General features: G+C 35.5%; 4 protein-coding genes, 1 long non-coding RNA gene and 1 other non-coding gene across 6 annotated transcripts in view; 1 reads left to right on the forward strand and 5 right to left on the reverse strand.

Moving 5' to 3' along the window:
• Positions 1–16,833: 16,833 nt before the first annotated feature.
• LOC140893062 (uncharacterized) lies at positions 16,834–19,200 on the reverse strand. The gene is made up of 2 exons (XR_012152997.1): positions 19,039–19,200; positions 16,834–17,080 (listed from the first exon to the last, which is right to left on the reverse strand). It is a non-coding gene; the product is annotated as an uncharacterized lncRNA (long non-coding RNA).
• A 2,240-nt stretch (positions 19,201–21,440) lies between these two features.
• Positions 21,441–22,529, reverse strand: LOC140888912 (uncharacterized). The gene has a single exon (XM_073296613.1). It carries the CDS (start codon positions 22,527–22,529, stop codon positions 21,441–21,443), a length of 1,089 nt encoding a protein of 362 aa, XP_073152714.1.
• Positions 22,530–22,580: 51 nt separating this feature from the next.
• Positions 22,581–23,356, reverse strand: LOC140888913 (uncharacterized). The gene is made up of 2 exons (XM_073296614.1): positions 23,120–23,356; positions 22,581–22,973 (listed from the first exon to the last, which is right to left on the reverse strand). The coding sequence occupies exons 1-2, from the start codon at positions 23,354–23,356 to the stop codon at positions 22,581–22,583; spliced, it is 630 nt and encodes a 209-aa protein (XP_073152715.1).
• Positions 23,357–24,599: 1,243 nt separating this feature from the next.
• On the forward strand, positions 24,600–25,574 carry LOC140888915 (glutathione S-transferase T3-like). Its single transcript, XM_073296615.1, has 2 exons — positions 24,600–24,980; positions 25,071–25,574. Exons 1-2 carry the CDS (start codon positions 24,600–24,602, stop codon positions 25,572–25,574), a joined length of 885 nt encoding a protein of 294 aa, XP_073152716.1.
• A 38,777-nt stretch (positions 25,575–64,351) lies between these two features.
• Positions 64,352–64,462, reverse strand: LOC140894209 (small nucleolar RNA R71). Its single transcript, XR_012153755.1, has one exon. It is a non-coding gene; the product is annotated as a small nucleolar RNA R71 (small nucleolar RNA).
• A 7,430-nt stretch (positions 64,463–71,892) lies between these two features.
• Positions 71,893–72,089, reverse strand: part of LOC140888916 (protein FAR1-RELATED SEQUENCE 5-like) — a 2,317-nt gene continuing 2,120 nt past the window's right edge. Inside the window, exons 1-2 of the mRNA XM_073296616.1 lie at positions 72,048–72,089; positions 71,893–71,956 (exon numbers count right to left, since the gene is read on the reverse strand). The exon at positions 72,048–72,089 is cut by the window's right edge and continues 2,120 nt beyond it. Of these exons, the coding sequence (XP_073152717.1) occupies positions 71,893–71,956; positions 72,048–72,089 (106 nt within the window). The remainder of the gene's footprint in view (positions 71,957–72,047) is intronic.

The raw sequence follows: 72,089 nt of genomic DNA on the forward strand, positions 1-72,089 counted from the left end.
ACGATTCATGGCTCTAGTAGGGCCTATTAGAGTCAGATTGGCTAGGTGGTTCAACCCTCAAAGTGGCTGGATAAGGCTTGAAGTCTACTGGTGCATGAGGTGGTCGAGTGCGCAGCTTCATGAGAGAAAAAAAGGGCTAGTTTGGCTGGTTGGGGGGGGGGGGGGGCTGGTTTGAGCCAGGCCTAGGCAAGGGGTTGCGAATGGACTCTAGGAGTTTCCAGTCGTTGGGGCTCCGGCCGATGGTGGCTGGAGCAGGTCGGAATTGTGCTAGGATTGAGGGCTGCTTAAAGGTGACGCACAACTAGATTGGAAGAAAAAGGTTCAGCTGCTCCTTCTTGGGGCAGGTTAAGGCTGGGCTATGGAATGGTTAGCACCGGCAGGACCCTCCAAGGGTCCTGCTGGCGTGGCTCCGGCCGGTGGTGGCCGGAGCTGGAGCGGCCGAGGGATTTTATGGCAGCTGATCGCACGAGAGGGGTTAAGGAAAGCTAGTTTTGGTTAATGAGTCAAGTGGTCGGGCTCGGGTCTGGGTCCGAGTCGGGTCAGGAAATAACTATTTGGGTCAAGTTAGGTGGGTTTGGGTCTAGGTTATTTTATTTCGGGTCCAGGTAATTTAATTAGTGATTAAGTGTTTAATTTAAGGGATTATGGGCTTGGTTAGTTTTATTGATTAAATTAATAATTTAAGTAAGCCCATTAGTTTATCATGGGCCTATTGAGCCATGAGAATTATTGGGTCGAGTTATATTGAGCTAAGTCATTAATGGGTCAGACTAGATGTTAGTGTGCTAGTTTAAGTTAATGGACCAACTTTAAGTTAATGGGTTAGTCTAAATCGATAAGGGGCCAGTCTAGAAATTTATGGGCTTAAGTTTAAGGGGTCAGCAGCTCGAACAAGTCCATGAAAAATGAATGATCCGTAAATATATATATAATTCATGCATGTATTTTTATGTATAAGTATGATTTTATGAAATTAATTAAATATATATTTACGGGAAAAGTTTTATGAAATGATGAGAGTATGATGATTTTAAGTTCATGCATTATGAAAAAAATATTTTATGAATGATTATGGGCATGTAAAAATATTTTAAGAAAGTTGAAGTGAGCGTGTAACAATTATGGGATTGGGGATGAGATGCCTAGGCCCGAAGCACTTTCCATTTGCTTATGGGACTGTGAGTCAGGATATTGGGGCCCGATTGCCTTTCCATATGATTATGTTTATACGTCTATAGATCCGGGGCAAGCCCTAGTGAAGTGGCATAAGAGGTGGAAACCCCACCGCCACGTTCGTTGATTTTTAGATTGATCAATCGAATATGTCACGATCACATGGCATTGATATAATCTATATGAAAGTTTCAGTTTATGACATGTCATACGATATTATGTATAATGATCAAGCTCAAGATATGATAATAGATATGATGATAATGTTTATGATGAGATATGATGATGTTGATGATGATGATGTTTAAGATGCAACATTATGTAATGTTTTTAAGATCATACATGTATAAATATATTAACGACATTTTATATGATATGTGCATGCATGTGGTTTCATGTTGTTATATAAGGATAGAACATGCTGTGCCTCCAGGCTCACTAGATTTAAATGGTGCAGGTGAGCATGAGTCTTATGATGAAGATGTTGTCCCAACTGGCCGTGAAGGCGTATGAGCGTCAAAGCAGCTTGTTCAGCCCTTGATCATATGATGATACTGTTTTGAGGATTTATTTTTAAACAGTGTTTAATTTTCCGCATATGTTAGAATTTATTAATGTTTATTTTCATGGTTTTTCATGGTTATGGAATATTTTACGTATGCATGGATTTATGAAAGAATATTGTGTGAGTATTTAAGTTATGAGATTTTCATGCATGAATATTAATTAATTTTAAGTATTTAATTTAATGTTTTTAATTGCATGAAATATATATTTATATATTGTATATTATTTTATGGAAAATTATTTTAAGCATAGTATATATATATATATCATCAATATTTTAAAGTAAATAAAATATATATAAAAAAATTTCAGTAGTATTTTGGGTCGTTTCATAAGTCATGGCTAGTTCTGCTCAATTTGTCATTGATGATCCGTTGAGTCCCTATTTCTTACATCACTATGATAATCCAGGATTATTACTCGTTTCTCAAGCTTTGATAGGAGATAATGATGGCTCCTAGAGTCGTTCTATGCTCATTGCTCTGTCGGTGAAGAATAAACTGGGTTTCATTGATGGATCGATCGAGAAACCAAACAATAATGATTCTAAATTATCTTTCTGGATTAGGAACAATAATGTCGTAATATCTTGGATCTTAAATTCAGTTTCCAAAGAAATATCAGCGAGTATCTAGTTCGCTAATTCTGCATGTGACATTTGAAATGATCTAAAAGAGAGATTTCAACAATCGAATGCGCCGAGGAATTTCCAATTGCATCGATAATATTTCTCAAGATCAATAGAGTGTGGTTGTATACTAAAAGAGAGATTTCAAAAATCGAATGCGCCGAGGATTTTCCAATTGCATCGATAATATTTCTCAAGATCAATAGAGTGAGGCTGTATATTTTACAAAGCTCAAGACTGTATGGGATTAATTGTCCACCTTTCGCCCTAATTGCACTTGCGAAAAGTGTACTTGTGGTGGTGTCAAGGATCTCACATCTTTATTTCAAAATGAGTATGTCGTGAATTTCTTGTGGGGTTAAATGATTCCTTCACTCAGATTAAAGTCCATTTGTTACTTTTGTATCCACTTCCTCCGGTAAACAAAGTGTTTTCTTTGGTGTCACGAGAGGAAAGATAACGTACAATTGGATCTCACTCTAGTTTGAGCAAGTCTTCTTCTCCTGACATGACATTTGCTGTCAAAGTTCAAATTTCACGCAGCAATAACTTTTCTCATGATTCTAATTCTAGAAATAGACCTCAAAGGAAGGAACATCCTTATTTCACTCAATGCAAGGTTCTTGGTCACACCGTCGATACGTGTTATAAAATACATGTGTATCCTTCTGGTTATAAAACAAAGCCCAAAAACAAATTCAAAAATAGTGGCTCTAGCTACAGCAACACTCAAGCGCAGGCTAACCAAGTCTCCAACACTGATAGTATTACTTCAGTTTCTGATGGAAACTTCTTCAATACTCTCAATCCTAACCAAGGTCAATAGCTTATGCAGATGTTTGCTACTCATCTCTCTAACCCCACCGTTTCCAATACCTCTTCATACATGGCTTCTTCTGCTCTTTCAACAGGTACATGCTTTTCAGTGTCGATACATGCTTCTTTAATGACTGATAAGTTTTGGATTATGGATTCCGGTGCTTCTAGGCACATTTGCTCATATTCTCGTGCCTTTTTAGACATGAAGCCTTTATAGCACTCCCATGTTACACTCCCAAATAGCATCGTCATACTAGTAAAAGCATTTGGTGATGTTAGAATCGGTCCTAATGTACTTTTGAATGACACATTATTTGTTCCCCAGTTCAAATTCAATCTTCTGTCAGTAAGTGCTTTGACTAATGATTCTCGTTTTATGGTTCAATTTTACCATGATCACTTCATAATTTAGGAGATGTCCACCAAAAAGATGATTGGCAAGGTTAACAAAATTGGTGGGTTATATATCCTGCACACAAACATACCGACAACACCTATCTCTGCAACTGTTAATAAAGTTTTGTCACAAGTTTGGCATTCTTTCCTTGGTCATCCATCCTTCAAATTGATAGAGAATTAAAGAATCAATTACAATGTGATACCGCTCACTCTGGTCTTCAACAACCATGTCATTCTGTCCTCTTTCCAAGCAACACAGGTTACCTTTTGTTGGTCATAATTATATGTATGTATCTCCTTTTGATTTGGTTCACTGTGATGTCTGGGGTCCATAATATGTACCAGCTTATACTGAAGATAGATTTTTTGTGACGCTATTTGATGATTTTACTAGATTCACTTGGATTTGAAGGGGATCGGTTAACTCGTGCCCGGAAGAACAGCGAAAATATAAAAAAATTTTAACAAAAGAGATCCGAGCACTTGTGTAGCATTCAAAAACTCAAACAATCATAGGGTGTTTAGAATTTTACCTATCAATCTCAAAGATTGATTTATGGCTCCAACCAAGTTGATAAACAACTAGGCTCTTGAAAAAGGTAGACTCAATCTACAAGCTTCCAAGAGCACTCCTTGCTCAAAATGGATTCAACACTTCGAGCCTCCGAATTAGGTCCACGACTAGACGATCTAGATCCGCTCTAAATATGCACTAGAATATTTAGAGAATTTAGCATTGAGATATCATTTTTCTTCTCCCTCAAAAATGAAAGAAAAACTTGGAGAAAACACTTGAGAAGTTTTCGGCCACTATAAGGCTTGGAATGGAATGAATTGTGTAATTTGTGTATATATTATTCATAATAATATATTGATGGTCAAAAGGCACACAAGAGGTCATGCATGGGAAGTGCAAAACATGCATGAAAATTGTGCCACTCAACACACCCCTTCACATTCCATCATACACACACACACACACACACACACACACACATATATATATATATATATATATATATATATATATACACTCCCATATATATATATACATATACAAATATATATATTTAAATGGTTTTTTGAACTTATTTTAATTAATCATTAAACCTAAATCCATTTAAGTTTAATCAATTAATTAAATTCAAACTTGAACTTATTCAAGTACACTAGTAACAATAATTATATAACACTATTTTATTTGAGCTCTACTAGACTCAATAGTGTTTAATTATTTGTACATTAAAATGTAAACTAGTGTTAAATTAATTCAACACTTGAATTAATTAACTAAGTTCAAAATAATAGTTTATAAAATCACCATTTTCATAAACTAATTATTTTAAGTCAACTTTTAATCTTGAAACACATTCATAAATTAAAAGTTACTTATTCCATTCATTCTCCAATTTAGAAGTCAAACTTCTAATTTATTTTACTTATAAACTCCTTTATAAGTTGTTCAACACATTGAACTTATTTTAATCTCAACGGGATCTAGAAAGCTAGTACTTGTGTGACCCTCAATGGTTCACTGATACAACTAGCAGTGGGTTCACATCTCCATGTGATTCGGGATCAACAAGTTCCTTATATGAGCATACCCTATATAGCTCCATTCTTATTGATCAACACATTGATAATAAGAACGTCAGAAAACTCAAGTCTGATAGTACCCAACCGGTCATGTAAACGTCTAGCAGCATTGATTACATGACTCCCTATGTATCAAATGATAGTGCCTGCAAGAACCAATCAATTATGGTTAGCGTACAGTATGGTCCCTTCAACTCATATATCCCGACCGATTCGACAACCATTGGTTTATCGAGAGTTTTCATTGAATCGATAACTATATGTCATGCCGTAGTTGCATCAAAGGTGTAATTCAAGAAACCCCTTTCTTAATTACCACCTACTCTGATCAGAGATTTCAAGCTACGTATGCATGAGAATACATAGGATATCCATACCCATAGGTAAGCGGTGAATCCCCGACTACAATGCATTGACTCCTATATGTTTCGTCACAACACCCAACATTGCCACCTGATGACCCCAGATGAGTCGGTAAACAAGTCAAAGTGAAGCACTAGCATATAAAGTTTCCATGTTGTCCCGGGTCATAAGGACTAATGGTGTACAACCATAAACTAGGACTTCTCCACTCGATAAGTGATAACCACTTGGAAAGTCCTTTAGGGAGGGTTGTCCAGTGCACTCTATAAGGAGCACATATTTGCATGCTTGGACATCTCCATGTCCCCTACCAATGAAACATGGTACTCACATCGCAAATACTAGTCTCAAGCTCGAGCGGCCTTTATCCTTCTTTATGGCAGCTGAATCGACTAGGAACAGTTTAGAATATACAGTATTCCAAATATAAGTTTCATGATAGTCATCACAGAAAGTCGATTGTTTTCTGAAAGTTGTCAGGTTCAGACCTGAAATGGCAGACGAGTGGAAATTCTTTGGTAAGGGTTCTCGATCTAGAATTCCTTTGATTTCAGTGTTATCTATGACTCGTTTGCTACAGAGAGGTGTAGAAGGAATTTTGGTGTATGCAGTTGATGTACTGAAATCGAGCCCAGCTTTGCTAGATTTACCAGTGGTTAGAGATTTTGCTGATGTGTTCCCGAAAGATGTTCCTGGATTGCCACCTATTCGAGAGATCGAATTCAGCATCAATTTGGTGCCAGGTACTCAACCTATTTCCAAAGCTCCTTATCGTATGGCACCTATTGAACTAGGAGAGTTGAAGGAGCAGCTTGAGGATTTGATTGCCAAGGGATACATCAGACCTAGTGTATCGCCTTGGGGAGCCCCTGTTCTGTTTGTGCGGAAGAAGGATGGTTCGATGCGGCTCTGTATTGATTACCGCCAACTGAATCAGGCTACAGTCAAGAACAGGTATCCTTTACCCAGAATAGATGACCTCTTTGATCAGCTGCAGGGTTCTTCTGTCTATTCTAAGATTGATCTAAGGTCAGGTTATCACCAGCTGAGAGTGCGAGAGGAAGATGTTCCTAAGACCGCATTCAGAACGAGGTATGGTCATTTTGAGTTTATAGTCATGCCGTTCGGTTTGACTAACGCTCCAGCGGTTTTTATGGGTTTGATGAACCGTATCTTTCAGCGTTATTTAGATGAGTTCGTCATTATCTTTATTTATGATATTCTTATCTACTCGAAGAACCGTACTGACCATGCAGAGCACTTGAGGACCGTATTGCAGATTTTGCGAGTTGAGCAGTTGTTTGCCAAGTTGTCTAAATGTGAATTTTGGTTGGATCGAGTTGTCTTTCTCGGTCATATTATTTCAGGAGATGGGATTTCTGTCGATCCCAGCAAGATCGAAGCAGTTATGAATTGGCCTAGACCGACATCAGTACCTGAGATCCGAAGCTTCATGGGTTTAGCTGGTTATTATCGCCGTTTCATCGAGGGTTTCTCGTCTATTGCCAAGACGATTACCCAGCTGACTCAGAAGAATGCGCCTTTTGTCTGGACATCAGATTGTGAGGCTAGCTTTGTTGATCTGAAGAGGAGACTGACCAGTGCTCCGATTCTTGTTATTCCAAAGGGTACTGGAGGTTTCACAGTCTATTGTGATGCTTCTAACCGAGGTTTGGGTTGTGTTCTCATGCAGCATAAGCATGTGATAGCGTATGCATCGAGGCAGCTGAAACCGCACGAGACTCGTTATCCGGTTCATGATCTTGAACTAGCTGCGATTGTATTTTCTCTGAAGATCTGGCGTCACTATCTTTTTGGTGAGTCTTTCGAGATATTTTCTGATTATAAGAGTATTAAGTACTTGTTTTCACAGGCAGAGCTGAATATGAGGCAGAGAAGATGGTTAGATCTGTTGAAGGATTTCAACTCCGAAATCAAGTATTATCCGGGAAAGTCGAATGCAGTTGCAGATGCCTTGAGCCAAAAGCTATGTTCTTTATCTCTTTCTACTATTAGTGTTTCTCAGTTGATCGATGATTGTTGCACTTCTGGTTTAGAGTTTGAAACAGATAGAGAGACTATCAGAGTGTTTGCTATTCAAGCTGAGCCGGAGTTGTTTGTTGCAATCAGAGAAGCACAGAAGTCTGAGCCGAGCATTCAGATTTCAGTAGAGAAAGTCAGATCGGGTCATCAGTCTGAATTCCAGGTTAGAGATGATGTTTTGCTTGTGAATAACCGTATTGTTGTGCCTGATATTTCGGAGTTGAGACAGCGTATTCTTCGAGAGGCTCATTGCAGTCGGTTCAGTGTTCATCCTGGAGGTCGTAAGATGTATAACGATTTGAAGATTCAGTTCTGGTGGAAGAGAATGAAGAGCGACGTTGCGAGGTTTGTATCTCGGTGTTTGAACTGTCAGCAAGTGAAAGCAGAGCGAAAGCAACCAGGTGGTCTATTGCACAGTCTATCTGTTCTTGAATGGAAATGGGATCACATTTCTATGGATTTTGTCACGAAGCTACCACGATCAGTTCGAGGATGCGATGCTATTTGGGTAGTGATCGACCGATTGACGAAGTCTGCATGTTTTATTCCGTACAGGATGACGTATCGTCACGACCAGATGGCTGAGTTGTATGTTAGCAATGTTGTGAGGTTGCATGGTGTGCCGAAGTCGATCGTTTCAGACCGAGATCCTAGATTCACTTCGCACTTCTGGCACAGTCTTCAGGAGGCACTTGGTACACGATTTCATCTGAGTACAGCTTATCACCCTCAGACCAATAGACAGTCAGAGCGGACTATCCAGACGTTAGAGGATATGCTGCGAGCGATAGTGCTAGACTTTGGCACTAGTTGGCAGGATTCTTTGCCTCTTGTCGAGTTTTCTTACAACAACAGCTTCCAAGCGAGTATCGGTATGACGCCTTTTGAGGCTTTGTACGGCAAGAAGTGCCAATCTCCGCTGTTTTGGGATGATTTGTCCGAGTCACCAGATTTGGGACCGGAGATGCTTAGAGATATGGCAGAGCAGGTTAAGATCATTCAGACCAGAATGAAGTCAGCTCAAGATAGACAGGCAAAGTATGCGAATGTCAGACGTAGACCTCTAAGTTTCGAGCAGGGAGACCGTGTGTTCCTTAAGGTTTCTCCTTTCAGAGGCACTGTCAGATTCGGTAAGAGAGGGAAGTTATCTCCGAGATTCATCGGGCCATACGAGATTCTCGAGAAGATAGGCGATCTTGCCTACAGACTTGCACTTCCTCCGTCTTTATCTGGTATTTACGACGTTTTTCACGTCTCTATGCTGCGAAAATATCATCCAGATCCTTCTCATATCCTTCATCCTGATGAAGCCGAGTTAGACGAGACTCTGAGCTACTTTGAGCGACCGATTCAGATCCTTGATCGGAAGGAGAAACAGCTCAGAACCAAGTTGATTCCGTTGGTGAAGGTGCAGTGGAGCCGTCACGGCGTCGAGGAAGCGACTTGGGAGACAGAATCTGACATGAGACAGCGATTTCCGGAGTTATTCGGATGACGTGAGTTCTTCTTACTGTCTTTCGTTCTTTATTCTATCTTATGAGTTGTGGTTCTCGTTGATTTCGAGGACGAAATCTCTTCTTAGTGGGGGAGAATTGTAACGCCCCATTTTTATCTTAAATGAGTTTATGTGAGTTAATCGAAGATTGCAGAGTTCAAGAGCCGACTTGATTTTGATCAGGGTCTTTTTTGCAAATTTTGGAAATTTTAGGGACTTAAATGCAATTAATGGATTTTATATATTATCTTGTCTAGTTGACTTGGTCCATTCACTTCATCTTCTTCCTCCTTGCACACCACCTCCATTCTCACGCCTCCAAGCTTTTCCAAGCTTTGGGATTTCAGTCTTTGCACGATCCGGCCGTTGAAAATTATTTCTGAAGGCAGATTATCGATCACTGCAGCGAGAGCTCTGTTATACCTTAAGTTTTTCTACGATCAGATACATTCTAGTTTTTGGATGTTGTTAGAATCGTTTGAGATTCGAGTATGTTGTTCTTGACAGAGTTCTGATCGTTTATTATCTGTCAGTTTTGAATTAGAGCGACGTTCGGATTTGTTATGATTTTTGGAAGCCATTTTTGAAAACTTTTGATATTGGTGGGTTTGCCTTGTTATTGTTGTTTTGGGCATTGATATGAGGTTATATCGTTATTGAACTGCTGTCTGCGTTTCCGGTTTGTTCAGTTTATAGCCGTTATGCCGTCGGTTTGAGTTTTGAGATTTCGAACCATTTGAGTTGTTGTACTTTGGGCTTTGAGTTGTTCGATGTTGTTGATCATCTTTTGTATCTGAACCGTTTCGTTTAGAGTTGTCAAGCCCGGAGTTAACAGCATTGGTCGTCAAGATTTGGACGAATAACGGTAAAGAGATTTAACTTGAACCGCAGTTGTTGTTTAGATTGTTTAGTGTTTGATAAAATCTTTTGGTTGTAGCTTATCCAGAGTTGGAGCTACTGCATTGAAAGGTAAAAGCAGTCATCGTAGCGGGATAGCATTCTCGGGACAGTTGGTTCTCGAGTTTCCCCTTTAAAATCATATATTGCATCTACACTTGTTCTAGCATGAGGAACTTGTGTCTTGTTGATTTTTCTTGAGCTTTTGTTATATGGCTATGTTTTATGTTTCTGTTATGCATTTATCTTGAGCCAACTTTGATTTCAGCGGGCAGAATAGCCCTTTTTGTTTAGACATTTGGGAAGTGGAATTTTCCCGAGACAGACAGCTCAGCCTCAGCAGCAAGCACCTACTGTCCACTCTTTCCAACCTCAGCAGCAGAATATTCAGGAAGGTAATCAGCATGGAAGCCAGCCTCCCAGACAACAGGCACGAGTTTTTGCTCTGTCTGAGGATCCGCAGACTCAGGCTGCACCCGATAATGACAGATCAGGTAACGTTCGATTTTGAGTTTCCTATTCTTATTGGACTGTTAGATACTGGCGAATCTATTGCCTTCTTATTGAAAAATCTGTATATGTTTAACGTGCCACTTTTAAATTGTTGAATCGTTCGAATTGATGAATACTCCAATAGTGTTGTTAACTTCTGTTAACCGGATCTTTTAGAAGAATTAGTTGAGACTAGGAATTCTTATCGTTGATTTCTTATCTTTTTGGAATGAGAATTGTACTGATCTTTCAGAGCTTTTGAGAATCGTATAGCAGATGTTTGTGCCAAGAAGTTGTATGTTTTTCTTCAATGTCTGAATTCTTTTGGATCAAATGGTCTTCTTCGATTGTATGATTTGATGATGGAATTTATGCCGATCAGCGATCTTTTTTATCGAAATTTTGGGGATGTATTCTTATTAAGTGGAATTGCGCTATAGTCTAGACGTCGAGACAGTTGAAGACGCTCGAGACTCAATGTCTGAATCTGGAATTTGAGCTCGCAGCGATCTTATTGATTAGAAGATCTGTTTTCTATTGTCTTATGAGGAAATTCGCGTGATCTGTTCTAATCTTAAGAGTTGGAGTAATTATTTTAGCAGACGGAACTGATTTGAAAGCAGAGAAGAGGATTAGATTGTATGAGATTTCTTACTGCGAATTTTTATCTGAGGAATTGTATGCAGCAACCGATGTTTTGAGCTGTTCTTATTTTATCTACTATCTGATTTGATTGACCGGTTGTTGGAATCTGCTACCGTATTCCGTACAGAATGACTTTCATTCAAGATTAGAGGATTGAGATCTTGTCAGAGGTCGTCAGATGTCATGTTTTGCCGAAGTCTGTCAGTTTAGACAGAGATCCTTGATGCACTCATGCTTTCGGCAAGGACTTCGATGAAATTTTGTTGTCTGATTTAACTTTTTCAGTTCGATATCCTCAGAACGACGGACAGCCAGATTAGACGAGTTGAACTTTTGACGTTATGCCATGAGTTGTAGTGCTCGACTTAGCACTAGTTGGCAGAACTCCGGATTCTTGTGGAGACTTCGTACAACGACAACTTTTTGGTGAATTCTTGAATGCACTTTTCAAGAGTTGTACGAGAAGATAAGAAGATCCCCGTTGTTTGGAAGTGATTTTCTGTGTCACCTATTTTGGAACCAGAGATGAAACGAATTGTGACTAAGCAGAGGAAGATTATTCTGACGAGAATGAGTCGACTTTGGATTTACGTACTTGAAGGAGTAAGTTGAGAGACAGTTCGTGTTGGAATCGTGCTGATTTCGAGGACGAAATATTTTTTTAGAGGGGGAGAATTGTAACGCCCCGATTTTATCTTAATCGACTTTATTTGAGATAATCGGAGATTCCAGAGTTCAAGAGCCGAATTGATTTTGATCAGGGTCTTTTTTACAAATTTCTGATTTTTCAGGGACTAAAATGCAAATTTGGGATTTGTTAGATATTTATAAGCTTGTTGACTATTCTTTTTCCTTCCTCTTCACCCTCTCCACCGATTCCTCCATTGAAGACGATTCCCAAACTCCCAAGCTTTCCAGATTTCCTCCCGAGCTCGATCCGTCCGTTGGAATTTATTTCTGAAGGCAGATTAGCGATCACAGCTGCGAGAGCTTTGTTCTATCGTAAGTTTTTCTACGATCAGGTTCATTCTAGTTTTTGGATGTTGTTAGAATCATTCGAGATTCGAGTATGTTGATCTCGGCAGAGTTCTGATCGTTTATTATCTGTCGGTTTTAAAATAGAGCGTCGTTCGGATTTGTTGTGAATTTTGGAAGATTATTCGAAAAGTGAGTTTTGTGATTTGTTAGAATTGGTTGTTTTGATGGATTATTGGTTGAATGGAGTCTATTGGATTGATATTATGTTGTCTGCGTTTTCGGTTTTATCAGATTATAGCCGTTATGCCGCCGGTTTGAATTTTGGGCTATAGTTTGGTTTGAATTGAATCGAACCGTTTTCAGTCGAGTTGGATTGTCGATATTGATCTCGAGCCTTTATTACTTCTTTTACAGATTCGTTTGCAGTCCGTTGAGTTTCGAGATTTCAAGAGTTGTATCGCTTTGAAGATTGTAGCCGGTAAAGTATCGACTTGCTTATTATCTTTGAATGTTAGAATGAATCTTGAATTAAGGAATCGTTGTTGTTTCCAGGTTTTGGAGCATCGACGTTGTTGAAAGAGGTATAAGATGACTTAAACTGGAATGGAACGTGTGACTCGAATCCGACTTGATTCGAGTGTTCCGAAAAAATCACGTACTTGCATGTTATTTGATTATTTGAGTTATTTGAGTTATGTTTTGCATTGCATTCATATTGAGCTAAGAATCCTTGATTTGAGCAGCGGGCAGGACGTCCCTTTTATGATAGACGTTTTGGGGATTATATTGTGAGTGGCCTGGGTAAAGCCATTTCACCTAGTGCTAGCATACTCCTTATAGTCGCACCAAAGTCTAGAGGATGGAGATACGTAGCACCACCTCGATCGGGAGAGTCGGTGAGTTGTTTACGTGATCTCGTCCTCGGGATCCCAAAAGCAAAAGCAGCAACTCTTTTGATTGTCCGACTTGATAATCCCAGATTTAAAGACATGCATTGCATTTATGCATCTGAATTGAGTTTATATATGCTTTTGGAATTGCATGGTTGTTAATTGAATATCTGGAAGTTGATGCATTTCGTTTGAGATGTTTTTATGATATGCATGTTTGTCTTTTTTACTGGGAATTATATTCTCACCGGATTATCCGGATGTTGTCTTTGTTTGTATGTGTACTTGGCAACAGGTGGGGCAGGACCGAGTCAGGGATCGCATGGCTAGGTGGAAGAGTTGATAGAGTGAGGCCTTGTTGTTGTAGAAGTCGAATTGTAATCGAAAGTAGATTTTATTCGAATTCGTTTTGTATCGGTTATGGAACTTAGATTGATGCATGTTCTATTAGTTTGAGATTGTATAACTCTAGAACTACCATTGTATGTTGATTACATGTTTAGTTATCAAACTTTGTCGTTTTGTTATTGTTGCATGTTCTATACTGTGAGCAGTGGTTGAGCTCTAGAACTTCATGTATCAGTTTGAAGAATTGATTTTGTATCAAGTAGTCGAGATTATGTTGAATTTGGATTGATGCATGTTGTTATGAATATTGTTGGTTTGAGTTGGTTAGCTTGCCCTGTTCTGATTTGTTTCTGCTGCCCAGGGTGCGCTCGATCCTAGGAAAAGCCAGGATCGAGCGCAGCCAATGTTTTGTTTGAGGCAGAGGTTTCAGAAAAATGGTACGCTCGATCCTGGCTTTTTGCCGGATCGAGCGCGGCACCTTAATTTTTCTCGGCAGAGAGTTGAGAGAAGTGGTGCGCTCGATCCTGGCTTTTTGCCGGATCGAGCGCGACACTGTTCTCTTTTTTAAAAAAAAATTCTTTTATTGCTTTAACCTTTGGTTATTGTATGTCTTAGTGTTGTCTAATCCCGAGATTAGTTGTTTGGAACCGAGGTCTCACACCACCTAAACTCCTAAAATATCTGATACATGTCTTAGTTCGATAACCTTAAATCCTAGATCACAACTTCAATCAATAAATATCCGTAAAACCAATAAATAATTTATGTCGACCTTTCTCATAACTTAAAGACTTCCTAAAAATGAAACTATGCTTAATGTCTATTCACCAGTAAAACTTATTTCATATAATCTAGAACTTGAGCTCTTGAGAAATCCACAAGTTTCCCAAATACTTGGCAACTAAAACACTAAACTTTCCTAAATAGAATAGCTAAGTGAACTATACAATTCTACCTCAACATTCGTATAAGGACCGACAAAAAGAGTTAATTTCCCTATATACCCAAATCAATAGTACTACGGAACAATGATACCTTCAAGAACAATCTAACATCCAAATTTGAAATTCTAAAGGTCTACGACACCTATTAGCAATGATTTGCTTAATGCTCTTGGACTATGCTTAATCCCTTATCAGTTACTATAACTCGCAACGCTTCTAAGGATGCTTAAAATTCTCTTGAGCGAAGACTCTAGTTCAGTTAATCTTTAAGTGGAAAATAATGACTCTCCTTAACTTAAGATTGATCGACATATTTCTATAAATAAATCTAACCTAATTCTTGGTAAAAAAAATATAACTTTAAAATCCACTGTTGGATTAGATGGTCCCTAAGTACCAAACAAATCTTACATATCATTTGAAGACTTATCTCAAATCCCTAGTTCCTCTTGGCAGCAAGTCTGAAAATCCATAAATTCCCAAATTATAATATGTAGATCCTGAATTCATGTTTCAAAAACCTAATATACAATTAGACACCTCAAAGAGGTTGTAACCTGATCGTAAAGGCTTTCTAATTGATCCTCCAGTACCTTAGCATTTCATCGATAAATAAATCTACAACTTATCCGAAAAAACTTCCTAAATATTCTATTCGTCATTCTGTTCCCATAGTGGGTGCATTAATCTTATCGGTTGACGCTCACAAAATCTTAGAATGAAAATGTAAAGTACCCAAAAGTCTCTAGGAACAACTCTATTTCCTATCTCGTAACCGTTCACTCATTCAGCTTACCAAAAATCATCTGTTTACTCTTAAAGATCTTATTTAAAATTGAAACAACTCATTCAATTAATTTACTACCTAGCAGTATACTCGCTAGAACCAGATATATTTGATAGTCATCATTCCTCAGAACACAACAATAACTTAGGATTTTATCTAATACCAATACTAAATTCCAACGGTCTAAACACTTACTAAACGGTTATGAGTTGATTCTCTTCACAAGAATAGAAATGATAATTTGAAACTATGATCCACCCAAATAATTCAACATGATGACCAGGAAAGGAAAGCAGACATACAAGTGATGCTGCTTAATACAAAATGAAATAATGCAAGTATTATAATCAAACGAGCTGAAAATAAAAATATAGATAAGCGAAAGCAACTCACTCATAATTCAATTCTAGGGGTGAATGAATAATACAGGAGGCTTCATGAATAATGAATATGAGCCAAACAAGATACAAATCTCTTGATCATTCATCCAGGAGTAATGAAATCATGATCAAACAAGCAAAGCATAATTAAGAGCAATCGGTGTGACTTCAGTCGAGAGAAGTTCACGCAAGTCAAAAATCAGGGAAAACAACAGTCTCAAAATAAAATGAGATGTCAGCCACCCAACATGAGTAGATTACCAAAAATAAAAAGTGAATCTTACTCACATCAACATGTGGCTAGAACCGAAGGAAAAATTTCAAGAAGTGTGGAATATAAGCAGGATTTTATTAAGAAGTTCAGCCAATGCCAAAATAGTTGAATACAACGTTTACCAATGTCATACGAATTCATAAATGAAAAGAAAAAAAAAAGATGTGCAAATAAATTTCAGACTCAAAAAAAAGTATATGTTGCAATGGATACAAGCACAATTGAAGAATAATGAAATAACGATCGGAATAATGGTTCACAAAATTGAAAGGCTCATAGTAACCGAACTCACTAATTCCACAAAATCATACTTGTCCAAATAAACAAAGAAAACTAAACTATCTATAATAATATAAAACCAAGTTCGTATCCTAAGTCTTCACACGAGTTTGATTCATAAACTTAACTGACTAAACACACACCTAGAAATTCCCAAGCAAACTATACACTTAGTTTTATCCGACTAAATTCCATCCATAAAAGAATAAATGACAACAATGACACAACGACTAATATCTCCTAATGCACAAGTTTGATATTTTCCAACAAACTCGTACAATCTCATCAAAATTACTAACACTACCTAGTAACTCAAACAACATCCACATAATGTTTAAAACTGGAAGGAATATTGGTACACCAACTCCGTTTAACTTAAAACCGCATGCTATAAAAATAAACAGTCAAATGGTACACTTTAAACTACTAAAAGAAATTTTTAAACAAGAATAAACGCTAAAATACACACTTAAATAAATTAAACAACTAGTTTTGAAAATATTTAAAGAGAAAGTGACATCAAATCATTTAAAGTAATAAATCAATTACGACTATCATATAAAATTCATTAAAACTTACAAACTTTGAGGCGAGACTTCTCGAGTTTCTTGCAACCGGCAGCAGGCACAACCCAAACCAGAACCATGCTCTGATACCAACTGAAACGACCCTAACTACTTCTTATAATTAATGATTAAATAAAATACGGGTTTTCGAAAATTTTTGACATGACCTACTAATCATAAAACAACCCATCTGTCACAGACAGCAAACAAAATTAAATGAAAGAAGTGTTACAACCGACGACACAAGTAAACTAAACCGAGAAAAGAACGAGAACCCAAGGAAGAGATTCGTCATAACAAATATCCAAAAGTGTTTAAAAATCTAATGTTTACATGCCCAAAACAATTCTAACTAAACATTACATATACATTTGACAAATAAGCAAAATAAATGCTTCTTAACATAAAAATTCTAGTAACTATGCGAAAGACGAGCATTGGTCGGAGGGATGTGCCGTGCCCGCATCGCAGTCCACTCGATAGTCTTGCCTCTCGATCTAAATGAAATACTCCTCACCTGAAAACAATAAGTGTAGTGAGTCTAAAAGACTCAGCAAGAATATGGGGGGGATAACGAGTACTACGTAAATACAAACACACACAGATTTAAATTAGCATATACTAAAAATACCTATGTTTTGTGCCCTTACTTTAAACAAAATAGACTTCTAAAATGAATGAAAATGAATATAACATATGCATGGCTAAGTCATAAATAATCAATGTAACTGCATAAACTGTACTGAAACATAGTCATAAATATTTTGAACTTAGATCCTTGAATTGTGACTCTGTGATTTCGATCATGATCATGGCTGCATTGCACTATGCCGCAAGGAAGTCAGGATTTCTCTCAACCCGTCTTGCCCATACTTGGTACGAGAAGCTAGGATTTCTCCCGGCCCGTCCAAACCCATACTTGGTAAGGGAAGCTAGGATTTCTCCCGACTCGTCCAAATCCATAAATTTGGTAAGGGAAGCCAGAACGTCTCCCAGCCCATCCAAACCCATACTTTCTATAGTCACAATCATCTCACTTTGTTCCTAAAAAATATTTTCTTTCATACTTGAACATGGACTTAGCATGCATATGTAAATATGACGTAAATGTAAATATTACTAAATAATCATGCATATGACTCATACATGGATGATCGGGATGGTGATTTAGGAGCCAAACCAAAGGATGAAAAATACTAAACCAAAACGTAGCGCTTAAAGACAAATTGAACGGTTTGCCCGTAAATTTCATAACTTACTCAATTCTCATTCAAAATCAGTTCCGCTCAATCCCATCACTTCCTAACACTTATAATTAACTTAAAAAGTCATCCTCGGAATTTATTTTCTAAGCGATCATTTTTCAAAAGGTTGATTTCCGGGCAGCAGCCCCTTAGTGTTCAACAAAATTCTGCACCTTAACATTTAAAAATCTAAAACTCGACCCAAACTTAACCGATTTGATTCCCGCTTGAACCAACATATTTCCAACATCCTAGATCATTTCCGAACCCGAGCTCTTAACCAAAAACCCAAGTTTAGACCCTGTTTTAAAACGGCTCCCGGACAGCCCACTCACTCTCAAAAATCTGCTCATGCTTCTTTTACAAACTCAACCAAAACTTAACTATAAATCCTCCAATCTTCCAAGTCTCTAATCCTAGGACCAAGACCAATATATCGCCCTATTTCCAGCCCCTACCACTCACCTTGAACCACATTAAACCCAGCTCAAAGGCAGCACCTAACCACCATATAAAACCGACCCCTACACCTCAAATTTCGAATGCAGCCCCCAAAGACAATACCAAGCTCAACTCCAAGCCTTCCTAAGGCCACCATGTGAACTACATATCAATCATGACAGCTCTAAATCACCATCCAACTCATCACCAACAACGCAAACCGACCGAACCAAGCATTCACATGATTAGCAAATTTCTGGAAATTTTGACATGATAAGGACATAAATGTCGTTTTCATTTCAATCCTCAACACACCAATATCAAGTAAATTTCTGAGTTAATTTGAAGGACACAAGACAGCCCACATTTTCGAACCAATACGCTAGCAAAATTTGCAACAGATTTCGAAACCTCAAGGCATAAAATTCTGGAATTTTCGAAGAGTCATGTCCACAATGCATTCACAATCCAATCTTAAATGTATTTCAAAATCTTCGAAGGACATGGTTTGAATCCAAGAATGAATGCGACAGAAAGAAAAAAACAGAGCGACACCTCTCGGCTAAATGGAGCTTCGAACAGGGGAACAAAATTTCATATAAAATTCGTAAGTTTCATGGTATGCAACACATAATACATAATAAACTACAAGGGGAAAACAATAGATCCATATCTTTGCCTAATGCTACAAAAATCGAAGCTCAAGAGCTCCAAATAGCTATGGCCGATCGAGCTGAAAGTAAGGAAAAGCAGAAAAAAAAATCGAGCTCAACAAACACTACTAGCTTGCTATGGAACGATTTCCCGAAGAATAAATGAGAATTGGAAGCTTAAATGAAGAAGCTAGCGGATCGAAGAAGAGAAGAAGAAAGGGATTTCATCCCCTGTTCTAATGAGCCGTGTGTGTGTGTTTAGGCATGAGTTACGTGGGTTTTGTGGCTAGTGTTGAATCTGGAGCTGGATAAGTATAGACCCTAGAAAATGGGAGTGAATGTTAGAAATTCATGAAATAGTGAAACACACCTTTAAAAAGTGCTAACTCACAACTTAGCAATTGGGACTACAATTAAATCGTACTAAATAAAATACAAGCTTCAAAATCCTAATTTTAAAATATTAAATTTGATTCTACTAAACCGGAAATAAAAATACTAATTTTCGCAAAAGTTAGAAATAATAAATTCTAATGCGCGGGAAAAATATAATATTTAGCCAATTAATCACAGAAAATTAAAATAATTAAAATAAATAAAATCAATAATATTAAAGACTGATTTAGGCATGAAAATCCAAGAATTAAACACTTAAAATATTCTGATGTCACGGCGACGAGTAAAATATTTAAATAACAAGCAGAGCGATTAAAATAGTTTGAACAAACTAGACTAACGTTTAAAAGCAATTTAAATAAATACACTAGTGGGAATAAAAAAACCTTTAAAAATAATTTGGACAAATAAAAAGAAAGATTTGAATAGACAAGTGTAAAACCTTTAAAATGATTTAGACAATTAAAAAGATTTAAATAAATAAGCTAGACATTTAAAATAATGCAAGCCTAAACCTTTAAAATATTAAAGCAATTTAAATTGCACAATAAAATCATTTAGATACATAAATTTAAACAATTAAAAACATTAATTAAATAATTAGTACAATAAAAATTATTTGAATAAATAATAAAATATTTTATTAACACATAATTGACATAAAAAATTTAAATCAATTAAACCTAAAAATAATAATACTAATATTTATTAAATTTAATGCATGAGATTTAGTATATTGGATTTTAGGCGTCACATACTGCCTCCCGTTCGAGTAAGAAAATCCTTCCGCAGTTGCCCTTTCTTGTCGTAGATGAAACAAGCACCAGATGGCCTTCTGCATTCCTCAGTCGGGTGCTTTCGTCCGTAGTGTTCATAGCGGCCCTCAATATTTTTTCTACCAAATCGGAATACTCCCCAAGAACCAGAACAAGTAGAAGTAGAGGTAGAACTCTGCTTCTTGAAAGATTGAGCACGTGGCCCAGTGATCCACTAGATGGAGAAGATATAAGTGCCTTTGCACGATTAACACTAATCTCTTCCTGACGGCAGCGATTCACTAAAGTCTCGTAATAAGTCGGATAATCAAAGACGGTGACCCGAACAAAGATCTCCCGGTTGAGGCCCTACAGAAAGTGATAATATTTGGCCTTATAACTGGCATTGATGTGGGGGACATAATGGCAGTTAGTTGATGAACTTTTATTGATATTCATCAACTGTCATAGTGCCTTGTTTCAAGTTCAACGACTCTATGGATTTCTCCTGTCGAAGAGCTAGAGAAAAATATATCTTCATAAAAGTCTCACGGAAATCCTCCTAAAATACCCGACCTTTCTCCAGAAGCAGCTGGGAAGATTTGGATTTCCACAATTTTTTAGCACGTCACTCCAATAGAAATTTCACGGCCTTCGTTTTCAGCTTCTTGGAGCAGTCAAAGGCACGGAAACTACTCTTCATCTATTCTAGCCAATCTTTTGCATCTTTCGGGGTCTCACCTCCCACCAATGGATTTGAACCAATCTGAAAGAATTTATGCATCATGAACCGACGTCAGGGGCGGTCCTGAGAAAACCGAGGCCATGGGCGAATCTTAAAATATGGCCCTTTCCCATTAACTTAGAAAATTGAATATATATATGAAAAAAATTGATTAGCATAATCAAAATAAAACAAAATACGTATCAGAAAACTACACATCAAAAAAGAATGTTTTACATAATTTCTCAAAATATTTATTCAACAATAAATATTATTTGAAATGCACTTTTCTTGCGTTTTTTATGCAAAGTCATCAATGGTATATCCTCCAATATGTCCTTTTCGATGCAGAGGATCTCCAATCCATTAAGTCTCTCTTGGCTCATTGTGGTTCTCAAATAAGAATTCAATAATTTCAACTTAGAAAAGCTTCTCTCAGCTGATGCTACGGTCACATGAATAGTCAGTAAAATTTGATAGGCAACCATGACCATAGGAAAAACATCCATTTTCAGTGCAAACTCTAAAATCTTAATTGATGTCCAAGGTTTATTTGTGTCATATGCTTCCATAGGTAGCATCTCTGGCAACATTTGTAATTCTAAAAGCAGATCATGAGCATCAATATCAGACACATCATCCTTTTTCAAAGAAGATTCAAGATTCACACAATATTTTTCAAATACTCTTCGTCCAATGCCATTAATTGTCCTCCATCCAACAAGAATCCAAACATCTCTTCGAAAGAATTCAATTGATCAAACCTAGTCCTCAACTCTATTTTTGGTTCTCTTTCAGTATTAGCAATCGCATCAAATTGCCATTTTCTAGAAGTTTGTCGTCGCTCAGGAAATACATGATCAACTCCTATATTGGAAGCAATTTCTTTAGCAGAATTGATGGCAGATACAAATCCTTCTTCCCTGTAATTCTCAAAAAAAGAAACAAGCTCTTTCAATTGTTTCACCGCAACACCAATATGCATCGATTCAGATTGTAAAGATTTACTAACCGAGTTTATGTTGTAGAGAATATCATACCAAATTACCAAGCTTAACAAAAATTCAAAGCTACTAAGTTCATTTGTTGCTAACAATCTGGCATCCCCGGACAATCTTGCATCATCAGTTAAATATGCTACCTTAAGTAAAGCTTCTCTGATTTGTCCAACTTGTGACTTAATGACTCTGACACTTTCGATATGACTTTCCCACCTCATGGTGCACAGTGACTTGAGCGTCAAAGTATCCAAACAATCAAGTAGAATACTCCAACGCTTTGTAGAATTGGAGAACACTGTATACAGGCATTGACATGCTCCAAAAAAAGATTTTGCTTTAACACAAGAATTTTCCATATCACAAATCACCAAATTAAGACAATGGCTATCACAGGGCATATAAAAAGCTCTTGGATTTATATCAAGCAATCTTTTTTGAACACATTGATGTATTCCTTTCATGTTGGAGCCATTATCATAACCTTGGCCTCTAATATTATCAATATCAAGTCCAAGAGAATCCAGTCCAGCACACAATTCATTGAAAAGGCTCAATCCACTTGTGTTTTCAACATTCAAAAATTCTATAAAGTACTCCTCAATTTTTATGGGAATACATGACACATCAACACATCGTAATATTAAAGTCATTTGTTCCTTGTGACTTGCATCAGGAGTACAGTCAAGTATCATCAAATAATACTTTGCTTTCTTAACCTTTTCAATGACAACATTCTTCACCTTTAATGACATATTTGTTATCAGCTCATTTTGAATTTTATGACTGAGATAATGATGATGAATTTATTTTCCTTTAATGAGACGAAGATGTTCTTGCATTATAGGATCAAACTCGGCAATCATCTCAATCAAGCCCAGAAAATTCCCTTTTGAACCATCCTCCAAATTTTCATTTTTTCCACGGAAGGACGGAATATTTTTAGCCAAACATTTTACCAATGCAACAATTCTTGTCAAAACTCCTCTCCATCTATGTGTCTCATTTTTAATTTGTTCCTGCAATTCTTTGTCAATTGTATCATTTTTCCTCAATCTAACCTGTAACTCCACCATGGATCTCAAATTAGCAAGATGTTCACGACTTTTTTCATGTTCTCTAAGCTTCTCACTTAGATGTTTCCAGTCTCTATATCCCTCTTCTGCCAATTGACTTAGTGATTGTAGTGTTTTGAAAAGCTTACAACAGAAACAAAATACTTATCTAACTACTTTGAATAAACTAGCCATTTTCTTTCATGACTTGACTTGTTTGGAAGCACTCTGTTATAATGCTCTAAGGAAAAATGTCTACCAAGTTCATCATGAGGGTATTCAAAACTAACCTCTCTAATCGGACCTTTTTCAACGAGTAAATCTCTCATTTTTGTATCAAAACTATCCCAAACTCTTGGATCAAAGATATTTAGAGAATGATCTATTCTTTCATTTTCCTCATGATTATTCCTGACTTCATCTGTCACCATAGTGTTTGCCACATACATCTCTTCTATTTGCTCTTCAGAATGATTTTCTTGTGCGTTCTGATTATTGAAATTGTCAATAAAATTTTCTTGCACCATATTCGTATCTTTCAAAACAAACTTATCCATAGAACCTTTCATTGAAATTGTCATCTTCTTTTCTGTTTCTTTTTTTTTTCTTTTAGCACTTCCAAGAGGGATATTTTCTAGGTATCATATTTCTTCAAGTACTGTTACATAAATAAAAATACAACAAGATGATCAAGCTTATACGAAATTATCATACATATTTCGAAATTATACTAAAATCATAATAAAATATCAAAACTCAAATCCATGTACTAATATAATTTATAAACAATTAATTTAGCTATTCAAAATCAAATTATGCAAAAGCCCTAATTTTCAAGATAAAGTTTTGAAATCAAACCTCTAATCTTCAAATTTTTCGGTCCCTACATACAAGTAAACAACAAATACGAAATATTAGGGCATCCACAGTGGGATCTCTTTCGAGCTCCCACTGTCCCCACTTCTGACAAGGGAAAGAGCTTCTCCCATAGAGCTTCTCCCATAGTAGGAGAAGCTCTTTCCCTTGTCAGGCAAAGGGCGCTCTTGCTGTCAAGAGCGCCCTTTGCTTTAATTTTTTTTTTAATAAATTTTTTTATTATTTAAATATATATAAATATAACCGTTATTATATATTGTAATATAATATTGTATATATCACATATACATACACACTTTTCTTCCTCCACCGTTTCTTTTTTCTTTTTTTTCGTCTTTTCTTTTTCAATTTTTGTATCCGTTACTTTAATTTTTTTAGTATTTTTTATTATTAAATATTATATATATTAATATTTTTTATTATTTAATTTAATATTATATATATATTCGTTATGCAGACACATGTATTACCTTTTGTTTGTATTTTCAATTTGCATGTAAAGTTAAAAAAATATGAAAATATATATTTTTAATTAAAAATATCCGTTCAAAGTTTCCTATAAATACACTGCACATTTTCATTTTTTCATGCTACAATTCTTTCACACACAAAATCACCTGAATCACTCCATCAATTTATTCGAAATGGATGAAATTTTTTTTGGGTCTTTTAGAAACTATTTGCATTCTGAAAATATCGAAAAAAAATACCGCAGAAAATTCCCAGAGTCGTCCTAATAGCCAATTTATTGCTCCCACACAATACCCTCACAATTTTCCAAACCTTTCACAATATCCGCTTAATTTTCAAGGCTCTCAAAGCTTGCCTACTTTTCCGAGAAATGTTCGTCCTCAAGCTCCATTATATCCGTGTCCACCTGAATATTGGCAAGCTATGGATAGTCAATTTGCAATGGCAGCACCCCCTTATTCATTTTCTCCACAACCACCACCGGTCATACCTTCGAATGAATCAAGGACTACAGATTCATACAAAGAACCCGCAACACCATCCTCGATTCCAAGTTCTCAATTTCCTACTTTTTCAACACAAGTAGGACTCGAAAACATTGTTCTCGATAAAGACAATGAGATGGATGGAAAACGAGCACCTTGGTCAGTTGATGAAGACAAGCTTCTTGCAAGGTCATGGGTCACTATTAGCACCGATCCTATTATCGATAATGACCAAAAGGATCAAGCATTTTGGAAACGAATTACAAACTACTACAACAAACATCGCGCTACCAGATCTAAGGAGAGAGACTGGAAGAAGGTAAAATCACATTTTTATTTATTTCATCCTTTGGTAAATGAGTTTTCTGGTGTATACAATAATTTATACAATCATCGTCCGAGTGGATAGAGCGATGAGGATATACTTGTGAAAGCTCATGAAATTTGGAAGACAAATCATAACATGAAGCCTTTTAAGCATGAACATGTATGGAGAATTCTTAAAGAGTGTGAAAAATATGCTCCACAACATCATCATGCTAATAAGAAGGCTCGAACCTCTGAGTCGGAGGGACATACAACCTCATCCAATCCGGATACGAGCATTGACGTAGATGATTGTGAAGTTCGTATTCGTCCAATGGGGCAGAAAGCTGCAAAGAGGAAAGGCAAAATGAAAGCTGTAAATGTCAAAAAATGGGAAGAGAAAATGGACCTTAGGTGGCAAAAGCTGGAAGAACTTCACATGGAGAAAATAGAACTTCAAAAAAATGAGGTAGCGACCCGAGAGGCTGAGGCCCTTCATAAGGATTATGAAATTCTTATGAAAGATACTAGTGAAATGACACCGGAACAACTTAACATACATCTCAAAATATGCGCAAAGCTTAAACGGAAGCATGGAATAGAGTAGATGTATTTTAATTCTTTTTAATATCGTTTGTAATTTATGTATTTATTATCATCTACTAAAGCATTATGTAATCAAAATTTTAATTATTAATTAATGTTGAATATGTTCACGATCATATAATGAATATTAAAAATGATTTGTAATATTTGGGTTGAGTTTTATATTAAGGTTTAAGTTTTATATTTGGGTTTTTAATTGAGTTCTGTGTAGAGTTTTATATTTGGGTTGAGTTTTGGATGAAATTCATGTGAAATTTACTATATGTGCATCCTATTTGGGTGGAGTTCTGGGTAGAGTTTTATATTTGGTTGCTCTCATATATACAAACACACTCTTTTCTTCTTCTATCGTTTCTTTCTTCTTCTTTTTTGTCTTTTTCTGTTTCAATTCATATGTATCCGTTACTTTCGTTTTTTATATATATATTATTTATTATTTAATATTATATATATCCGTTATTTTATTATTTAATAATATATATTATTACCGTTAATATGTATATACATATATATATATATATTTGTTTGTTTGTTTTGCCTTTTTTTGTTTTAATTTTTAGACCGTTGATTTATTTTGTTTTTACCATTGAAATTTTTTAAATTTTTTTGTTTTTACAATATTTTAATTAAACTAGCCGTTGCATGTTTTTCTATAAATACACATGAAATTTTCTATTTCTCATTCATCTTACAATTCATTTTTATTTAGAATGTCTCAAAATCCAAATTCCTCTAGGAGATCTATTTTGCACAATTTCTGGAAAAATGAATTGGAAGAAAATGCAAAAGATGAGTTAGATCAAATGACATTGATGCTACTCGAGCATGAAGAAATGATGCTTCAGCTACATGAAAGTTCTTCCAATGGAACACAAAGAAGAAGGTATTTCAACCGAGAACGTGAAAGCGGACACGATCGTCTCTTCCATGATTACTTCTGTGATGAGCCAGTATATCCCGATGATATATTTCGACGGCGATTCCGAATGCGAAGAGAATTATTCCTTCGCATAGTCAATGCTTTGCAAAATCATTCAGAATACTTTCAGCTGAGGAGAGATGCAACAGGAAGAAAAGGCTTGTCGCCATTTCAAAAATGTACGACAGCTATCCGTCAATTGGCCTATGGAGCCCCTGCCAACCATTACGATGAGTATTTACGGGTTGCCGAAACAACTGCCATAGAATGTTTGTTCAACTTCTGTCGATGTGTGATTGAAGTATTTGGGGACACATATTTGAGAAGACCCAACAATAGTGATATCCAACGTTTGCTTGAAATGCACGAACAGAGACATGGTTTCCCCGGAATGTTGGGTATTCTTGATTGTATGCATTGGGAATGGAGGAATTGTCCAGTTGCTTGGAAAGGCCAGTTTACTCGAGGCGATCATGGCGTTCCAATGGTTGTGCTTGAAGCGGTTGCATCGGCGGACTTGTGGATATGGCATGCATTTTTTGGGATCGCAGGTTCGCGTAATGATATCAATGTGCTTAACGAATCACCTTTGTTCAATAATGTCTTACAGGGAAATGCACCACATGTAAATTTCATGGTGAATGAGTCACAATATACAAAAGGATACTATCTAACTGACGGAATCTATCCAGAATTGGCAACTTTTGTCAAGAGTTTTCCATGTCCTGAGGATCCCAAAAGAAAGATGTTCAAAGAAAGACAGGAATCTGCAAGAAAAGATGTTGAACGTGCATTTGGAGTGCTGCAATCTCGTTGGGCAATGATCAAAGGCCCGGGACGATTTTGGTACAAGAATAACTTGAGGGATATAATATATACATGCATTATTTTGCATAATATGATTATTGAAGATGAAGGAGATGCAACACTCAATTGGTTAGAGGATGAAGGAAATCCTCCAGCACAGATATTTCAAGGATCTACCCAAGAATTTTAAGAATACCTTCGAAGAAATATCGAGTTACGTGATAGCCAAGTGCATCATCAACTTCGAGCGGACTTGGTTGAACATATATGGGCACACCACGATATCAATACGTAAAACAAGCATATATTATCCGTGTTTTGGTTGTTTTCAATATTTCTTTAATTTTCACGTATCGTAGTATCTAATGATATATTATGTAATCGAAATTATAATAATAATTATTATCAATGCTAAATATTTCCACTGTCATTATCATATTTTGAATAATATGAATTTCAATGTTAAATATTTCCACTATCACTATCATATTATGAATAATATTAATTATTTGTAATAAATAAATGTATAAAATAAATTGTTAGTTGTTTTTTTAAAATAAAAATATGTATTTAACGTTACAAAAATTTTGAAATTGAATTAAAATTATAGTTATTTTTTTATGAAGTACAATTATTAAATATTTATAAAAATGATATTTATTTTATTTAACGATAAAAAATACACAATATCATTAATAAAAATAAGCTATTTATATAAATTAAGTATATATAAATATATAAAATAAATTGATATTTTTTAATTATTTGAATTGAGTGTGGGGTCCATAAAAAAGTTGTTTGAGATTTTTGTTATAGTGGGGGAAAAATCCCGGTTTAGTCCCAAATGTTTTGAGTCGTGTCCGGTTTAGTCCCAAATACATTTAATGGGCCGATTTAGTCCCAAACGTTTTACTTTTTTTCCCAATTCACTTCTCCGTCCTCTTAATTGTTAATACAGACGGAAAAGTCTTGTCATTCCTAAATCCCGCCCTTATTTTTCTCACCAAATCGTCTTTTTCCCCCTCCCCTGTTGTCTAAATTCCTCACCGACCACTGTTGCCGATGTTCGCCGTCGGACCATTGTTTTCGGACGATCTTTGTTAAGGTTTCTTTTCTTTTTTTTCAATATCTTTTCTCTGTATGTATTGTATGTGGTCAATGGCTGGGTGTAGTAAATGAAGGGAAGGAATGGACCATACAAGATAAAGTCTTTACTTGTTTGTTTTAAAAATTTTGTTTTCTGAAGTTACATGTATGTGGTCCACGGCTGGTATATTGCTCGAATTTTTTTTACTTGTTTGTTTCAAAAATGAATGGAAGGAATGGAAAAATATATTGCTCGAGTTTTATTTACTAGTTTGTTTCAAAATATTTTTTTACTTGTTTTTTACAAGATAGAGTTTTTACTTGTTTATTTCAAAAATGAAGGGAAGGAGTGGACCATACAGTATATTTTTCGAATTTTTTTATTGGCTCTGGAAATGAATGTGCTTCCTGATTTTGGGTTGCTGGAATTTGGAAAATATTTCATTGTCAAGAAAAAACTGTTTTCATGATTAATTGTTATTTATTTGACTTGTTATAAAGAAATTGAATTAAGAATCTTGAATTGAATGATAAAAAAAAGTTTATGTATTCTCTTGATGTGCCGATGATGATGTGCTTAAATTATATATATATATATATAGGTTTCAATCGATCGGTGTTTGGGTGGATAAATAATGGCAAGACGAAGTAATTCCTCAGTGGAGAGCACTCCAGATTACGGTAATTTCAGAATTTTCCATTGTCTCGCACTAGTATTTATATTATTCATTTTTTGAAAAATAATTTCGTTATTATTTTTTGTATAGGGATACTCAGAGAACCAAATTTGGTTACAATTAAAATGCACTACGGTGGAAAATTGAATTCTATTGGCAATCACGATGAATACATTGGGGGAAGTTTGGAATATTTCGATTTTTTTGATCTTGATAAGCTAGCAATGGTGGAATTATGGGGTTTTGCTGAAGATCTTGGACTCAAATATAAATATTCCATTAAATTTTTGCACAAAATCGGATATACTTTTAAGAGTGGGAGATATTTGGAGAACGATTCAGATGTATTGGAAGTTAGAAATCATATTCCGAAAAATTATGAGGTTGAGATTTTTATAGAACACTTAGATGCTTGTGTAAGTGTTTTGCCAAACCCTCTAGTTGAAGCTGAATTTGTTGATGATGATAATGATTTCATCGGAGACGGTAGTTGGATTGATGCTTTTGTTGAACATGAGATAGAATTGACAAAAGGAAAAAATGTTGTTGATGAGAGTGAAAATATAGATGATTTGCAAAAGATTATTGATGATGATGATGGCGAAGAAGATGTTTGTGCAGATAGTGATGGTTTGTATAGTCTTCATGATTCTGATGAGGGAGAAGTTAGAAATTATCCCAAGTTTAATCCGGAGCAAGATTCTGAAAATCCAAGTTTCAAGTTGGGTATGATTTTTTGCTCAAAGAAAGAAGTAAAATTTGCGATTCAAAGCCATTGCATCAGAAACGGAGTGCCGATAAGGTTTGTAAAGAATGATAATATTCGACTTTGGGCTAAATGCAAGAATAATCATTGTGATTGGACAATTCATGTTGCAAAGATGACTAATGATAGTTGTTGGCAAGTGAGAACATTCCACGATAAGCACAATAAATGTTCTTGGGATTTAAAAAACAAATGCATTACCTCAGCGTGGTTGGGAAAGACTTTTGTCAAGAGATTCAACACAAATCCTAAATTGGGAACAATTGAGTTTAGGAATGAGATTTGTGGTTCATTGAAGGCTGATGTTTCGAGAAAGGTTGCTTATCTGGCCAAGAAAAAGGCGCTTCAGTTGGTACAAGGGACTGCCGAAGAGCAATTTAGGCAAATAAGGAGGTATTGTGCTGAGTTAAAAAGATCAGATGTCGGGACAACAATAGTTTTGAAGTTGACCAAGGATGATGAAGGTCAAAGGTTCCAAAGACTATATATTTGTTTTTCTGCGTGTAAGCAAGGATTCAAGAATACATGTCGACGTGTCATTGGTGTCGATGGTTGTTTTTTGAAAGAAAAATATGGTGGACAGCTTCTATCCGCCGTGGGGTTAGATCCGAATAACAATATATTTCCGATATGCTATGCATTGGTTGAGCGTGAAACAGCGGATACTTGGACATGGTTTCTCCAACTTTTGGATAAAGACATTGGGATTGGCAATGATCAGCAAGCTTGGACATTCATGTCAGATAAGCAAAAAGGTTTGATTAATGCATTTGAATCTCTGTTTCCTGATGCAGATAATAGATTTTGTGTTAGGCACTTACTCAACAACATGAAACGTGATGGGTTCAAGAGTGTAGCTGTTAAGATTGCCTTTTGGGCTGCGGCAAAGGCAACTAGAGTTGAAGAATTTCGATTACGAATGACACAGATGAAAGAAAGTGATGAAAATGCATATGAATGGCTTGCAAAGAAGCCTGAAAATCAGTGGTCTAAGGCATTTTTCAGCACATCTCCCAAATGTGACATCTTATTGAACAATATGTGTGAAAGTTTTAACAGCTTGATATTATATGCAAGGGAAAAACCAGTAATCGAGATGTTTGAGATGATACGAAATCTTTTAATGGCCAGATATCAAGTTAATAGAGAGAAGGCTGGGAGATGGAAGAGCCAGATTTGTCCAAAGATCAGAGATGTGTTGGCAAAGATCTACATTGATGCTGCTGGGTATTACCCCATGAAATAAGACGAGATGCATTACCAGATCACTAAGTTAGATGATAGACGTGATCAGCATTCAGTTGACCTATCAAGTAGGTCTTGCAGTTGTCGAAAATATGATTTGATAGGTATTCCTTGCAAACACGCAGTATGCGCCATTTGGTGCAAAAAAGAGGATCCAGAGGCATATGTTCACTCGTATTACACGGTGGAAACATATAAACGATGTTATTCATTGCCAATTATGCCCGTGAATGGACCATATTTGTGGCCTACATGTGATTTGGCCCCTCCGCTGCCTCCCGTTTATAAAGAAAAAGCTGGAAGACCTGCGAAGTTGCGAAGAAGAGAATCAGATGAACCTCCCCCATCTTCTCAAAAAAAGTTGAAAGGTGTTAAAAAGTACAACAAATGCAAAAAATGTGGTGGATTAGGACATAACCAAAGAACTTGTTCACAACAAGTGCCTGCGACACGACAAAGTAGTGATTTTTCAGATTATGTTGCAGCGGATCTTAGTAGCAACCAAAGAATCGTGGATGATAATTTGTTGACAACTAGAAAGGAAAAACTACATGTAATTAAAAATAACAGTTTTAAAATTTATTGACTTTTTTTATTGTTTATGAAATCTTTTATTTATAAGTATTTACATGCAGGTGAGGAAACCACAGCAAGCAGCAGTTAATGTTGAAGGAAACTCATGCTCACAATCATCAATAAATGTAAGCTATGAAAAAATATTAGATAATTATTTTAAGAATTCAGTTTATCTATTGATATAATGCAAAGTATATTGTAAAATTTTATGTATTGATATAGGTCCTTGCCAAACCAGCTTTTGTGAAAGGTGGCGTAAACTTCACAACAGTATCACGTCTACGATCTTCTATGAGTGTTCAACCTAGAGATGTACAATCAGCTTCACAACAGTCTACTTCTTCAAAAACATCTGTCATGAAGAATTGAATTTTTCGGGGATATGTTTTCATATTTTGACTATTTGCCTAGGCTGCTGAACCTTAACAAATTGACACAGAAACTGTTGTCTTTGGTTGGACTTGGTGTATGAATTATCTAATTTTGAGGAACTTGTTCTATCAATATCTTTTTTTGGTTTTTGGTTGGACTTGGTGGATGAGTTGCTTGTTCTATCACTATTTTTTTTTGTTATAGATGATGTTCACAGGTTTAACTAAATCATTATTTATTTTATATGAATTTTTTGGATTGGTTTTAGAAGCGTGTGCTTCTGGAATTTTTTTAGGATTGGTTATGTGCATGAATGTTATCCTGTTATATTTTTTATTAGGATTGGTTCTGAAAATGAATGTGATTTTCATGAAATGAGTTTGCTTCTGGAAATTTTTTTAGGATTGGTTCTGGAAATTAATGTGCTTCTGGAATTTTTTTAGGATTGGTTCTGGAAATGAATGTGCTTCTGGATTTTTTTTATTGGTTCAGGAAATTAATGTGCTTCTAGTTCTGGAAATGAATGTGAATTTAAATGAATGTGCTTTCAGGTTCTGGAAATGAGTGATTTTATTGAAATGAATGTGCTTCTGGTTTTGGAAATTAATGTGATTTTATATATTTTGTTTGAATAATTCTTAGAAAATTGTTGATGTTGGAGCAGCTGTACATGAACTTTTCTTCTGGTTGCATATAAAAAATAGTTGGCTATATCTTGTTAACTTCCAAATACATTTGAATTTGGTTTCTGAATGTCATGATTCAAGTCCAGTGTCTAAATATTTAATATATTACTAAATAGTAATTGGATGAGTCTAAAACAACACAAGTTATTTTAATTCCAGAATTTTTTTTACACATAATATTGTACTACAAAACAAGACCAACAACATATTTCAATATCCTTAACAATAATAAAATCAACTTCTACAATGATAAAGTCTAAAATCTCAGATTTCCATAAGATATTTAATCATCAACCAGTAATTTTCATAGATTCAAATATTCAATTTTTTTCTTCATATCTTCCATCGTTGCTTCAAAACTCGTTGCACATTTGTTGTTCTCGTTTGCTAAATTTGACAGCACATCTTTCAACTTGGCTAAATTTTCAGCTTGAGTAGATTCTCTACTTGCACTTGCACTGGAAGTAGCGTGCAACCTTTCTTTGAAACTAGGCATGGAGGAAGAAGCTGGAACTTACTTCTTCATTTAAGCATCAAAACAAAAAAAAAACAAAAAGTTATTATCGGAATTCGGAACTCAAAAACTTCGTGAGCACAGCAAAACAAGACACTAAAAGGAAAAAAAATTAAAATACATCGCATTCTAATCATTGCCTCGTTCCACAAATTTTTGAATTATACATAATCATCATTGTTCATTCCACAAATACAGATGCTACACCACCAAATAATTATACGTCAGTAACATGCTTATATAATTACTCCATTACTCATCCTGAAAATTCTACACAATAAATATGTTCAAAAAACAATATACTAAAAAACAAATTTTAAAAAATAAGATAATATAAACGTTTATTATATGCTCAAAATCTGCTGCTCAATAATAATAAAATTTAAGATTAAGTCTTAGCCCCCATCTCTTACGGTAATGCATAGATACAAAGAATATATATATATATATATAATTCTTGTGTTTGTATCTGAATGAAGAGATCGAAAAAAAATAGCAGATTGTTTGGAGAATTAAAACACAGAGAAAAGAGTTTCCAAAAAAAAACCTTGAATGAGGAGTGGTGGCCAGCAGCTGGGCTACGGCGGCAGTGGCTGATGAGGAATTTGACAGCAGCGAAGAAGTAGGTTTCAGTAGAAGAATTTCGGGCCGATGAAATTTATGAAATTTGGGGGAGAACTTTGGGAGATGAAGTGTGTGTAATGTTTATCCCGTTTATCTTAACAGTTAAATGGACGGAAAAGTGAATTGGGAAAAAAAGTAAAATGTTTGGGACTAAATCGGCCCATTAAATATATTTGGGACTAAACCGGGCAAGACCCAAAATATTTGGGACTAAATCGGGATTTTTCCCTTATAGTGGAGAATTGAATGAGGTTTTATGTTTTTGAGGTGGCGTTGATGTGGCGGAGTGAGAAGCACGAAAAAGCTCTTTGAGACTCTTTGCCATTGTGGATGCCCTTAATATTTAACACTAAATCAAATAAAATTTATCAAAGCGCCGCTGTGCGTGGAAGTATTTATTCAAACCTTTTTACTGTGTGAGCGATGTGTTTTGTTGAATGTGATTGCAGGTTGCGTAAAGTTTCTCTGACAAAAAGTTATCAAATTGTCAATTGTGAATTGTCAAATCAAATTGGGTTTCTTTGTTTTCTTTATTTTTAAAATTACATTTATAATATAAAATAATTAATAAATACGACATATATAATAATTATAATATATATATAATAAAAAAAATTTAAAATTATTTGAGGCCCCATCCTGGGCGCGTGCCCTGCTCGCCTTGGGCAAGGGCCGCCCCTGACCGACGTCTCCTTTCATGATGGTGTCTGTGAAGATGTCCTTGAACACCCTCAGCTCCTAGATGGCCTATATCTCCATGACCCTCGTCACCTTGTCCGACCATATCTTTGAAAAGATTAATGCACATTAATCCCAAAATATCATGCTAAGTCAAAAATACTATGCATGTTTGTGATACCATAAATGTAGTGACCCAACTCGGATCATCTGTTAACTAGAAGTCTTAAGTATGCAATTAGCTTAATAACTCAAGTATTAAAATAACATAGTTTATTACATAAAATTAAAAACCTAGTATACGACAAACCGGCAGAATACAACCGGTACTAAAAACTCAATATATTAATACAACCATATTTATAGAAACTAATTGTAGAAAGAAAATCTTCCTAGCAGCCCCTGGACCTGCAACTAACCTAGCCTCGATCCTCTTGCTCTTTCCAAGACCTGCTCAGACTACGCGCCAATGAGTATTTAGCACCATTTGGGAATAAAATTGTGGGGTGGATCGCACACTCGTTTAGATCACCGTAGTATCAATCTACATGCATTGCGGTAACTCTCGATATCATACTACATAAATAGGGGTAGGGCTGAGCAATCATACGGGAAAGGATATCTCGAAGAAGATACGGCTCAGCATGTATGTGCACATGCAGCATGCATATAAAATGGTAAAACATGTATCATGGCACATAAATGCAATATATAAGCATGCATACTCAACTAACAATCTCAGTCAATATTTACATATCTCTAGGTGATAGATCAAGTATAATCAGGGTCTAGGTTCCAAGCCTACAGTCAAGTAGTTATCATATCACTAAACATTCTTAAAGACCTTAACTAAGCTAACATATACTCCTATTTTCTAATAGGATTATCGGATCATACCTTCTTCCGTCATTAGCCCACTGATTTCAATAGCCTCATATTTTAAGCACAACTCCGCCGCTATTCCAAAAGCAGCTCACTATTATCGAGACATCAATATATTGACTGAATCAAGAGGAAAGCTATGGCATTTGTGACTTAAAAATCTGACTCGAGTGCCATATATATAGGCCGAGTTTGGAAGCTCTGAGCCCAAGTTCGGACATTCCGAACTTTGCATGCCCGAAACGTATCTGGGTGTCTGAGTTCAGATGTTCCGAGCTCACCTTCGGTCCTTCCGAACTCTGCATGCATTGGATGATATGAGTCATCGATGCATGGATAGCTCACTAAGAGCTGACTTCGGAAGCTCCAATCGGGACTTCAAAACTTTTGATATGCTATTGGAGAACGCGGCGATCAGATCAATCAGGATTGATACCCGGTGCAGCGGAAGTTTAAAAATTTTATATGAAACGATTCCATAATGGGTATCAACCTTACGATTAAATTGTGTGTGTAAAAATTAAATAACAATTATAAATTTTTACCTCCAATCTCGAAGCGAGATTATGGACACCAACAAATTGCTCTGCTCTTGTTGTATATCCCTGGAACTGATGGACGAACTGTTCTTCAATCAGGTTCACGAACGGATATTTAATCCCTCTGATAGATTGCACTAGAAAATCTATCAGAAGTTTCTACGAAGAGATTAACGAATTTGATCCGTTAAACCAGAATGTAAATCAAAATTCACAGACTGGATTTTTCGAGCAGAGGGGAGAAAGGGGGCGGCCACTATTGAGAGAAAAATACTAGGGTTTTCGAAAATTGTGACCTGTTGTGTATAATTTCTGTACTGCAATAACTTATTTATAATGTAGGCCACTAACAGCTTAGGGCCCATTAGTCATAAGTTCAAGCCCGACAAGCAAAGCCCGCATGTTCAGAAATTAATATAAAATTTATCGTGACTCCGATTGATAAACCGATTTCACCAATGTGCACAAACCATTTCTGCACCTTTTAAAGTCAAGATAAATTTTTCTGAATCCGAATTCAGTGGTTTCCAAAAATGTCCATCCCTATGTCATTTTAGGAAATCTTACTCCTCTACTCATAATTAAGAAGTCCAACTTCTTTGTTCATTAAATTTAACTCTTTAAATTTAACTATCTCAACGGGGATTAAAAATCCATTACTCTGTGTGACCCTCAATGGTTCAGGGATACAGCTAGCCGTGGGCTCACAACTCCTTGTGACTCGGAACAACAATTTCCGACTTGCCCATCGAATCATGGTAAGAGCGCCTAGCAACATCGCCCCATGATTCCCTAGGTATCACTGATAGTGCCTGCAAGAACCAATAGATTTTGGTTAGCGTACAGTACGGTCCCTTCATCCAAATATCCCGATCGAATCAACAACCATTGGTATATCGAGAGTCGTTCGAGATTCGATAACTATGCAATACATCTTGAAGATCAAATAGTGACATCGCATGTGCTACTAAGAAACCATTTCTTAAAACACATCATGTACTCTGGCCAGAGATTCGTCACACTAATATCTCCTCAGATCGCATAGGATATCCACACTCGCAAGTATGTGGTGAATCCTTGACAACAAAGCATCGACTCCTATATGTGTTGTAACTGTACCCAATCCCGACACCTGATGACCCCAATAGAGTCGGTAAACGAGTCAAAGCACAGTACTAGCATATAGAGTCTCAATGATGTTTCAAGTAGTAAGGAATAATGGTGTACAACCAAAACCGCGGACTTTATCCACTCGATAAGTGATAACCACTTGGAAAGTCCGGATAGGGTAGTTCGATCATTCATCATATGAATATCCATTTGCATGCTTCAAACATCTCTATGTTCCTTACCAATGAAACGTGGTACTCTGCATCGCAAATTCTAGTCTCAAACTCGAGCGATCCTTATCCTTATTATCGGACGGCTCAATCGACTAGGAACAGTTTAGAATATACAGTGACTATAAGATGTGTTTCATGATAGACATCTCCATGTTCTACCACATCTTACATACACTATAGTATATTCAAGGTCTTTATCAAAACAACAATAGTATATCACAATATAACAATATGAAGAAAGATAAAGTCATTGCCATTAATAAAAGTGTAAATTATATTAAACAAAAGATTGTTTATACAAAGAGTCATCAAAGCCCTTAGCCACAAGTTGGCTCACCGGGCACCCACTCTTTCAATCTCCCACTTGCCCTAAAGCCAACTAGTCATACTACGTAGACCCATTGCTTCGCGATGTTTGTCAAATAATGGTCCTGGCAAGGGCTTAGTAAGTGGATCAGCGATATTGTCTGCAGAGGCCACTCTTTCGACAGTGATGTCTCCTCTTTCCACAATCTCCCGGATGATGTGGTATTTCCTCATTACGTGTTTGGATCTTTGATGAGACCTTGGTTCCTTTGCCTGAGCAACGGCACCCGTGTTGTCACAGTACACTGGGACTGGACCAACAACTTCAGGAATGACGCCCAACTCTTGGACGAAATTCCTCATCCAAACGGCCTCTTTAGCAGCAGCTGATGCTGCAATGTATTCTGCCTCAGTGGTGGAATCCGCTGTGGTGTCCTGCTTGGAACTCTTCCAAGAGACAGCACCGCCATTGAGCATGAACACAAATCCAGAGGTTGACTTCGAGTCATCCACGTCACTTTGGAAGCTAGAGTCGGTATAGCCTTCCAATTTTAGTTCTCTTCCTCCATATACCATGAACATATTCTTAGTCCTTCGTAAGTACTTAAGAATGTCCTTCACGGCTTTCCAATGCATTTGATCGGGATTAGCTTGATATCTGCTCGTGACACTCAGAGCAAATGCTACATCCGGTCTGGTAGATATCATCCCATACATGATACTACCTATGGCTGACGCATATGGTACATGTGTCATTTTCTCTATCTCTTCATCCGTCTTGGGACACATAGACTTGGATAGAGAAACTCCATGACACATGGGTAGATGTCCTCTCTTGGACCCATCCATTGAAAACCGTTTCAATATGGTATCGATGTAGGTTGATTGAGTGAGTCCTATCATTCTCTTAGATCTATCTCTATAGATCTGTATCCCTAGAATATAGGATGCCTCACCCAAATCCTTCATCGAGAATCTACCTGATATTCATTATTTTGTTGACTGCAACATCCCTACGTCATTCTCAATGAGTAGGATGTCATCAACATAAAGTACTAAGAATGTCACAGCATCCTTAACTACTTTCTTGTACACGCATGGTTCCTCCGGGTTCTTGATGAAACCAAAATCCTTTATTGTTTCATCAAATTTCTGGTTCCAACTTCTTGATGCTTGTTTTAGACCATAAATTGATCTCTGAAGCTTGCATACCTTATGCTCGCTTCCCATGGATGTGTAACCCTCAGGCTGCTTCATATAGATTTCTTCCTTAATGTCTCCATTAAGAAAAGCAGTCTTCACATCCATTTGCCATATCTCATAGTCATACCAAGCAGCTATGGCAATAAGGATTCTTATGGACTTGAACATTTCAACTGGTGAAAAGGTTTCATCATAGTCAACTCCTTGTCTTTGAGTATAACCTTTCGCCACCAATCGCGCCTTGTAGGTCAATACCTTACCATCAGGCCCAAGCTTTCTCTTGTAGATCCATTTACACCCTATTGGAACAATTCCATCGGGAGGATCTACTAAAGACCAAACTTGGTTTGTATGCATCGAATCTATTTCCGACTGCATAGCTTCAAGCCATAAATTTGAATCCGCATCAGAAATTGCTTCCTTGAAGTTTCTTGGATCACATCCAACATCGGGTTCATCTTGATCCCCTTAAAGAAGAAGACCATATCGAATAGGAGGTCTAGAAGTCCTCTCGGATCTTCTAGGTACAGGCGTGTCTAACAATGGTTCCTGAGGTGTAGGATCGTTATTTTGTATTTCGGGTTCTTCTCGAATTTCTTCGAGTTCCATCATCTCGCCTTTCTTATCCAATAAGAACTCCTTCTCCAAGAAGGTGGCATTCCTTGAAACAAACACCTTTGTTTCAGCAGGATAATAGAAATAATATCCGATTGAATTCTTCGGATACCCTACAAAATAACATAAGCTGGATCGACTATCCAACTTATCTCCCACTGTCCGCTTCACGTAAGCAGGACATCCCCAAATCCTCAAGTACGAATACTTAGGAGCTTTGCCATTCCATAACTCATATGGTGTTTTGTCCACTGCTTTAGTGTGGATGTTGTTCAACAACAATACCGCCGTTTCAAGCGCATAGCCCCAAAACGAAGGTGGAAGCTCAGTGAAGCTCATCATGGATCGAACCATGTCCAACAAAGTTCGATTACGACGCTCCGATACACCATTCAGCTGTGGTGTCATAGGAGGAGTCCACTGAGAGAGAATCTCATTCTCTTTTAGATAGTCCAAAAACTCGGTACTTAAGTATTCTCCACCTCGATCCGATCGAAGTGCTTTAATACTTTTACCTAGCTTGTTTTCTACTTCAGCCTTTAATTCTTTGAATTTTTCAAATGCTTCAGACTTATATTTCATTAAATATAAATACCCATACCTCGAATAATCATCAGTAAAGGTAATGAAGTAGGTGTGACCATATTGAGTACCAACTCTAAATGGACCACAAACATCTGTATGGATCAAATCCAACAGACTTTGACTACGCTCGGGTTTCCCCTTAAAAGGAGATTTAGTCATTTTCCCTTTTAGGCAGGATTCACAAGTAGGTAGAGAGTTAATATCAGACATATCAAACACGCCCTCTCCCACTAGCTTGTTCATCCTCCTTGAGGAAATATGACCTAGCCTAGCATGCCAAAGGTTTGCCGGGTTTTGGCTATCGATTTTCCTTTTGTTTGTTGTTGCCGGTTTATCAACATAATTTATTGGAACGTCTTTTAGTTTTAAGTTATATAGATCATTTTCAAGTTGTCCATTTCCAATAAAACATTCATTCTTGTAAATATTGCAAATCCCATTCACAAAATTGCAAGAATAACCATCTCTATCAAGCATAGAAACAGAAATAATGTTTTTAATCAAATCCGGAACAAATAAAACATATCTCAAAAGTAACTTAAAACCGTTCTGCAAAATTAAATAAATATCTCCCACAGCTTTATCTTCAACTCTGGAACCATTTCCGAGCCTCAGCTGGGTCTCACCCATTCTAAGCCTGCGACTTCTTGTCATCACCTGCAAATCATTGAAAATGTGAGATCCACATCCGGTATCCAATACCCAAGAAGTAGTATTAAGTGAAACATTTATTTCAATATAGAACATACCCTTCGCAGTTCGCAACTGCTCTAGATATTCCTTGCAGTTACGCTTCCAATGACCGGGCTTCTTGAAGTAATGGCAAACATCCTTGGATTTTTCCATGTTTGAAGCCTTTGTCTTGTACTTCTTCTCGGGTTTGATTTTCTTGGGTGGGGCAGAACGTTTCTTACCCTTTGTACTTGGCCCCTTCTTAGCAGAAGAAGAGGAGCCCACCAAGAAAGCCGGTTTATCCTTCTTTAATGTGGATTCATATGTCACAAGCATATTGACCATCTCTTCAAGGGAGGCCTCTATCTTGTTCATATTGAAATTCACCACAAATCCGTCAAACGAAGAAGTAAGAGACAGAAGTAGTAAGTCCACGTTGAGTTCATGCTCCAACACCAAATCAAGGGTTACCAACTTCTGTATGAGCCAAATCACTCGTACCCCATGATCACGGACCGAAGTCCCTTCACGCATGCGACACGTCATTAGCTCCTTTACAGTAGCGAACCTTTCAGCCCTCGATTGAGCCCCAAAAAGTTCCTTGAGTTGTACGTGAATGTCAGCAGCATTCACGGTGTCCTCAAATCGCCTCTGGAGTTCATCAGACATCGAGGCTTGCATATAGCATTTGGCCTTGATATCATGGTCCCACCATGTATCAAGTTTGGCTAACTCTTCCGGACTTATGTCAGCTGGTGCTTCCTTCGGAGGAGATTTTTCTAACACGTAGAGCATCTTCTCCGAAGTCAAGACAATCTTCAACTTACGGAACCATTCCGTATAGTTTGCGCCAGTCAACTTATTTTGTTCGAGGATCGAGAAAAGTGGATTACGCGAATTCATCTTTATGAAATACTGAAAAGAAACAGACAAATATCAGTGATTGTTTAAGCAATTTACTAAGACATAAAATAGGCGAAATTTATTTTATGAATCTCACTCCCACTATTTTAACGATTTCACTACCCTCTAGTGAAAACGGGAAACTGTTTTCCTTAGTGAGAACATGGAGTCCAATTGACAAACTATGGTCCCGAATAATATCAGTCAACCATAATTTTCAAAAGGTAGAGCCCAATTGCTTCCAAAGCAACCTCCACGTGTTTACCTCATATCCAATAAGGGCCCAATAATATGACGCCGATTATTGTGACATGTCAAGATGACCCATCAATATTAAGTTGTGATGGACGGTCGCCATGTGGATCCCCCAATAATATGAGCCGATCCCATGGGAGTTCCACCCAACTTACAACATGTGTCGATCCAATGTACAGCTTTCCGACGAACGGGCCCCCCCAATAATATGAGCCGGACCGTATCCGCGGGTAGCATCTCATACATTGATCGTTAATGGAAGGTAGGAACATTTAAACAAATTTAAATTTCCTTTATTTATCTTGATATCAATTTTAAATCATATTTAAAATGAGGGATTTTAATTATGAAAATTTGTCTCATCATTTTTAAAAAATTTTTTTGTATGCTTGCCGGATTCACACAATTTTGTCTAAAACAAGCATACAAAAATAATATCACATATTATATAGGATGATCGATTCCATTTCTAATCGACCCGTGGTTGCCAATCACGAGTCTTAGTCCAATCCTAGGTAATATGCAGTATGCAATGCAATCCTATTACATTTTGCTTCCAATTTACATTTCTTCTGTCTTTATTGTCTGCTGGGCCCACCTCCATCTTCAAATCTTGATCTCCCACTAAATCTAATGTATTTACAATAAATAACAATGACAAGTAGGGGATACATTTTTAAGGGGTGGGAACGGGCCATAAACCAAGCCCACTTTTATTACATATGACAATTCATATTGGGTCATAAACCAGGCCCATTAATAAATCCAACAACAATAAAAACAAATGTAAATTCCTAACATACACCTACAAAATTGGTCATGGCAATCGATCATCCTTATCCAATAACTTTTAATTCAAAATTAATTTATTGGATAACATGCAATGGCAATTTAAATTTAAAAGGATAAAATCATATTTCATATATAAAATCTTATTTTACATACAAAATCATATTTTATCTTTTTATCAAATAAAATCATATTTTATCTATAAAATCCAATTTTATACATAAAATCATATTTTACTCAATATTTTCATAAGATCATATCTTATCATCAATTGTACCAAAAATAATTAATTTCAAAATTCAATTTAACGGATAAAATATTTAAATTTTCCAAAAATTCAAATTTATCCAAAAATCAATTTTAAAATTTTCGGACTCGAACAATTCGATCCGACGCCTCGTGGACCAATCAAAAACAATTTTCGATCGGACCAAAAATAGAATTTTAACATATTAAAATTTAATTTAAAATTTAAAAAATAATAATTTTCCGCGGGCCGCCCGGGACATTCCCGGGATGCCCGCGCCCTAATGGGGTCGGGCCGGGCAGCCCGGCTGCCCGGGGCAGCGACCATCGCTGCCCCCCCCGGGCAACGATCCAATCGCTGCCCGGGTTTTTGCCCGAAATTTTTTTTTTTTATTTTTAAAATATTTATTTTGTTTCAAAAACCGAGGCTTAAAAAATTTTTGTACAATCGATTAATTTAATCGCTTGATCTGAGCAACCTGGCTCTGATACCACTGTTGGAGAACGCGGCGATCAGATCAATCAGGATTGATACCCGGTGCAGCGGAAGTTTAAAAATTTTATATGGAACGATTCCATAATGGGTATCAACCTTACGATTAAATTGTGTGTGTAAAAATTAAATAACAATTATAAATTTTTACCTCCAATCTCGAAGCGATATTATGGACACCAACAGATTGCTCTGCTCTTGTTGTATATCCCTGGAACTGATGGACGAACTGTTCTTCAATCAGGTCCACGAACGGATATTTAATCCCTCTGATAGATTGCACTAGAAAATCTATCAGAAGTTTCTACGAAGAGATTAACGAATTTGATCCGTTAAACCAGAATGTAAATCAAAATTCACAGACTGGATTTTTCGAGCAGAGGGGAGAAAGGGGGCGGCCACTATTGAGAGAAAAATACTAGGGTTTTCGAAAATTGTGACCTGTTGTGTATAATTTCTGTACTGCAATAACTTATTTATAATGTAGGCCACTAACAGCTTAGGGCCCATTAGTCATAAGTTCAAGCCCGACAAGCAAAGCCCGCATGTTCAAAAATTAATATAAAATTCATCGTGACTCCAATTGATAAACCGATTTCACCAATGTGCACAGAAACCATTTCTGCACCTTTTAAAGTCAAGATAAATTTTTCTGAATCCGAATTCAGTGGTTTCCAAAAATGTCCATCCCTATGTCATTTTAGGAAATCTTACTCCTCTACTCATAATTAAGAAGTCCAACTTCTTTGTTCATTAAATTTAACTCTTTAAATTTAACTATCTCAACGGGGATTAAAAATCCATTACTCTGTGTGACCCTCAATGGTTCAGGGATACAGCTAGCCGTGGGCTCACAACTCCTTGTGACTCGGAACAACAATTTCCGACTTGCCCATCGAATCATGGTAAGAGCGCCTAGCAACATCGCCCCATGATTCCCTAGGTATCACTGATAGTGCCTGCAAGAACCAATAGATTTTGGTTAGCGTACAGTACGGTCCCTTCATCCAAATATCCCGATCGAATCAACAACCATTGGTATATCGAGAGTCGTTCGAGATTCGATAACTATGCAATACATCTTGAAGATCAAATAGTGACATCGCATGTGCTACTAAGAAACCATTTCTTAAAACACATCATGTACTCTGGCCAGAGATTCGTCACACTAATATCTCCTCAGATCGCATAGGATATCCACACTCGCAAGTATGTGGTGAATCCTTGACAACAAAGCATCGACTCCTATATGTGTTGTAACTGTACCCAATCCCGACACCTGATGACCCCAATAGAGTCGGTAAACGAGTCAAAGCACAGTACTAGCATATAGAGTCTCAATGATGTTTCAAGTAGTAAGGAATAATGGTGTACAACCAAAACCGCGGACTTTATCCACTCGATAAGTGATAACCACTTGGAAATTCCGGATAGGGTAGTTCGATCATTCATCATATGAATATCCATTTGCATGCTTCGAACATCTCTATGTTCCTTACCAATGAAACATGGTACTCTGCATCGCAAATGCTAGTCTCAAACTCGAGCGATCTTTATCCTTATTATCGGACGGCTCAATTGACTAGGAACAGTTTAGAATATACAGTGACTATAAGATGTGTTTCATGATAGACATCTCCATGTTCTACCACATCTTACATACACTATAGTATATTCAAGGTCTTTATCAAAACAACAATATTATATCACAATATAACAATATGAAGAAAGATTATGTCATTGCCATTAATAAAAGTGTAAATTATATTAAACAAAAGATTGTTTATACAAAGAGTCATCAAAGCCCTTAGCCACAAGTTGGCTCACCGGGCACCCACTCTTTCATATGCCACATGGAGTGCATCCAATCGTGGAATCACCAGCTTATTTTTTTGGTAGAGATTGGACGTTTCGATCTCCAGTTTGGACGTTACGAACTGTTCATTTGTATCTGATTTTTAACATTGCATCTAAACATGTTCGGACCTTCCGAACTGCCTTTCTTCCAAACTTGTCAAGGGTCTAGTTTGGTGCTTCCGAACTGCACTTCGGAATTCGGATCTTCCGAACTCTTTGATGATTCCGAGCTTAGAATTTATATTTTAATCTCAATTAATCCCTTGATTTATTTAGTTAGTAACCCTTAGTCATGTTTGATATTTTATTAACTTGAAACAAGGTAGGGGTTACTATATATCTCAATCTTGACGTCCTCGTCAGGGGATTCTAGATTCTAGAGATATGATTTTAAGGGAAGATATTCGGTACGAGAGGGGTACAAGATGGACATGGGATGTTATGAGCCACCTAGTCATACATCGGGAGTGAAACCAAGAACCGAATGGAAATCAGTATGGAAATTGTCAGTCCTCCCTAAATTGCATATTTTTTGTGGCGAATACTTCCAAATATTATTCCAATAGAGGCGAACTTAAAGAAACATCATGTTCCTGTCAAAGGGATATGTCGGTTGTGTCGATATGGTAACGACACTACTTTACATGCTCTATTCTCGTGTTGTGCTATGAAAGAGTGTTGGTGTAGTGACCCAACCCGGATCCACTACCTAATCAGAGTTATAGTAAAAGCGCACGCTAATAAAGTTTAAAGCGTAAAGGGTGGATAATTAAAATACAACAAATCCAATCGGCAGAATACAACCGACGCTATCACAAGTGTATAAATATTGTTATACAACCAAATCGAAGGTTCAGGGTAAATAAATCCCTACCCTCTACAACCTCGCACTCTCCAAAGCTCAATCCTGCTGAGAGCCGCCTGGACCGTCTAGCCTCAAACCTGCCCCGCCACAAGGTACACAATACCCAAACACAGGGGCGTGAGCTAGAACGCTCAATACGAAGCAATGATATAAATACAAATATGCGCACACAGATAATTTAAAACTCAAGTGAAAACACTTGCTCATGGCGCCGGGAATATACAGCACCGGCTAGAGAGCTACTCCACGGGGTACTCGTATATTCCATATCAGGGCTGAGCCAACCCCATCCTGACCCGAATCCAAAATAGGAAACAAGTCTCATATGGAAACTGTCATACCTGACTCGAGTCCAAAATGAGATCATCGTTCCCTATGGAGACTGTCAATGACTCACATCTCTCCGGATGCAGTCACACGTAAAATCATGTATGTGCTAAGGCGGTAAAACATGCTAAAACGTGATAAAACATATAGCACATACTCATGCAACATATAAGCAAATATATCATGCCGGCTATCTCGGTCAGTACTTACGTACCTCTAACACTGCTGGTCAAACCTAGCTCTGCTGGTCTAGACTCCAAGCCTACTAGTCCAGTCTACTAGCTACTACAATGCAAATATCCATGCATCAACAATTAAGCTCTAAAAGCCTTAACTAAGCTATTGCATACTCCTAAATATTTTTAGGATGCCAAAGCTATACCTGCGTCCGTCGTTAGCCCTTTGCTGAAGATAGCCTCAAAACTAGGCCGTAGCTCCGCGACGACGTCTAGATCACTAAGCCACTTCCGGATTCCCCGTAGGATGCGTAGATATCCCTAGATCTGAGTTAAAAGGCTTAGGAATCGAGAGAGAAGAGAGGGAATTGGTGCGAGAAAATGAATTCTCGGACCCTCTATTTATAGGCAACGTTCGGAGCCTCCGAACCCGGTTCGGACCGTCCGAACTCGATCGGAACCTCCGATCGCACCTTCGGAGCGTCCGATCGCCCAATATTACGTCAGCCATGATGTCACCTTGCTGACGTAAGCAATGACGTATGCCCTGGTCCTGATCGAAACGTCCGATCTTACTGACGGAGCGTCCGATCTCGATCGGAGCCTCCGATCCTGGCACGGAGCTTCCGATCCCCTTCGGATCGTCCGAACTCCTCTTCGGACCGTCCGATCCTGCTGAACCAATTTAACTAATTCGGGTGCTTTGAATCCATTTCTGAAGTCCGTTATCCCAACTGGAACTTACTTATCATGTTTTACTTAATCTAGACATTATCATGTGATTAATTACTCATTAATCACTAATTAGAAATGCGGGTTACTACATTCTCCCCCACTTAAAAAATTTCGTCCTCGAAATTTAAGTCTTAGAGGAAAACATAAATAGCCAAACAAACGTTCTTTATTACAACTGAACAAGTACAACTCGATACAAAGAAGTACAAATTCTCAAAATAACTCGGGGTGCTCGACTAACATCCGGCTCTCCAACTCCCAAGTAGCTTCCTCTGTCCCTCTGCGTTGCCACTGTACCATAACCAATGGTATGCACTTGTTACGAAGTACCTTGTCCTTCCTGTCAAGAATCCGTAGGGGTTTCTCCACATATGATAGATCCCGGTCCACCTTTACCTCGGTCGGATGCAAAATATGTGACACGTGGAACACATCGTGGATCTCCAAAAGATCGGGTGGCAAGGCCAGACGATAAGCAACATCCCCAACCTTCTCGAGAATCTCGAAAGGACCAATAAATCTAGGTGTCAGCTTACCCTTGCGACCAAACCTCATCACCTTCCGGAAAGGCGACACACGCAAGAAAACATACTCCCTTACTTCAAAATGAAGTGGCTTGCGGTGAGTGTTCGCGTAGCTAGCCTGTCGATCCTGGGCTACCTTAACCCTGCGTCGGATCAACTCTACTGCATCAATCATCTGCTGAATCATCTGAGGACCCTCAACCTGACACTCGCCAACCTCATCCCAAAACAAAGGTGTACGACAACGGAGTCCATAAAGAGCCTCAAATGGTGCCATGCCAATGCTGCGATGGAAACTATTGTTGTAGGCAAACTCCACCAAGGGTAAATGATCATGCCACGCTGGACCAAAATCCATCACCGCCGCGCGAAGCATATCCTCTAGAATGCGAATAGTACGCTCTGACTGTCCGTCCGTCTCTGGATGATAAGTCGTACTCAAGCTCAAAGTAGTACCAAGGGCTCGCTGGAAACAACCCCAAAATCTCGAGGTGAATCTCGGATCTCTATCGCTGTCAATGCTCAACGGAATCCCATGCAATCGAACAATCTCCCGCACATACAATTGTGTCATCCTATAAAAGGTGTAATCGCGGTTATAGGGAATAAATTGCGCTGACTTCGACAACCAATCCACGACAACCCAAATAGCGTCACAATTCCTGGAAGACATGGGCAAGTGGGTGATAAAGTCCATCGTCACATGCTCCCACTTCCATTCAGGAATCTCTAAGCTGTGAAGTAATCCTCCGGGTCATCTAAACTCTGCCTTGACCTGCTGACACACAAGGCATCGGGATACGAACTGATAAACACTGCGCTTCATCCCCTTCCACCAAAATCGAGTGCGAAGATCCTTATACATCTTCATGCTGCCTGGATGTACAGAGAATCGACTACGGTGAGCTTGCGATAAGATCTCATCCCTCAAAGTAGAGTCCTCGGGTACCACAACTCGACCAAAAAGACACAACAGACCGTCTCCCTGCAAATGGAAACCAGAAGTGTTATCACCCTCAGCCAGCCGGGCTAACTTCTGAGTCTTCAGATCAGAATTCTGAGCTTCCCGGATTCGTCTGTATAGCGCTGGCTCTGCAAGCACAAAAGAGACACGAATCCCTTGTTGTTCTTTCTTATGACGGAACGTGAATCCTAAAGAACAACACTCCTCCACTGCCTTTGAAACCGAACTGGTACGAAGGGAACTCACATAAACTTTGCGACTAAGCGCATCAGCAACAGGATTTGAAGAACCTGGATGGTACTTGATCTCACAATCGTAATCCTTCAACAAATCCATCCAACGACGCTGCCGCATGTTCAACTCATCCTGAGTGAACAGATACTTCAAACTCTTATGATCGGTGAAGATCTCGAATCGTTCTCCGTCCAAATAGTGACGTCATATCTTAAGATCAAAGACAATGGCTGCAAGCTCTAAATCGTGTACGGGATAGTTCTCCTCGTGAGTCTTCAGCTGTCTGGAGGCATAAGCGATCACGTGGCCATTCTGAGTCAACACACACCCCAAACCCTGGAGAGAAGCATCAGTGAAGACTACAAAACCACCTGATCCAGACGGTAAAGCAAGAACTGGAGATGTCGTCAGACGACGTCTCAACTCACGAAAACTGTCTTCACAAGCATCAGACCAAACGAAAGAAACGTCTTTCTTTGTCAACTGAGTCAAAGGCTTAGCTATCTGAGAGAAATTCTCCACAAAACGACGATAGTATCCTGCTAAACCAAGGAAACTACGAATCTCAGAAGCTGTAGTCGGTCGCGACCAATTCAAAATAGCTTCGGTCTTGCTAGGATCAACAGATACGCCCTCCTGAGAAATGACATGACCAAGGAACACAACTCGGTCAATCCAAAAGTCACACTTACTTAGTTTCGCGTACAACTGTCTTTCCCTCAAGACCTGTAGTATAGTATAGAGATTATAGGCATGCTCATCCATGCTGCGAGAATACACCAAAATGTCATCGATGAACACCACCACGAATTTATCCAGAAAGTCGCGGAAAACTCTGTTCATCATATCCATAAAAACAGCTGGAGCATTCGTCAAACCAAATGGCATCACTAGAAACTCATAGTGTCCATACCACGTACGAAATGCTGTCTTAGGAACATCCTCTTGTCGAACTCGCAACTGATGATACCCAGACCGAAGATCAATCTTCAAATAGACAGAAGTACCCTGCAACTTGTCAAAGAGATCATCTATCCGCGGAAGAGGATACTTATTCTTCAATGTCGCTTGATTCAATTGGCGGTAATCGATACACAACCGCATTGAACCATCCTTCTTCTTGACAAATAGTACTGGGGCTCCCCATGGCGAAATGCTAGGTCTAATATAACCCTTATCAAGAAGATCTTGCAATTGATTCTGCAGCTCTTTAATTTCTGACGGTGCCAATCGGTAAGGAGTTCTGGAAATCGGTGTAGTCCCTGGCGCTAACTCAATGCCAAACTCAATCTCCCTTACTGGTGGCAAGCCTGGAATCTCCTCTGGAAACACATCTGAAAAGTCACGAACCAATGGTATCTCTTGGATATCTGGCTCTCCTGAGGATGCGTCAATGGCGTAGATAAGGTAGCCTTCCCCGCTAGACTCTAAAGCACGTCGAGCCTTCAGAGCTGAAACCACTGGCATCGGGGGTCGCGCTCCCTCCCCATAGAAATACCATGACTCGTCATCCTCTGGATGAAATTGGACAAACCTCTGATAGCAATCCACTATCGCTCGGTAGGTAGTCAATAGATCTATCCCAATGATGCAATCGAAATCCTCCATTGCTAGAATCATTAGGTTAGCACTAAGCTGATGTCCCTCAAAATCCAAAACACAACCCCCAACTAGACGCTTGGCTAAAACCTCGCTCCCCATAGGAGTAGAAACCACTAGCAACATGTCTAAAGGAATAAATGGCAATATATACTTCTTAGTGAAATGTGCTGAGACAAAAGAATGCGATGCACCGGTATCAATTAAAACATATGCAGGAAAATCACATAAACTACAGATACCTGCAATCATCCGATCGCTGTCAGCCTCTGCCTGCTCCTGGTTAAGCGCAAAGACCTGACCCTGGGTACGTGGCCTCAACGAAGAATGACCTCGAGAAGGAGTCTGAGTAGGCTGTCTCTGAGATTGCTGCGGATGCTGGCGCTGCTGCGAATACTGCTGCTGAAAAGGTGGCTGCTGGTACTGAGGTGGCTGAAAAGATGCCTGAGAACCTCCGGAACCACTCGGTGCCCCAATCAGCATAGGACAATCTCTCTTCATGTGACCCTCCTGGCCACACTGGAAACATGCAGTGGCCGATCGACCACACTGCCCTGGCGGATGTTTGCATCGGCACTGAATACACCGGTTCGGTCTCTGTCCACCAAAACGATGCACTCCACCAGATCCAGAGGAAGAAGAAGAAGTACATCCTGGCTTCTTGAAGGACTGTCCTCTCGGACCCAAAGGACTAGAGCTCGCTGGCCTGGAAGAAGAAGAGTAAAGTCCCCTGTTCCTCCGAATACTGTCCTCGGCCTGGCGACAACGGTCCACCAAATCCTTGTAAGTCCCATCGCCGCCCACAGCAACCATACGATGAATTTTAGGATTCAAACCCTGAAGGAAATGATCAAACTTCGCCATAGAACTATCAGCAATATGAGGACAAAAGGGTAGCAGATCAAAGAACTCTTTTGCTGGTACTCCTCGATCGTCATCGTCCCCTGTCGCAAACTCAACTCACTGGCTTTCGCCTGACGAAGAGATGGAGGAAAATAAAATCTCTGATAAGCAGTACGGAACTCCACCCAAGTAGCTGCACCTCTAGCTGCTATGAACGGTGCGGAAGTAGACCTCCACCACTTCCTCGCCCTGCCCTCAAGCATAAAGGCAAGGATCTCCATCCTATCCTCAGCCGTGCAACGGAACTCCTGGAAGCACTGCTCCATCCTCTCCATCCAATCCTCCGCCTCTTCAGCTGTCTCACCACCCGTCAAAGGCTTCGGGCTAACTTCCTTAAACCTACGCATGCTCACTCGCCTATGCTCCTCGGGCTGTCCCCGACGTCTACGATTATCTGGATCACCCCAACGACCGCCGTCTACGCTACCGTGACTCTCGTCGTAATCTGTCATCTGTTACATAAGAACAGATAATTACTTAATCCGCTTTAAGATATTCCTAGTGCAATGCGTCGCTCTGATACCAAAAATGTAGTGATCCAACCCGGATCCACTACCTAATCAGAGTTATAGTAAAAGCGCACGCTAATAAAGTTTAAAGCGTAAAGGGCGGATAATTAAAATACAACAAATCCAATCGGCAGAATACAACCAACGCTATCACAAGTGTATAAATACTGTTATACAACCAAATCGAAGGTTCAGGGTAAATAAATCCCTACCCTCTACAACCTCGCACTCTCCAAAGCTCAATCCTGCTGAGAGCCGCCTGGACCGTCCAGCCTCAAACCTGCCCCGCCACAAGGTACACAATACCCAAACACAGGGGCGTGAGCTAGAACGCTCAATACGAAGCAATGATATAAATACAAATATGCGCACACATATGATTTAAAACTCAAGTGAAAACACTTGCTCATGGCGCCTGGAATATACAGCACCGGCTAGAGAGCTACTCCGCGGGGTACTCGTATATTCCATATCAGGGCTGAGCCAACCCCATCCAGACCCGAATCCAAAACAGGATACAAGTCCCATATGGAAACTGTCATACCTGACTCAAGTCCAAAATGAGATCATCTTTCCCTATGGAGACTGTCAATGACTCACATCTCTCCGGATGCAGTCACACGTAAAATCATGTATGTGCTAAGGCGGTAAAACATGCTAAAACGTGATAAAACATATAGCACATACTCATGCAACATATAAGCAAATATATCATGCCGGCTATCTCGGTCAGTACTTACGTACCTCTAACACTGCTGGTCAAACCTAGCTCTGCTGGTCTAGACTCCAAGCCTACTAGTCCAGTCTACTAGCTACTACAATGCAAATATTCATGCATCAACAATTAAGCTCTAAAAGCCTTAAATTTTTCTCAAAACAAGGGGAAACATTTTATCAATGTTGGGATAGATATAAAGAGTTACTTAATACATGCCCACATCATGGTTTTGAAATATGGAGGATAGTTTCTCACTTTTATGAAGGTTTAATACCTAAAGATAGGCAAATGATAGAATTCATGTGTAATGGAACTTTTGAAGATAAAAACCCAAATGGAAGCTATAGAATATTTGGAGTCATTAGCAGAAAATGCTCAAAATTGGGATAATATAGGCTCAATTGAACCACCAAGTAAAACCAATAATTCAACAAATGGGGGTGGTATTTATCATCTTAAAGATGATGTAGATGTTCAAGCTAAACTTGCATCTTTAGCAAGAAAAATCGAGTCATTAGAAATGAAAAAGAGTGATCAATTAAAAAGTGTTCAAGAAATTGTTTGTCATATATGTGACACACATGATCATCTTACAAAAAATTGTCCTACTTTTCCTTCATTTAAAGAATGTCTCCATGAACAAGCCAATTATGTTAACAATTTTAAAAAACCAACATTAGATCCTTTTTCACAAACATATAATCCTGGTTGGAGAAATCATCCTAATTTTAGTTGGAGGAACGATAATAATGTACAACCTTCACAACAACCTTTTCACAATAACCAAAGTCATCAAGGTTATGCTCCTTATATCCCACCTCCAAGAAAACATTTTGAAGATGAAATTCATGCATACATTCAAAAGCAAGAGTCTATCAATATTCAAAACATTCAATCTATGAATGATTTGAAAGAAACTCTTGCAAAATTTGCATCTGCACTTAATATTCATGAAAAAGGAAAATTTCCATCTCAACCACAACCTAATCCTAAAAATCAAAATCAAGAAAAATTTGATCAAGTAAAATCTGTTATTACTCTTAGAAGTGGTAAAATAGTTAATGATCCATATAGTGATGAAAACAAAGATCAGTCAAACTCAAAGAGTAAGGATGAAAATCTTGATACTTTCGAGAAAGATGATACTTTGAGTCCTAAGATTAAGAAAGTTGATGATAAATTATCTGAAATAATATGTGAGTCAAATATAACATGTTCCTTTCCCTCATGCATTAGTTAATAATAAAAAACAAAAAAATAATTCTGATATTTATGAAGTTTTTAAACAAGTAAAAATAAATATTCCATTATTAGATGCTATTAAACAAGTGTCTTCTTATGCAAAGTTTTTAAAAGATTTATGTACTGTGAAAAGATAATTGCATGTAAAGAAGAAAGCATTCTTAACGGAGTAAGTAAGCTCTATTATTCAAAATAATTCTACCTTGAAATATAAAGATCCCGGTTGTCCAACAATTTCATGTATTATTGGAAAAAATAAAATTAAAAAAGCTTTGTTAGATTTGGGAGCAAGTGTGAATTTAATTCCTTATTCAGTTTATGAAAAGCTTAAGTTGGGAGATTTAAAACCTACATCTGTTACTCTTTTACTAGCCGATAGGTAAATCAAAATACCTAGAGGTATTGTAGAAGATGTATTAGTTCAAGTTGATAAATTCATATATCCCGTGGATTTTATTGACTTGGATACACAACCAATAGAAGTACATAACAAAATTCCAGTAATATTGGGACTTCCATTTCTAGCAACTTCAAATGCTTTAATTAATTGTCGAAATGGAATAATGAAATTGTCTTTTGGAAATATAACTTTAGAACTTAATGTGTTCAATTTATGTAAACAACCAAGTATTAATGAAGATGAAGATGATAATGCAATAGAAACAATCGTGGAAGAAAATATACACCAAGAAAACTTAAATCAACAATCTGAAGTTTGTTTAGTGGAAAGTTTTGATTCAAAAAATGTTTTTAAATCAAAGTTATTTGAAGAAATTAATGAACTTGAAGAAGTAAAAGAAAATGATCATCCAAAACTTGAATTAAAACCCTTACCAATAGAACTAAAATATGCTTTTCTTGGTGAAAATCAAACATATCCTATTGTAATATTTTCTACCCTCTTACTAAAACAAAAAGAATATTTAATAACACTACTTAAAAAACACAAAAATGCAATTGGATGGACTTTGCAAGATATAAAAGGTATAAATCCTTTAATCTGCACACATAGATTTCACTTGGAAGAAAATGCTAAAACATATCAACAACCACAAAGAAGATTAAATCCACACATGAAAGAAGTTGTTAAAAATGAAGTTTTAAAACTATTAGATGCCGGAATTATTTACCCAATCTCGGATAGTAAATGGGTAAGTCCAACACAAGTAGTACCAAAAAAATCAGGCATCACTGTTATAAAAAATGAAAAGGGAGAATTATTACAAGCTAGGATTCCATCTAGTTGGCGTATGTGCATTGATTATAGAAAATTAAATAATGCAACTAGAAAAGATCACTTTCCGTTACCATTTTTAGATCAAATTTTAGAGAAAGTAGCAGGTAATCCTTATTATTGTTTTCTTGATGGGTATTCGGGGTATTATCAAATACCAATATCATTAGAAGATCAAGAAAAAACTACTTTCACTTGTCCGTTCGGAACTTTTGCTTTTAAAAGAATGTCATTTGGTTTATCTAATGCCCCGGCTACTTTTCAAAGATGCATGCTAAGTATTTTTAGTGACATGATTGAAGAATTTGTGGAAGTTTTTATGGATGATATAACTGTTTTTGGAAACTCATTTGAAAACTGTCTTAAAAATTTGGAAGAAGTTTTAAAAAGATATGAAGAAAAAAATCTTGTTTTAAATTGGGAAAAATGTCACTACATGGTTAAATCCGGAATTGTGTTAGGGCATGTCATATCTAAAAAAGGAATTGAAGTTGATAAAGCTAAGGTTGATGTTATTGCTAATTTACCATCACCAAACACGATCAAAGAAATTCGATCATTTTTGGGTCATGCGGGATTTTATAGAAGATTTATAAAAAATTTTAGCATAATATCGAAACCAATTTCAAATCTTTTAACAAAAGATGCACAATTTGAATGGACTCAAGAATGTGAAACTGCTTTTAAAAAGATAATTAATCTTTTAACTACATCACCTATTTTACAACCTCCTGATTGGTCTTTACCATTTGAATTAATGTGTGATGCAAGTGATTATGCTGTAGGAGCCGTGTTAGGAAAAAGAAAAGAAGGTAAACCTTATGTGATCTATTATGCAAGTAGAACATTAAATAGTGCTCAAATCAATTATTCAACAACTGAAAAAGAATTACTTTCAGTAGTGTTTGCATTAGATAAATTTTGATCCTATTTAATTGGTTCTACTACTATTATTTATACTGATCATTCTGTCATAAAATATTTATCAAATAAACAAGATGCTAAGCCGAGATTAATAAGATGGATTTTGTTGTTACAAGAATTTGATCTTGTAATAAAAGATAAAAAAGGAAAATAAAATGTAGTAGCCGATCATTTATCAAGAATAATTTCTGAATCATCTCAAAATGAAATACCAATAAATGAAAATTTTCCGGATGATCAACTATTTTATGCTACTACTATGCCTTGGTTTGCTAATATTGTAAATTTTCTTGTGACAAATAAAATGCCTTCTCATTGGAGTTCACAAGATAAAAATAAATTCTTGAAAGAGGTCAAAAAATTTTATTGGGATGATCCTTATTTGTTTAAGTATTGTCCTGATCAAATTTTTCGACGATGCATACCCGACAATGAGGTAAGTAGTGTCATTAAATTTTGTCATTCTGAGGCATGTGGAGGTCATTTTTCGTCAAAGAAAACAGCTGCAAAAATCTTTCAATGTGGATTTTATTGGTCTTTTTTATTCAAAGATACACATTCATTTTGCAAATCTTGTGAAAATTGTCAGAAAATGGGTTCAATTTCAAAACGAAACATGATGCCTTTAAATCCAATCATGATTATTGAAATATTTGACAGTTGGGGAATAGATTTTATGGGTCCATTTCCATTATCTTTTGGATTCACTTATATTTTAGTGGCTCTCGATTATGTTTCAAAATGGATTGAAGCAATTGCATGTAGAACTAATGATCATAAAGTTGTGATAAAATTTTTGAAAAAAAATATTTTTAGTCGATTTGGAATACCTAGAGCTATAATCAGTGATGGGGGAAGTCATTTTATAAATAAATCATTTTCTTCGTTGTTAAGAAAATATGGTAATGCACATAAAGTTTCTACTCCATATCACCCTCAAACGAATGGTCAGGTTGAACTTGCAAATAAAGAAATAAAACAAATTTTGGAAAAAACAGTCAATCCAAATTGAAAAGATTGGTCTTTAAGATTAAGTGATGCATTATGGGCATATAAAACTGCATTTAAAACATCATTGGGGATGTCACCATATAGATTAGTTTTTGGAAAGCATTGTCATCTACCTGTTGAAATTGAACATAAAGCTTATTGGGCAATTAAAGCGTTTAATACTAATTTAGATGATGCATCTAAATTAAGAAAATTGCAATTAAATGAACTAGAAGAATTAAGAAATGATGCATATGAAATGCAAAGATTTATAAAGATAAAACAAAAGCATTTCATGATAAAAATATTATGAGGAAATTTTTTGAAATCGGACAAAAAGTTTTACTTTATAATTCTCGCTTGCATTTGTTTCCAGGAAAACTTAGATCGCGATGGTCTGGACCATTTATTGTTAAATTTGTCTATCCTCATGGTGTTGTTGATGTTGAAAATCCTAAAAATAATAATGTATTTAAAGTTAATGGGCAAAGACTTAAACCGTTTATAGAAAGTGAAGTTCTTAATGAAGAGTTTATGCCTTTATATGATCCAACTTAATTGTTACTTATATTTTTATTTTATTTTTGCAGAATTGAGTTCACTTCCCGGTTAAGTGGCGGATAACGGTACTCCGTGACTACTTTCAGTCGGTTTTATTTCAATTTCCCAAAATAATTGAATATATATATATATATATATATATATATAAATAAATATATATTATGGATGAAGCTATCAAAAAACTTGGTAAATATTTTCCATCTCTTTCTAAAAAAGTCCCGAGAATGATTTATGAAGGCAGATGTGAAAGATTGAGAATGCTTATGCAAAAAGGAATCCCGAAGGATATTCGTCTTATAATTGAAGCCAAGGTTCGATTAGGTGGTGAAGTTCCAAAATTTTTACTTGTTCGAAATATGTCTGGACTAGGAAAAAGTACCTATGCGAAGAAAAGAAGGGCTAAAAGGTTATATGTTTGTCATAATTGTGCCAGATGGACTTGTAATAGACAATGCAGATCTTTGGGATATGTTTCCACAAATAGAGAAGATAAAATTGATTTCATTAAGAATGGGCTGAGTAAAGAGTCATTAGATGATATCTCATTGACTCTTGAGACGCATTCTAGTGGAGGTGTTCAAGGTCAACTTCTCCATTTATGAAAACTATTCCAAGCGCAGCGTCATGGTAATGGTCTTGGGAATCTGACTAAAAAAGACCCTATTTGCCAATTTATAAGAAAATTGGATGGTAAGCCAACCCTCGACTCATAAATATTGAAGGAACACTGTGAGCCACAATCGCATCACTGTTTATACGCATGCATGTTATTATTATATATTATTGTTTTTTACTATTTTCATCATTTTGTTCACATCTGTATTCCTATTTCTGTCTTATTCCTTGTTTTCCTTATAAAATCACTCAACTCTCTCTATATTTTTGAAAAGAAAAAAAAATGACAGGATCTTCTTCACAAAAATTGAAAAATATTTGTGTCTTTTGTGGTTCTAATACTGGAAAGAATGAAATATTTATTGATGCAGCAATTAATCTTGGAAAAAAGTTACCAGAGAGAAAAATTCACTTGGTTTACGGAGGAGGCAATATTGGGTTAATGGGATCTATTTCAACAGCAGCCCATCTTGGAGGTAGTCAGGTTTTGGGTATTATTCCTACAGCTTTAGCTGAAGGAAATATTACAGGTGTTACGGTTGGGGAAGAGTTGAAAGTTTCATCAATGTACGAGAGAATAACTAAAATGATAGAAAATTTTGATGCTTTTATTGCCTTACCTGGTGGTTTTGGTACTTTAGAAGAAATTTTTCATGTTGTTTCTTGGGCACAACTTAATATCCATAATAAACCTGTTGGCTTTTTGAATATCAATAACTATTATGATGGTTTGTTGACTTTTCTTGATGTAGCCGTGGAACAAAATTTTATTTCAGAAAATTCACGAAGGATGCTCATCTCTGCTTCGAATGAAGACCAATTAATTGATGATCTCCAAGCTTTTGTTCATCAACCTGATTCGGCTATAACAAAGATCAATTGGTCTCAACCAACCAGTAAGAAAAGAAAACTGGATCATTGATTCAACATGTCACGAAATGGTTTGTGTTTGTTCCTCATCTTCAATAAATTCCAGGTGATATCTCTTTCATCATGTACTCTTTATTTTTTTTCATATTCAGGTTTGGGGGAGGGTTTATTTAAAAAAAAAATTAAAATTTAAAAAAAAAATATTTCTATAATAATATATATTTTTCCTTTTTCAATGGCAGAGTAAGGAGTTAAAAACTCCTGACACGCATTAGTTTTTATTTATCATATTATCACAATAGATTAGATTTTAATATTCCGTATATATTTAAATTGCAAACTACTAAGAAAATGAAGTCTTTTTGTGATTTTTATTTATTCTTCTTTTTATCAATTTAATAGAAAATATGTAATTGATGGGATATAAGTTATAAATAATATATAATTGTGTGTTTCAAATAACATATTTTCTAAAACTTTTATGAGTATATAATTAAAGTGATATTGATTGAATGAATAATAACATGTATAATTGAAGAAATTAATTTGTAAAAGTGCAATATTTACTCACATAAATTTTGTGAGTGAGAGGTGAGAATTGAGAAAACAACTTATAAGCTTTTATTGATTATTAAGAAATGGTTGATTACTAGATTAAACCCATTTAAAAAAAAATTTATTGTGCATATGAAAATTGGCTGCAAAGATTGTTTGAAGTTTGATTGTAAAGATGTAGAGTATTAATATCTCTACTATAATTATCAATGTAATAGATTTATCTCATAAAAAATAAACAAATAAATAAACTTTGAAAAAAAAAATATGTTACATTTTTAAAGTTTATTAGAGGTATTTGGTTATGTAAAAACAATTTTGCAGCCAAGCAAAAAAGAGAAAAATAGAAAAAAGAAAAAATAATAAAAATAAAAACAAAATAAAAACAAAATGGGTTTATTCTTTGTAAATTATCCTATCTTATTTTTAATATTAGGTTATTTGATTGTCTGCTTTACATATTAACCATTTTCAATGAGTGTATAATTTTATTCCAACTCCATGAGTGAAAACTAGTTATATATATATAAAAAAAAATATCATAACCCGAGAGAATATGGAGTTGAGACTTTTACATTAAAATTTCTGAAGATATACATGTTATGAAAAGGATTTCTATTATCATTTTGATTATATTATTCTCAAAGTTTATAGAAAATATTTATATAAAAATTATATATATTTAATATTTTGATATTATGTGAAATATATATGTATACCCCATCCAATTATATATTAATATATTAGTTGATATCAAGATTTATAAATAACATATGATCTTCTTACAAGTATGTTTTAAAATTTCAAAGTTTGCAAATTTGAATATATATATTAAGGAATAAAAATCTAACTTGTGATTTTATGAAATTTTATTACTAAGAAACTAGTAATTAGCCGGTTTGGGGGTGTGATGAAACTTAAAATTTGTAATTATTTATATGTTAAAAAGTGTGTTTTAAAATTTAAGTTTAATTAAAATTATGAAGTTTTATTATTTTAGTGTTATGTGTTTATATTTAAATGTTTTACTAAAATGTTGTATTTTATGGTTTGCGCAGGTTTGGTAAAAATAAAATTACTCAAGCTACAGAGGTCATAATGAAGTAATCTCAAAACCTGTAGAATCACAAAAGAGGCATCTTCAACTTTGTAGAAGACAAGAAATTCCAAAAACTTCATTAAGATGATCAAAATAATCAAACATCAAAATGGAGACAGAATAATCAAACATCAAAGATTAAACCCATTTAAAAAAAGTTTGAGTGTGCAAGTTTCTCAAGTTCAAGTATGAAATTTCTTTTATCTTTATTCTTGAGTTTCATGTTCATGGAAAGCTAAATCTTTTTATGTCAAGGTAAAAAGGTTTCATTGTTGGTCAAGTAAGATTGTTTATATTTTGTATATTCTTTTCTTTTCTATTTTTATTTTTACTAATTGATCTTTATTTGTAGGTATAATTTTGGATGATTTGTTGTTATCTATTTACATCAAATGCTTGGTACCTTGAATGTGGTTACCTTGATTTGTTGTCAAATATGATACAATAAATACTACAATAATTATATACTATAAATATATGTATCTATTTATAATAAAGTCATATATATTATTTAGACGATAGCATGACTCTGTCGGTTGTTCTAAAAAATATATTGTGATTTGAACTAAATTTTACTTTTCGCAACTAACTTTTACTTTTCGCAACTAACTTTTACTTTCTCGCATCTAACATTTACTTTTCCGTATCTAACATAAAAAAATGTCATATATTTTATTTAGACAATAGCGTGGCTCTGTCGGTTGTTCTAAATGAAATATTGTGATTTGATCTAACATTTAATTTTATGTCAATTTATATTTATGCATTTATATATATATTATGGGTACCATGTATTAAATATCGGTTAATATGATATTAATATAGTGGGAACTATATTATATGATATATTTGTAAAAATATTTAATTATTCTCTTATGTTTATTTTTATTTTAGTTTCTTTTATTTATTTTTGTTAAGAAATCTTAAATAAACCAACAATGAACCTTTGAAGCCTTGACAATTTTATAATTTGTGTATTTGAAGTTTTATAATAATATTTTCTTCTATAATATATTATTGCTAAAATTAAACTTACAACATCCTCTCCGTGGATCGATCTCGTACTCACGAGTATATTACTTGCAAACAACCTATACTTGGGTGAATTACAATTTAAGTTGTAGCAAGTTTTTGTGTGATGAAACTTAAAATTTGTAATTATTTATATGTTAAAAAGTGTGTTTTAAAATTTAAGTTTAATTAAAATTATGAAGTTGTATTATTTTAGTGTTATGTGTTTATATTTAAATATTTTACTAAAATGTTGTATTTTACGGTTTGCGCAGGTTTGGTAAAAATAAAATTACTCAAGCTACAGAGGTCATAATGGAGTAATCTCAAAACTTGTAGAATCACAAAAGAGGCATCTTCAACTTTGTAGAAGACAAGAAATTCCAAAAACTTCATTAAGATGATCAAAATAATCAAACATCAAAATGGAGACAGATTTACTTTTACTATGACCAGTTTGGAGTAAAAATATCATAAGTATTTCATATTTTATCCAAAAGGGGTGAATGAGTTGTCAAAACGCATCTACAGACAAAGAGCTACGTGTTATATGTTTTGTGCAGAAGCAAAATCGGAAGTCTAAGGCATCAAACATGCCAATTAAAGTTGGGTCAATGTATTGACATTCAAGGAGACAAGCACCCACCAACTTTACTATTCCATATTTAATGAGTTTTGGACCCTTGCTCTCATTTGGCCTATAAATAGATGTGTTGTATAAGCTTTGTAGTGTGCAAGAGTGTAGAGAATTCCTCATTTGTAAAATAAATATTGTGTGTGTGAGAATAAAAGTTTGAGTGTGCAAGTTTCTCAAGTTCAAGTATGAAATTTCTTTTATCTTTATTCTTGATTTTCATGTTCATGGAAAGCTAAATCTTTTTATGTCAAGGTGAAAAGGTTTCATTGTTGGTCAAGTAAGATTGTTTATATTTTGTATATTCTTTTCTTTTCTATTTTTATTTTTACTAATTGATCTTTATTTGTAGGTATAATTTTGGATGATTTGTTGTTATCTATTTACATCAAATGCTTGGTACCTTGAATGTGGTTACCTTGATTTGTTGTCAAATATGATACAATAAATACTACAATAATTATATACTATAAATATATGTATCTATTTATAATAAAGTCATATATATTATTTAGACGATAGCGTGACTCTGTCGGTTGTTCTAAATAATATATTGTGATTTGAACTAACTTTTACTTTCCGCAACTAACTTTTACTTTTCCGCAACTAACTTTTACTTTTCGCAACTAACTTTTACTTTCCGCAACTAACTTTTACTTTTCGCAACTAACTTTTACTTTCTCGCATCTAACATTTACTTTTCCGCATCTAACATAAAAAAATGTCATATATTTTATTTAGACAATAGTATGGCTCTGCCGGTTGTTCTAAATGAAATATTGTGATTTGATCTAACATTTAATTTTATGTCAATTTATATTTATGCATTTATATATATATTATGGGTACCATGTATTAAATATCGGTTAATATGATATTAATATAGTGGGAACTATATTATATGATATATTTGTATAAATATTTAATTATTCTCTTATGTTTATTTTTATTTTAGTTTCTTTTATTTATTTTTGTTAAGAAATCTTAAATAAACCAACAATGAACCTTTGAAGCCTTGACAATTTTATAATTTGTGTATTTGAAGTTTTATAATAATATTTTCATCTATAATATATTATTGCTAAAATTAAACTTACAACATCCTCTCCGTGGATCGATCTCGTACTCACGAGTATATTACTTGCAGACAACCTACACTTGGGTGAATTACAATTTAAGTTGTAGCAAGTTTTTGGCACCGTTGCCGGGGAGGTATAAATTAAGTTTAATTTTGTTATTTATGTTATTATGTAAATAGTATGTTGTTTTTAATTGTATGATTGTTTGGAGTCGTAAACAAAGTGGTAGACTTGTTCGAGTAACTGAAAATATTTTAAACATGGACGATAATTCTAATAATCAAGATGATAATAATAATAATAATAATAATAATAATAATAATAATAATAATAATAATAATAATAATAATAATAATAATAATAATAATAATAATAATAATAATAATAATAATAATAATAATAATCAAGAACATGAACAACCAAGAACACTTAGGCACCATATGAACCCAATAAGAACTAGTACACCATCTTGTTTAGTTTTTCCTCCTGATGCATCTAATTTCAATTTTAAGCCACAAGTCATTCAACTTTTACCAAATTTTCATGGCTTAGATTCTGAAAATCCATATTTGCATTTAAGAGAATTTGAGGAGGTTTGCAACACTTATAATGATCAAAATTGTAGCATGGATACTGTTCGATTAAAGCTTTTACCTTTTTCCTTAAAAGATAAAGCTAAAACATGGTTGCAAAATTTGAGATCAAGTTCAATAAGATCATGGGAAGAAATGCAACAACAATTTCTAAAAACGTTTTTTCCTTCCCATAGAACAAACTCTTTTAAAAGACAAATTACAACTTTTTCTCAAAAACAAGGGGAAATATTTTATCAATGTTGGGATAAATATAAAGAGTTACTTAATACATGCCCACATCATGGTTTTGAAATATGGAGGATAGTTTCTCACTTTTATGACGGTTTAATACCTAAAGATAGGCAAATGATAGAATTCATGTGTAATGGAACTTTTGAAGATAAAAACCCAAATGAAGCTATAGAATATTTGGAGTCATTAGCAGAAAATGCTCAAAATTGGGATAATATAGACTCAATTGAACCACCAAGTAAAACCAATAATTCAACAAATGGGGGTGGTATTTATCATCTTAAAGATGATGTAGATGTTCAAGCTAAACTTGCATCTTTAGCAAGAAAAATCGAGTCATTAGAAATGAAAAAGAGTGATCAATTAAAAAGTGTTCAAGAAATTGTTTGTCATATATGTGACACACATGATCATCTTACAAAAAATTGTCCTACTTTTTCTTCATTTAAAGAATGTCTCCATGAACAAGCCAATTATGTTAACAATTTTAAAAAACCAACATTAGATCCTTTTTCACAAACATATAATCCTGGTTGGAGAAATCATCCTAATTTTAGTTGGAGGAACGATAATAATGCACAACCTTCACAACAACCTTTTCACAATAACCAAAGTCATCAAGGTTATGCTCCTTATATCCCACCTCCAAGAAAACATTTTGAAGATGAAATTCATGCATACATTCAAAAGCAAGAGTCTATCAATATTCAAAACATTCAATCTATGAATGACTTGAAAGAAACTCTTGCAAAATTTGCATCTGCACTTAATATTCATGAAAAAGGAAAATTTCCATCTCAACCACAACCTAATCCTAAAAATCAAAATCAAGAAAAATTTGATCAAGTAAAATCTGTTATTACTCTTAGAAGTGGTAAAATAGTTAATGATCCATATAGTGATGAAAACAAAGATCAGTCAAACTCAAAGAGTGAGGATGAAAATCTTGATACTTTCGATAAAGATGATACTTTGAGTCCTAAGAATAAGAAAGTTGATGATAAATTATCTGAAATAATATGTGAGTCAAATAAACATGTTCCTTTCCCTCATGCATTAGTTAATAATAAAAAACAAAAAAATGATTCTGATATTTATGAAGTTTTTAAACAAGTAAAAATAAATATTCCATTATTAGATGCTATTAAACAAGTAACTTCTTATGCAAAGTTTTTAAAAGATTTATGTACCGTGAAAAGACAATTGCATGTAAAGAAGAAAGCATTCTTAACGGAGCAAGTAAGCTCTATTATTCAAAATAATTCTACCTTGAAATATAAAGATCCCGGTTGTCCAACAATTTCATGTATTATTGGAAAAAATAAAATTAAAAAAGCTTTGTTAGATTTGGGAGCAAGTGTGAATTTAATTCCTTATTCAGTTTTTGAAAAGCTTAAGTTGGGAGATTTAAAACCTACATCTGTTACTCTTTTACTAGCCGATAGGTCAATCAAAATACCTAGAGGTATTGTAGAAGATGTATTAGTTCAAGTTGATAAATTCATATATCCCATGGATTTTATTGTCTTGGATACACAACCAATAGAAGTACATAACGAAATTCCAGTAATATTGGGACGTCCATTTCTAGCAACTTCAAATGCTTTAATTAATTGTCGAAATGGAATAATGAAATTGTCTTTTGGAAATATGACTTTAGAACTTAATGTGTTCAATTTATGTAAACAACCAAGTATTAATGAAGATGAAGATGATAATGCAATAGAAACAATCGTGGAAGAAAATATATACCAAGAAAACTTAAATCAACAATCTGAAGTTTGTTTAGTGGAAAGTTTTGATTCAAAAAATGTTTTTAAATCAAATTTATTTGAAGAAATTAATGAACTTGAAGAAGTAAAAGAAAATGATCATCCAAAACTTGAATTAAAACCCTTACCAATAGAACTAAAATATGCTTTTCTTGGTGAAAGTCAAACATATCCTATTGTAATATCTTCTACCTTCTTACCAAAACAAGAAGAAGATTTAATAACACTACTTAAAAAACACAAAAATGCAATTGGATGGACTTTGCAAGATATAAAAGGTATAAATCCTTTAATCTGCACACATAGAATTCACTTGGAAGAAAATGCTAAAACATATCAACAACCACAAAGAAGATTAAATCCACACTGAAAGAAGTTGTTAAAAATGAAGTTTTAAAACTATTAGATGCCGGAATTATTTACCCAATCTCGGATAGTAAATGGGTAAGTCCAACACAAGTAATACCAAAAAAATCAGGCATCACTGTTATAAAAAATGAAAAGGGAGAATTATTACAAGCTAGGATTCCATCTAGTTGACGTATGTGCATTGATTATAGAAAATTAAATAATGCAACTAGAAAAGATCACTTTCCGTTACCATTTTTAGATCAAATTTTAGAGAAAGTAGCAGGTAATCCTTATTATTGTTTTCTTGATGGGTATTCGGGGTATTATCAAATATCAATATCATTAGAAGATCAAGAAAAAACTACTTTCACTTGTCCGTTCGGAACTTTTGCTTTTAAAAGAATGCCATTTGGTTTATGTAATGTCCCGGCTACTTTTCAAAGATGCATGCTAAGTATTTTTAGTGACATGATTGAAGAATTTGTGAAAGTTTTTATGGATGATATAACTGTTTTTGGAAACTCATTTGAAAACTGTCTAAAAAATTTGGAAGAAGTTTTAAAAAGATGTGAAGAAAAAAATCTTGTTTTAAATTGGGAAAAATGTCACTGCATGGTTAAATCCGGAATTGTGTTAGGGCATGTCATATCTAAAAAAGGAATTGAAGTTGATAAAGCTAAGGTTGATGTTATTGCTAATTTACCATCACCAAACACGATCAAAGAAATTCGTTCATTTTTGGGTCATGCGGGATTTTATAGAAAATTTATAAAAAAATTTAGCATAATATCGAAACCAATTTCAAATCTTTTAACAAAAGATGCACAATTTGAATGGACTCAAGAATGTGAAACTGCTTTTAAAAATATAATTAATCTTTTAACTACATCACCTATTTTACAACCTCCTTATTGGTCTTTACCATTTGAATTAATGTGTGATGCAAGTGATTATGCTGTAGGAGCCGTGTTAGGACAAAGAAAAGAAGGTAAACCTTATGTGATCTATTATGCAAGTAGAACCTTAAATAGTGCTCAAATCAATTATTCAACAACTGAAAAAGAATTACTTTCAGTAGTGTTTGCATTAGATAAATTTCGAACCTATTTAATTGGTTCTACTACTATTGTTTATACTGATCATTCTGTCATAAAATATTTATCAAATAAACAAGATGCTAAGCCGAGATTAATAAGATGGATTTTGTTGTTACAAGAATTTGATCTTGTAATAAAAGATAAAAAAGGAAAATAAAATGTAGTAGCCGATCATTTATCAAGAATAATTTCTGAATCATCTCAAAATGAAATACCAATAAATGAAAATTTTCCGGATGATCAACTATTTTATGCTACTACTATGCCTTGGTTTGCTAATATTGTAAATTTTCTTGTGACAAATAAAATGTCTTCTCATTGGAGTTCACAAGATAAAAATAAATTCTTGAAAAAGGTCAAAAAAATTTATTGGGATGATCCTTATTTGTTTAAGTATTGTCCTGATCAAATTTTTCGACGATGCATACCCGACAATGAGGTAAGTAGTGTCATTAAATTTTGTCATTCTGAGGCATGTGGAGGTCATTTTTCGTCAAAGAAAACAGCTGCAAAAATCTTTCAATGTGGATTTTATTGGCCTTATTTATTCAAAGATACACATTCATTTTGTAAATCTTGTGAAAATTGTCAGAAAATGGGTTCAATTTCAAAATGAAACATGATGCCTTTAAATCCAATAATGATTATTGAAATATTTGACAGTTGGGGAATAGATTTTATGGGTCCATTTCCATTATCTATTGGATTCACTTATATTTTAGTGGATGTCGATTATGTTTCAAAATGGATTGAAGCAATTGCATGTAGAACTAATGATCATAAAGTTGTGATAAAATTTTTGAAAGAAAATATTTTTAGTCGATTTGGAATACCTAGAGCTATAATCAGTGATGGGGAAGTCATTTTATAAATAAATCATTTTCTTCATTGTTAAGAAAATATGGTATTGCACATAAAATTTCTACTCCATATCACCCTCAAACGAATGGTCAGGTTGAACTTGCAAATAAAGAAATAAAACAAATTTTGGAAAAAACAGTCAATCCAAATCGAAAAGATTGGTCTTTAAGATTAAGTGATGCATTATGGGCATATAGAACTGCATTTAAAACATCATTGGGGATGTCACCATATAGATTAGTTTTTGGAAAGCATTGTCATCTACCTGTTGAAATTGAACATAAAGCTTATTGGGCAATTAAAGCGTTTAATACTAATTTAGATGATGCATCTAAATTAAGAAAATTGCAATTAAATGAACTAGAAGAATTAAGAAATGATGCATATGAAAATGCAAAGATTTATAAAGATAAAACAAAAGCATTTCATGATAAAAATATTATGAGGAAATTTTTTGAAATCGGACAAAAAGTTTTACTTTATAATTCTCGCTTGCATTTGTTTCCAGGAAAACTTAGATCGCGATGGTCTGGACCATTTATTGTTAAATTTGTCTATCCTCATGGTGCTGTTGATGTTGAAAATCCTAAAAATAATAATGTATTTAAAGTTAATGGGCAAAGACTTAAACCGTTTATAGAAAGTAAAGTTCTTAATGAAGAGTTTATGCCTTTATATGATCCAACTTAATTGTTACTTATATTTTTATTTTATTTTTGCAGAATTGAGTTCACTTCCCGGTTAAGTGGCGGATAACGGTACTCCGTGACTACTTTCAGTCGGTTTTATTTCAATTTCCCAAAATAATTGAATATATATATATATATATAGAGATTTGATATTGTGAGAAATAATTAGTGAGCACTTATGTGCACCCAATCTATGTGGCAGCCATGTCACTTTTCTTTATTAAATAATATAATATATTAATATGGAGAAAGCGGCGTGAACTCTTCTCCCTCTGCGTCCAGATTCTCTTTCGTCTCTCTTGAAATATTTCTCCAAAAAATTTTAGACGATCGTTGCCGCTGCCGCCAACCCCCACCGCATATTCTCTCACTCGTCTCACGATTTCAGATTCTGAAACCCTTTACTTGTCTCTACAAAAATTCATCTCCTCAAATTTTAAGTGGCCGCTAGCCATCGCCGTCGCAGTCGCAGACACCGTCCCTGCCGCTCCCGCCTCTTTGGGTAATTTTATAATTCAATTTTATAGCTTCTCCTATATGAAAATTTTGTCTTGTTTCTTGTGTTTGGCAATTCGGGCTATTGAAATTGTGTAAAATAGGATATTGTTGTTTTTTTAAAAAAAAAAACGTTTAAATTTTATAATATTTTGCCAAAAAACTAAAGTTTATGCGTGTATACAAGTGACGATGGCAAATTGAATGAATTTTGCTATTTTGGTCAAAGCAGGAAGCTTTTCTATGTCTTGTTGGTGGTGGTGGAACATGATATGGTATTTTGTATTTCAGATTAATTAGTATTAGGAATTTTTTTTAAAAAAAAAAAGAAAGAAAAAGAAAATTCCCTCACACAATTTTTTTTTTCTGCATGTCTTCTTGGTGGTGATGGAATTAACAAATAAATTTCTCGATCCCAACATTTTTCTAACACTTTTATTCACTTACACAGCTGGATCCATCTTGTCTCCATTACACAAAAATTTTCATCTTTTCTTTTAGTTCGTTTTCATATTTTCTTTTCACCATTTAATTTTCAGCTTTATGATTATAGTAACTTTCTAATTTTTTTTTGTTTATTGTTTTATATACATCACTTAGATTTGTAATGATGTTGTGTTGGATTCAGCAAACGAGAATAGTAGATGCATCAAGTGTTGTATATTTAATGAAAGACGTAAAAAAACAAATAAATCTACAGAAGTCAATGGTGATGATTGGATATCATATGACATTGTACTTCAAAGTGGTTGAAGTTAAACTTAGATTCTTTAAATGTATTTTGAAGATGATCGTGATTTTTTCATGAATTATTTAGGGTGGTCAAGCTGCTAGGGTGGTCAAGCTGCTGCTACTGTACATCAAAGTATACTTCGTCGTCTAGCTATGTGGTCATGCTTTTGATATTTCCGCCAAATCACAAGTCTTAATTATCTCTTTAGTCAAAAATAAACTTAATTTTTCACTTTTTTTATTTTGTACAAGTTAGATGTTTTCATTTATTGGCATCTTAACTATCATTCTAGAGGATGGCGTTCTAGTAAAAGATTAGCTCGTACCCCCTCCAGGGATTCCTGGGGCATGAGTTAAGCATATAGTTGATTGCTCTTTCTTTCGATGTAGCGTTGGTACTTTTTTTGGAGTCTCTCTCTGTAGGCGTGCAAAACAAGAAGAGAGCCACTGCTCTTCAGGGCGGTGAGGTGGACAATTCCTTACTCCAGCTTCAGAGGAGCATCTTTGCATGAATCAATACTAACTCCTCAGTCAGCTGACCTTCGATTTTGGAGATTAGAGCAGAAGGACTCCGTAACGGCGGAGAAGGGTTTCGCCTCGAATCCAAACGATTTCTTGTCTTCTCTTAAGATATTTCTAGTTAGGACTTGATCAAGGTCTCTCGAGCCTCCGAAACATAAAGTTAAGATGCCTTTTTTTCTTTTTTCTTTAATAGAAAATGTGACATTTTGAATTATATTATTTCTATCCATTGTACTTTCTTGGATTGTTTTTCAATTGGGGTAAAATGATCGTTTTTTTTCCATTACACAACTCGACAGCAGCAGAATTTCGGAAATAGGTATAATTCTTTTGGAACACACAGAATTGAATGTTTGAACCTGCTCCACGATGGGGTCAAAAGCTCCATTCAGTTCAATATTGAAGTGAGCCAGCAGAGTAACATTGCCATTTTAGCACCAACAGACCAATTAACAAAGCATATCAAATAGGAATTGAAATAAACAAATAATGGACAAATGCATGAAGAAAGTCCATATTTTGACATCTTAAAACCCATATGACACCATTGAACTATAAAAATGATAATCGATTTTCCTAGATTGCACAGTAGTATATAACTAAAGTGCAAGTAAATATAAGAATCAAAATGAAGTTATGGCTTCCGGTCTCAGAGAATATTCAAGGAGCAAGAGAAAAAACAAATATGATATGTTCAATAACTACTTATGGAAAGCAATGGGAAACTTAAATTTTATAAGCAATATTCCACTGCATATCAGAGAAGACAAAAACAGTAGGTACCACATGCTGATTTAAGCAAAACGTTATTGAGATTTGAAACCACAAGAAACGAGAAAAAAAATTCAAAAACAGTATATAACCACCATTTGAATTTAAAATATGAAATAAAATACCAAAACAAAAAACAAATTGCTCTAACATCATCCCTTGGACACTTCTATGCAATATGTTCATCAATGATCCATCATCCCTTGAACACTTCTTCATCTGTGCTGCCATCGCTCATAGGATGAGTATGTACAGCTGATCTGGTAAACAACACGTTACAAAACTTAATTAATTTAATTTGTTCTTTTTTAAAAAAATTATAAAAACAAACAAAAATTAATCGACGCATACCCGTCATTTAAAATTGGACAATTGCGTTTGTCGTGTAACACA

The sequence above is a fragment of the Henckelia pumila genome, chromosome 3, assembly GCF_033568475.1.
Source record: "Henckelia pumila isolate YLH828 chromosome 3, ASM3356847v2, whole genome shotgun sequence".
In the NCBI taxonomy this organism is placed as follows: Eukaryota; Viridiplantae; Streptophyta; class Magnoliopsida; order Lamiales; family Gesneriaceae; genus Henckelia; species Henckelia pumila.

Coding starts and splice junctions, on each gene's coding strand:
- LOC140888912 (XM_073296613.1), bottom strand. CDS start 22,529: ATGTCATTAAAGGTGAAGAATGTTGTCATTGAAAAGGTTAAGAAAGCA.
- LOC140888913 (XM_073296614.1), bottom strand. CDS start 23,356: ATGGTGCAAGAAAATTTTATTGACAATTTCAATAATCAGAACGCACAA. Junction 22,974..23,119: donor AAAAAGGTCCGATTAGAGAG/GTTAGTTTTGAA, acceptor TTCTGTTGTAAG/CTTTTCAAAACACTACAATC.
- LOC140888915 (XM_073296615.1), top strand. CDS start 24,600: ATGGATAGTCAATTTGCAATGGCAGCACCCCCTTATTCATTTTCTCCA. Junction 24,981..25,070: donor AGGAGAGAGACTGGAAGAAG/GTAAAATCACAT, acceptor CCGAGTGGATAG/AGCGATGAGGATATACTTGT.